At 36.7% G+C, this 72,089-nt stretch overlaps 6 protein-coding genes across 6 annotated transcripts in view; 2 read left to right on the top strand and 4 right to left on the bottom strand.

The window, feature by feature from the left end:
* The window catches only part of LOC141402034 (uncharacterized), a 1,128,858-nt gene extending 1,128,347 nt beyond the window's left edge, over positions 1-511 (top strand). Inside the window, exon 18 of the mRNA XM_073982660.1 lies at positions 1-511. This exon is cut by the window's left edge and continues 4,277 nt beyond it. The gene's annotated coding sequence lies outside the window, so the exon portion shown is untranslated.
* Positions 512-35,828: 35,317 nt separating this feature from the next.
* Positions 35,829-44,151, top strand: E(var)3-9 (Enhancer of variegation 3-9). The gene is made up of 7 exons (XM_073964094.1): positions 35,829-36,126; positions 36,185-36,962; positions 37,703-37,783; positions 37,845-38,673; positions 39,563-39,645; positions 39,897-40,070; positions 43,186-44,151. Exons 1-7 carry the CDS (start codon positions 35,965-35,967, stop codon positions 44,013-44,015), a joined length of 2,937 nt encoding a protein of 978 aa, XP_073820195.1. The 5' UTR covers positions 35,829-35,964; the 3' UTR covers positions 44,016-44,151.
* On the bottom strand, positions 39,690-40,534 carry LOC141402027 (mediator of RNA polymerase II transcription subunit 28-like). Its single transcript, XM_073982648.1, has one exon. The coding sequence runs from the start codon at positions 40,408-40,410 to the stop codon at positions 39,766-39,768; it is 645 nt and encodes a 214-aa protein (XP_073838749.1). The 5' UTR covers positions 40,411-40,534; the 3' UTR covers positions 39,690-39,765.
* An 879-nt stretch (positions 44,152-45,030) lies between the features above and the next one.
* On the bottom strand, positions 45,031-46,243 carry LOC141390631 (mediator of RNA polymerase II transcription subunit 28-like). The gene has a single exon (XM_073963577.1). It carries the CDS (start codon positions 45,749-45,751, stop codon positions 45,107-45,109), a length of 645 nt encoding a protein of 214 aa, XP_073819678.1. The 5' UTR covers positions 45,752-46,243; the 3' UTR covers positions 45,031-45,106.
* A 103-nt stretch (positions 46,244-46,346) lies between these two features.
* Positions 46,347-47,203, bottom strand: LOC141390632 (mediator of RNA polymerase II transcription subunit 28-like). Its single transcript, XM_073963579.1, has one exon. It carries the CDS (start codon positions 47,201-47,203, stop codon positions 46,571-46,573), a length of 633 nt encoding a protein of 210 aa, XP_073819680.1. The 3' UTR covers positions 46,347-46,570.
* Positions 47,204-54,372: 7,169 nt separating this feature from the next.
* On the bottom strand, positions 54,373-57,888 carry LOC141391065 (uncharacterized). The gene is made up of 5 exons (XM_073964013.1): positions 57,066-57,888; positions 56,527-56,925; positions 56,116-56,460; positions 54,845-55,728; positions 54,373-54,468 (listed from the first exon to the last, which is right to left on the bottom strand). Exons 1-5 carry the CDS (start codon positions 57,886-57,888, stop codon positions 54,373-54,375), a joined length of 2,547 nt encoding a protein of 848 aa, XP_073820114.1.
* Positions 57,889-72,089: the final 14,201 nt, after the last annotated feature.

The following is a 72,089-nucleotide window of genomic DNA, read 5'->3' as shown; positions in this document are numbered from 1 at the left end:
TTCAGAACTGTCGTGGGTCCTTTTTACGTTTGAAATGAAACAAAGTATTTTCTGGCTGAAAATTTCGAATTTTTAAATTTCATGTGTAGACCCTATTACATTTTGAAACCCCAATTTACCAAAAAGTAAAAATACAGCCGATTGTCATTTCTATCTTCTGTAAATATGCCTTGATTAAAAACTCATTTTCGCCATTTCGTTAACCACTTTTTTGTCATTGTAAATAATAATAAGAATTTATTATTAAGATAAGCTTAGAAAATAAACAAAACAATAATAACACAAAAAAAACATAACTCAGTAACGACTGATTTTATTTGCTGAAGATTTGAAATTAAACTAAAAACTCAAATTCATTTAATATGTCCTTTCTTTTGTTTAATTTGTATTTAAGAAACTCCAACATTTTTGTAATGAAACATGAAAATCCAAGAAAAAAAGACAAACAACTCTCTACATTTTCGATAAGAAAATGAATAAACGTAAGTAGATGCATTTTGAGTGAAAAATATCCCCGCCGTAAATGGTTAAAAAATATTCAAAAAAAAAAAAAAAAAATTAAAAAAACATTACAATATAAACTTAAAACCTATATAGAAACCTATTCATTTGTAATGTATATAGTTGTGGTCCAGAACAAAAAGCGGGCACAGTTTAAACATTATACAAATATAAAACAATTTTTAGGTCTTGGATTTGACCCAATAACTTGAAATAATTTTTGATGACAATTTGTTTGACTAGCAAAATGCCATTCACATAGCAGCGAGCTTAATACTTTGAATATTTTTTAATATAGAATAAAAAGCAAAAGTTTAATAGGGCATGTCCAAAGACCACAGCTATATACAGATCTGTTATAAGAATGATTTTACAAAAAAAAAAAAAAAAAAAAACAAAAAAAAAACATTGTAATCCAAGCTTTTTTATATGTTGTAGACCTCATTAAGGTTAAGTTTATATATAATTAAAAAACAAGCGAAAGTTGTATCTAATCTTATATAACGTTTAGATTTACGAAATTTACTCGATTTGAAATGTCAATTCCATAGCTTATACGTAAATCTTTTTGGTGTACGGGAACGCAATCTGCAAAAGTGGTTAGTTCTGGAACACAACTTTGAGTTGTACCATGGCACAATTACCCAGGTAGTGGCATCGTAAAATTTTGAATATTTTATGTCAAAACTTTCTTTATGTTGTTGGGGAAATTACAACAAAAATAATTTTTTTATAAAGGGATTTGACTTTTCATATTCGATCAGCTGGTGTGATTCCACTACCTGGTAGTTCTGCCATGAGTTGTACATTCCATTGAATATAGCTTCGTTCCCGTCATTATTTAAAGGTGAAGTTCAGCATACAACTTTGTTCAAAAGTACGGGAACGGAAAAAAATTAAAAAAAACGTCAACAAATCTGCAAGAAATGTCAAAATCAACACATTAGGCAATAAGAAGCCAGCAAACATGTTACTACTTTTTGCTCGCCCAAATTTGCCGCGTAAAAAGTTTCTAAAGAGAACGATATTGAGCGCAATTTTTGTTTAAAGAGAAGTGAACATTTTGGAAATTGTTGGAGTACGGCAACGAGTTTTTCGCAAAAAGTTGAAAAACTGGCAAAAGTAATAGACATTTTATGGTTCTGGAACAAATCAAAGAAATTATTCAAACACAGAATTAATAGTTTCTACCATACGGTGTGAATCTGTTATATTGTTCGGTTTTCTTAGGAATCCAAATTGATGAGGTGGAATTATTTTTTGTATTCGATGATGCCTATTTTTCACGCTTGTGAAATTTCAATTTCTGCAAATTTTTTTATTGGCAGATACAGTTGGTATGTTTGGTTTAGGAAAGAGTCAATACTTGTTTTCGCTACTATTGTATGTAAAAACATACATATGTATGCATGTATGTAATTGGCAAATGTTTAAGTCTTCTCCGAGTTGGCCCCAAGATCTGAAGTTCTTATTCGATCTGACTGTAGTTAATATATTTTGAAGTTCTGGTGTAGCTTTTGTGTATTTGTGTATGTGTATTTTCAGGTGATTTCTTTCGGTGCCACCGTTGTTTAACATTTTTCCCCCATATTTTGCGAACTGAGTTTAGAACTGTTGGTGGATTTTTGATTTCCTCCTCTGTTTTAGACATAAATTTAGGTTAAGGTTGGTACTAACAAGATAACGATAGTAATACCACTTTGTGTTCTTATTGTGTTGTTTACACTTTTATAATTCAAGTCAGGAATATTGACGAGTGATCAGTAGTGGGATTCTGTAACTCATTTTTGCCGTTACCGACAAAAATCGGTAAAATTAAATCGCAAAATTATGACTAAAAACATAAAGAAAAGTTAGCATCACTCTTTGTGTCGGTAGAGGCTAGCGACTAAAGCGGGGTACACACGATCAGTTTTGACTGTCGATTTTTCGGAATTATCGATAACTGTCCAACCGTCCAGCAACCACAAAATATTTTGTGGTTGCCTGATGACTGACAAAAGTGAACGGCCACACTGGCAAGCAACCGATTATTTGAGCAAAACTGACAGTCAAAACTGATCGTGTGTACCCCGCTTAAGTTGACGATGAATAAAATGTAATCGCTAGCCTCTACCGACACAAGCAGTGATGCCAACTTTTCTTTATGTTTTTAGTCATAATTTTGCGTTTTAATTTTACCGATTTTTGTCGGTAACAGCAAAAATGAGTTACAAAATCCCACTACAGAGTATAAATCATAGCTAGATAGACAGCATTCAGTTATGGTAAAATTATTTCCAAAACTAAAGTTCGAGCGAGTTTCATTCGCACACATTCTTCTTTCGACATACAGAAACTGGCTGTAAAAAGTAGTTGTAAAGTTCTACAGATAGCAAGAGTGTTGTCAACTTTTATTTGAACTTTTTTAACTCATCATTTTACGTTTTAATTTTACCGAATTTTGTCGGTAACTCAAAAAATGAGTTAGAGAATCGTACTACTGATTCAGCTCTTTTACAACGAAATGCAATTGTCTACCTTTGGGAGTAGTGAGACAGACCCTCAATAATACCCTAAACAGAAGACAGCGCTAACTACCTTAATTCAAATTAATTCGTGCATTATACACATTCTTAATGCACAAAATAAAACTGAATTTAAACTGAATTTAGGTATTTCAATATGGCAATACTGTAAAAGAGAGTCCATATTCATGTAAGAGAAAGAGTATATTCACGCGCTGAAACACAATTGGCATTGCAAACAACAACAAAACAGTTGTTTACCAGCAACCAGCTGTTTCGTAAATGTAGAAACTGTCGTCTATCACGGTAAAATTAAATGCAGATCTTAATGCAAATTAACGCTGCCTAGTCTGTCTGTCTAGAGTATAAGCGTGTTTTGGCGTTGTAATCGCAGCACGCAATAATTTTTTTGTTGGCTACTTCTAAGAGACAGGTACTCCTAAAGAGCAGTACACATTGTCAGTTTTGAATGTCGATATTTAGCAGTTATCGATAATTGTCAAACCGTCCAGCAACCACAAAACATTTTGTGGTTGCATGATGAATGACAAAAATGAACGGCCACACTTGCAAGCAACAACAAAGCTGTCATTCAAAACTGGCAATGTGTACTCAGCTTAAGAGACAGCGCCAAGACATAGATGTTGGCGAAGTCTATAGCAGGTATCAGTACTAATACAAACGCATTGTTTGCGGTCTCACGCATACGACTCTCTCTCGCTCTCTCCACAAACAGCGTGTGGGTTAATGCATTGCTAAAATTAAAAATCATTGAAAGAAGCGACAGCAGAACCTCCTTCATTGACTTCTGAACGAAGACTGAGTGGTGGTTGTTCTCATCAAGGCCACGTGTGCCCCTTTTTGCCGGATGCTGGTCTATAGTACCAAATTAGCTTTATCCAGGAATTCAGTTATCACTGATAAGTTGTGCAAACCAAATGTATTTATGAATTCTTCCAGCGAATTGCAAACGATTAAAATGAGTTTCTTATGGTAAAGTACTTGGGACGCGTAAAAATAATGTGATTTGCATCATCTTCTATGTCGCCAGACCGCTGTTACAGAAACAGTGTCCTATTAACTTCTTTACATTTAATTGGGTTGATGGAAAACTTCTTAAACCAAGTATGTCGTGTCGCAAAGTCTTGAAAATATGTGAACTACTGCTTTTCGGTGTACTTATTATCCCATTTCATGAACAGCCTCATAGTAATCAATGCGGTGTCGGCTCCAATAGTGAAGGGGATATCCACTTCCGAGCTAAACTCTTTTGTTCTTTTTGCAGCTTGATCATCTGCAACTATAACTCCATAAATACTTTCGGATTTTTTCCCCAATCTTCTCAACTAGATGATTTCCTCTTCCACCGTTATTATGCCCCGTTTGCACTTAACCGGTTTTAATAAGCACACTGAGTTTCGAGTGTAAATTCCATAGCGCAAACGCCAAATAAATCCTCATTTTTCCTTTATTATTCCACTTGGGCTTCTACAAGATTATTCCAACTTATTCTATCGTAACATAATACTTTTATATCATCAAAAGTTGTGCTTGCTTTCTTCAGCTCATTTAGTATGGCTCTGAGCCATGGCGTATGCTTCCTTGAGCGTTCCATTCCAATGCCATCCCTTAAATGCTGTTGTGTGGTTTTCGCAACGGATGCCCTATAAATTTCCACTTTAACCTTGTAATCTGACGGGCTATTGGTTCTTCATTTGCCATCAGCTGTAGTGCTTATTATCCGAAGGCATTTGTTCACGAATACTTGGATTTTTTGTGTTATGGTGGTTGTTACGGGCAAGTTTCGCTTCCGTACAGCAATGTGGACTTCACGCATGCATTAAATATACGGATGTGTTTACATCTTCAGGTCGTCCAAATTGCTTTGCATATCGCTGAATTTATGGGACATGAGGAAGGTTAGCCCGGCAAAAAGCTCTACTGCAAACGCTCATTTAAGGGTGTTCTACACGGTATGTTTTTTACATATGTATTTGTACACATGGTGTGAACCATACAGAAATTTCACTGCATCAAAGTGTTATGTGTATACATATGTATTTTTTCGAATAGAACGCGCTCTATTCTCGTCTCGGTAAACAGTTGTTTTGTTTGTACGCGATATAAATAAAGAAAACAACAGAAAACGAATGAAAAATAAAATTATGCCCTTCAGAAGGAATTACATATGGGCGAAAAAAGTGACAGTTGCTATGCATGAATACATATGTAAAAAGCTGACAGTGTGAAAACTGCATTATGCTTGGTTTACATTTACGAAATCCACTCGATTTCAACTGTCAAATCCTTTGCTTAAACGTCAAATGAAATCCAATCGATTTCAGATGAGTTTTCATTTGACGTATACGCAAAGGAATTGACAGTTGAAATCGAGTGGATTTCGTAAATATAAACCAAGCATTAGACTAGCCGGAAATCCTCAACAGGATTTAATAAATCCAGTACAAATCTCATTGCATTTAGATATACCTTTGGAGGATTTAAATGGCAGTCAGCTGATTTTTTTTCGTAGCACAACTACCAAGGTAGATGCATTAGCCCATCTGATCGAATTTGAAACGATAAAAGAAATTGTTGTAAATTGAATTCGTCTCAAAAAACATACGGCAAATTACAAATTTATCTTTTACCCCCTGTTTTTGTAAAAAAAAATTATGTTCTCACACGAATTGTCAAATTTTGTAGATCGATTTACTCGACTTAGCGCAAATGTGGAACGCTGATTTTTGAATGACGAATTCTTAACTATATATAGAACGAGCTGACGAAGAATTAGATCTGTATGTCATCTAGGTCCTGAACTATAGATGCCCAAATTATTACGAATATAGACGAACGAACAAAAAATAGTTACAAAAACAGGGGGTAAATATTGAAAATGTTAGCACATTATGCTTCTAATGCTAACTAAACCCAGCAAAAAAGTTTGGAAGTAGTGCAATGCAGAGTTAGGATTTCAATACATCTTTCGATGCAGTCCACACGGAGTTATGAAAAATGCACTCCGCTCGATACATTTTAGAAGCACTCGCTTAAAGATCCCTAGCCAAGCAAACCAATTTGTTGATCCCTACAGTCGCAGTCTTTTTTCTGAACACAAGAAAGAGTTTCTAAAATTAGAAGAATTTGTTTTAAAAAATAAAGAAATACAAACTTAAGATGCGAACATTGCTGTAATTCACAAGACGCAAGGAGTTTTTTGGAAATCTGAACTGCAGTAGGAGGAAAAATGCAAAACCATTTGGATGATGAAGCAATATCAATTTCGATGTCATAAAAAGCAGAGAAGAGGAAGTAAACTTAGTTACGATCAAATTTAATGGAGAGTTTTTATAATTTGTGTTAATGTAATAAAGTTAATATTCTTTTTTTTTTTAACGAATAAGCAATGTATTTTATTTATTTTGGGATATTTGCAATGGCTTGCATTTTATAGCATCTTTAGACTGCATTTAAATTCAATTTTGATCGAAAATGGAGTGCATCCTAGCTGTGTTCCGTGGAAGCGAAATGGAGTGAATCCTAGCTGCGCGCTCTCTTGTAAAATTCATAGGTGAATTCATAGAAAAAGATGTACTCCAGCGGCAATTGTTCTAGTGATTTAACTGCATCCGTGGATGCAAACTTTTTGCTGGGAAAGAGCAAATAAAAAATTATTTTATCGTTAAGACATCGTAAATTTTAGTCTTGGTAGATTAAAATCAACTTTGCATATCAAACCAAATTTAATTATTTTTTTTGCTTGTTTAAAAATTTTGACATTTTAAATTATTTTTGCTTATAAAACCTGATAATGGGCTAAATCCGGCTAATGTATCATATCTAAATGACCTATAACACAATTTTTGAGTTACCGACAAAAATCGGTAAAATTAAAACGCAAAATTATTATTATTCTTCCCATCGGTAGAACTTTACTACTACTATTTTTTGGTGGCTAACTTACCGAAAAATGTCGTTAATTATCGAAATTATAAGCATTTTAATGTTACCGATTTTTGTACGTAAATGCACTCGGTGCCAAAACAGCAGCTTTAGACTACGCTTGATTTACTAAATACAGTGGATTTTCATACAATACAAATTATGTCAAATAAATCGAGATAATGCATTTAATCACCGTATAAGTATATAGTCTAAACCAAGCTCAAGCGTTTACGTTAAATAAGTTTTAGTTATAAACCGATTGGATTTTATTTGATGTTTGCGCTATGGAATTGACATTTGAAACCCAGTGGGTTTATTAAATCCGGTTAAGTGCAAACGGAGTACTAGTTATAAATCGACTGGATTTTATTTGATGTTTACCCTTGGGAATTACTTTTTAAATCGAGTGGATTTCGTAAATCTATATATATGCAAATGACGTATATATATGCCAAGATCTATTTACCAGGTCATGTTTTACGCCACCTTATAATTTCATCATGGTATACACAATGGAATTGGCATTTGAAATCGAGTGGATTTTGTAAACCTAAACGTACTATATATAAATCAGCTATTATATGCAAAATTAAAACTTATTGAGTGCTACAGCGTGTATTAAAGCACATAGTATATTTACGAAATCGAGTGGTTTCGTAAATGTAAACCTAGCATCAGTTTCAGTTTTGGCAATTACAGTAGTGAACTAAACTTTTTCATTATCATGTATGTGCCAGCGTTAATAAAATCACCAAAAAAAATTGCCATTATTTTTAATTTTCTTACTAAATTTTATTTAAATTGCAATGTTATTTTTTTAAACAAAAAAAAAAACGCTATTAACCCCAGTTGAGGATTGAAACCAAAAAAAGGAAAAATTGGTATGTTGTCACTGCATTGGGGCAACAAAAAACAAACATTTTTGTAACAAATTTTAATGTACAAATAATTGTTAATTTAAATATTAATTAAAATAACTAATAATAATTAGAGATTCAAGATAAATTATTATTAATATATATACAAATTACTTAATAATATTAAGAAGAAAATGAATAAGAAGAAAATAAATAATAACAATATTTTGTTCTGCATGTTTACAAAAATATGATTATTAAATATATATTTAAAAACAAATAAAAAAAAATTAAATATTTATTGTTTGTCCAAGAAAGAATTAAAACTATATGTATGTAACGTATTTAATGTTTCCACCTCAAAAACCTTTGTCCCAAAATTAACATCCTTAAAGAAATAAACCTGCCTTTTCCCACCATAGTATTTATTGAGAGTTCAATCAGTAAAAGAAGGAGGACTTTATGTAGATCACATCTATTGCAAAGTAAAGCCTTCGTTGTCATTCGACCTTTAAATACTGATTTACATTTTTAATTAACGATGAGAGCAACAAATAGCAAAATTACCCACTTACATTTTAAGTAATAATTTTATAAAAGAAAAAATAATCAAAATGAAGAGCAAATCAATTGAATTATATTAACAAGAAATATTAATATTAACATTGAAACAAACTACAACAAATTTAAGATGATCATAATTTTTTGTGCATGCAATAAAATGAGAATAAAAAAAGCAAAACAAACGTCTTTTTCTTTCGCATGACGGAATTCAAAGGTATGTATTATCACGTTGTTTGCCATTTTGAAATCCTGAAGAATTTTTAGCCAAAATAGTGTCATGACGTGACCTGTAGTGCGATTCTGTAACTTTTTTTAATAACGAACCGACATCGGTAGTTAACGAAAATATTCGGTTGAGTTAACGAATGTCCTATTCTGTAACATTATGTTACCGATTGTAGAAATCGTTAACTCATACCGACGAATATCGATTGGAAGGAAATGTCAAATATTATATTTTAATATTAATTAAAATATATTTTGGAGATGAAAACATTATTTCGTCGCGAATACAAAACATGAAGCGTTTAAGAAGGAAACAATTCTGACTTTTGAAGGAATGTGGCTCAAATGTGTGTCTTTTGGATGGCTACGGATGCCAGTAATAAAACATTTCTTAAGATGTTTTTATTGTGTGTGTGATTTAAAAGTAATAAAAGTGATAAAACCACCATTAATCTTTTTAAAAGCGCACTTGTATTTTTTATTTAAAAGTCGGGATCACATTTTGGCTTGTGGCGCTCTGTATCAAAATTCTGCTGTGATATTTGACATGACTTAAGCCCCTTCAGTGATCGTGGATCCACGTTACCGTCATTTGAGTTTATATATTCACATATTCAATTCACGCCCACATTAAAAGAAATTTCTCATAGCGGAGATTATGAAAAGTTCGAAAATCCAAGCTTATACGCCATTTTTAGCATTCTGATTATTAGTGATGCTGAGTTTAAATCTATAAGATTAACACAGAACAAAGTAGTTTATAGTAATACTATTCACGTGTTGGCCTCAACGCTAAATTAAAGCCAACGAAAGCCTCTTAGAAAGATAGTGTTAAGGACATTGGTATGGGTCTTACATACCACACATGAGTTCTTTTGAAGCACTATCTAACGTTTTTCCTCTTTAATAAGTAAAACAAAGTTTAGCGCAGTCTTCATACGTAGGGTAGCATGGGGCAGCTTTACCACTGTTGCGCTTTCGCCAGCGCCGATTTAATTGATGCTACATAAAGATGTCCAACGGAAAGTTTTGAGTTAATCGAAGATCTACAAGTTCTCTTTGATGATCTTTACGCCGCTTCAATCAAATCGGCGCTTTGAAAGCATAACAGTGGCGAAGCTGCCCCATGTTATTCTACACAGGTAACACTTATGTAAATACCTTAAGAAGATTTTTCTCAATAGGGCGAAATTTACCTTGTGTGTCCTCTTTGTTATCTTCATATATGTTCATAAAAAAAAAAAACGCCGTTGTTAAAATAAATCATCAAAATACAGCAATAATGTGCTGTCGTTAAGACTTAACGACTACTTTTTTTTGGTTGTTAACTAAACAATAATTTTCGGTAATTAACGACAAAAGTTACCGACAAAAATCGTTAAAACTGGTTACAGAATAGCACTTACCGAAAATTATCGTTAACTACCGACATTCGTCGTTAATTCTGTCGTTAAGGAGTTACAGAATCGCACTACTGGTAAATAGATCTTGCGTAAAGCCTTCACCACTACTGCCTTTATCAGTAATGGGGTTTCTACACGGTATGTTTTTTACATATTCATGCATAGCAACTGTCACTTTTTTTCGCCCATATGTAATTCCCTCTGCACGGCAAAATTTTATTTTTCATTCGTTTTCTGTTGTTTTCTTTATTTATATCGCGTACAAACGAAACAGCTGTTTACCTTTGGTTGTACATACAAGAATAGAGCGCGTTCTATTCGAAAAATATGCATTGAAATTTCTGTATGGTTCACACCATGTGTACAAAATTCAGATTTGTAAAAAGTGACAGTTGGTATGCACAAATATGTAAAAAACATACCGTGTAGAACCACCTTAAGGGAACAACCAAAATTGATCTGAAAACAAAACGTAGTGGGTTCCTTCCGCGATATGTATTGTCACGGAAAAAGGTTTAACTCCGTGTAGACGTTGTTTTATTGCCCGATACGATTTGTACATATTAAAGGGCAAAACTCAATCAACTCGTCGTTTGCTTTGTTCGCTTTGCTCTACCAAAAAAATAATCGAAAAAGGGCAACCTAGTTCCAAATTGTCTCAGCCGTTCTTTATTCTATTGCCAAAAATGAAGCGACGCAATCAAGAAAAATCCATGAGTTTCGCCCTTAAGAGTCTTACAATCCTTTATTCACTTTACTTGAATTATTAATTAAACTAAGTGCACATCTTTTCTTTACTTCTTCTCTAACTGACGGTTTAAGTTCGTGGTCTGGATTACAACTGACTGACTGCCTTGCAATTCTCCCGTATTTATGTAAAAACCCCTATTGTAACAATGTTTCTAGAAGATCTGGTAACATCATGAACAGCATCATCAGTGCAACAAACACAAAACTCACATTGACCGAACAATAAAGGCCTGAGTACATAAGCTGCCTGGCCTGCTTGCCTTGCTTGCTTCTGATAAAAGAACAAAAAAGAAAAGGGCAACCTAGGTCGAAATTGGCTCGGCCTTCCTTATTCTTTTATTTTTGTTATGTCAGAAATTAAGCAGGGAAGCACGCAAGCATGCGAAGCAGCTTATGTACGCAGGCCTTAACACATAGGGAGCCAGCCGCTCTAGAATTTAAATTTACATCATCTTCGACCTGTCGCTCCCAATGAACGGATACAAACAAAACGATTCCCGTACCAATCACATAAAGTCACAAACTCTGAATCTCTGAATCGTTTCATTCGCACAACCAAAACAATGCCACAAACTTTTCAATGTAAAAAGATGAAAACTGTACGATTGCTGAAATGTACTTCGGACATGCGTTGCCGAGTTTTTTCACTCACCACCCAAACAAAAAGAATTTTTGGGAAACGTTTACTGTGCGTTATGGTCAATGACACACTCAGGCACACACACACACATGTGATTGCTTAACAACCCTATACGTCAGCATCAGCACAGTGAACACAGTGAATTTTATCAACCACCAAACGTTTTCGATTTATTGACATGTGTTTAGTACTATTCCGTTTTCTATCTGCTCTTGTGGAGTTGAGTACTTTTCGCTTTTCGTTTTGTTCGCAATCACGAATGTAAACAAAATGAAACTAAACAGCGAGCTCGGCCAACGTGGGTTATGTTTCGTTTTGTATTGTTCCTATGGAAAATACGAAACGATTGAAAATGTTATTTAAAGTATTTTTACGTACGCTGGTCGCTCCTCTGGATGCGTTACATGACGTCATTTATCTTCGTGACTACCTCGTAGGGACATTGCCAGTGCGTTTGTAGGTTGGGGCATAGTCTTTTTTTTCGCTATGGGTTGAACAACAGTACCAGTTTCCCTTCTTGGAACCCATCAGTATGTGCCGCTCTATCGTATCTTGCCTTCAGGCGGTTTCTGTCCAATTCCATTCGAAGGCGTAATGCATCATGGACTTCACTAGAGGAGTTTTGATTGTCTTCATCCTTATTCACTTCGTCGTTTGGTGGAGCACGCAATTCATTTCCGAACAGAACTTTGGCAGGGTTGCGAGATAAGAAATCATGAATGGTCGATCTATAGGCCAGTAGGAATTTTGATACTGGCTCATCTTATGGGTACTTTACACGGTATGTTTTTTACATATGAGTTGTCACTTCTCCCATACAAAATGTATATGCAAAGTGACAACTCATATGTAAAAAACATATCGTGTAAAGTACCCATTAGTCTCTTTGGTCACTGTTCGCAACTTCCGTATATGTTCTTGCAGGGTGCGATTAAATCTTTCCACCATGCCAACTGTTTGTGGTTGTAGGGTCGTTGTCCTGGCTTTCTTAAGTCCATAGGAGTCACATACATTCTTAAAAATTACTAAGTCAAAATTTCTCCCTTGATCGGAATGAACTTCGGATGGAAAACCATAGCGACAAATCAAATTCTTTATGAACACATCCATAATTGTCTTGGCTTCTTGAATTATGATGCGTGTAGCCTCGACTCTTCCGGATTCCGTCTTTCTTCTTGACCACTCTCACCAATTTCGTTTATCAGCTTCTGGCGTTCGTCTTTTTTGCCAGGGGAACTTGACGGTGGTTCCATCACACCACTCTCACCAACTTCGTTCATCTGCTTCTGGACTTCGTTTCTTTTTTTGCCATGAGAACACTTCTTTTAGCTTAATTTATTGGTTTCGCGTCCGGTCTGTTTATTTTATGATTCACCACTGAATCATGTATGGGAAATCAATTTTATTAAAATAGTAGAGGAACGGATCTATAATTGGGAAAAGTGGCAGTATTAAATGCAGATTATGCTCCCGATGGTCTCATACATTGTGTGCAAATGTTTCCGAAAGTGAATTTCTTAAAGCAATAAAAAGCTGCGATCTATTTGCTCTGAATGTGAAGATAACCTAACTAGCAATCCGAGTCAAGCTGGTGTTGCTGAAAATGTGCGCTCACTAAACATGAAATTTGATGATTTTACTGTACAAATCAATCAGAAGAAACTTCGATTAACAAGGTACTTGCTGAAATAAAAAATGGAAATTAACTCAAGTTTGTCTGAAATCAAAAAATACAATTTGGAATGCAACAATCGTGAGATAATTTAATTCTTGCTCTTCTAAAATTGTGGCGTTGGATTTTGAGCATAATGCCTTGTACCTCAGGTTTAATAGAGGCGATATTTTAGGCAACGGTTTACCGGAAGTACTACGAATATTCTTGAAACTGTGAAGTTGATTTAAATGTATAGTACTACGTGGTCAACATTCTGATATAAATGAAATTGTTTTCCTAAATAACCATTATTCCCCATCTGCAGCAAAACGAAACTCAAATTGCTTCACAAAAAAATTATTACCAACTTCAAAGTCACTCAACGGACCATATGTATTTGGCCCCGGCACATACAGTCTTTTGTGAGTCGCGCGTTAGAAACAACAACCACATGAAAAATATGCAAGTGATGCCAAGTTTGTTCTTGAATTTTTCATGTGGTTGTTTGTTGTAACGCGACACTCAACTGATCGTATGTGCCGAGGCCTTTAGAGAGTAAACTTAAGATAAAATAAACTAATTCAATTCAGCTCATTGCTCTCAGTTCTTCGAGTTCTAGATAAATTCGTCTAGAATTCGAAACAAAATTTCGGAGATTTTTACCGAGATTCTAAAAAATTTCGAAACAAAATATTAGAAATTAGAGATATTTGATCAGAAAATCGGAACTTGCAAAACGTGCAAACGAAACTCTCTCTTACTAGGCGTTTAGACAAGACAGTTTGTCTACAAATACAACTCTGATTTACTAACACATACATACATTTGTCGGCTGTCTCCCAGCTGTCCATAATTTTTTCACAGACAGTAGGGTTAACAAATTTTTGACATTTGTTATCAAAATGTTTTACATAATAATTTGAAAAGTTTTGAAAACAAAGAACATGAACAAAAACAAAATATGTGACCGGAAAACAAAAGCAAATCGATGGTTGTCATTCATAAATTTACAACTGTTTCTGCAGTTGTCGGGACGCCTACGTCCAAGTTTTGGGATTTTGACAATCAATACATGTTTACGCCAAAACGTAAACCCTACTTCTTCCCTTTTGTTTGCCCTTGCTTTATGTTCAAATCTCCGACTAGATCAAATGTAACAACGGCATAGTAAATTGTACTAAAGTAGTCAGTCTTGCTTACTGATTACTTTTCGACATATTGAAAAGACCTTACTTCCTTTTAGAATAACCCTATTCTGTTTAATCAGCTAAGGAACAAACACCTACATTTTTTTTGGATTGGTAACGAATCTATTGTACAAATAAATCCTTATCCAACACTACATATTCTACGCCTTCGTTTTATTTGTTCCTCATTTACTTTGCTTTGATTGTCGAGTTTTTTCAACGGCACCTGTCTTGCTACACATCAAAACTACATCAATACTTTGATTTGTTTCGGCTCTCACTTGAACTGGGTTCTGCATTGTACCTCCACTCAACCGTTTGCTGTAAACAATACATGAAGTCAACTGTCCTGTCATTTGTAAACGCAGGGTTAAGGTAGAAACTCATTTTTGTTGCTTGCTTGGTGTGAAAAGTCCCAAATTACATTAGGCGAGTTTACTTGTGGCAATTTTTCTCGTTCCTACTTGCCTCTTGCGTTTATAAAAGGAATTTCTGTTCCGACAAGTTTTGTTTTCAAAACAATGAATATAATGTCAAATACAAAAAATATAAAATGCCTGAGACCCGGTACGAGAATTTTTTTTCCATTTCCATTCCCCTTACGTGTCTCTTCTACAAACTGGGACTTGTCGCAAGTAAACTCGCCTAATGTAAATTGGGACAATCAAGAAATTAGATTGTACTGTTTTCAATACACAGCCGTCAACGATGCAAGATTTCAGGCGCCGAAGTTAAAAATTGTTTAACTTTGGAATTCGTATTCAGCTTGATATTTGACCTTTAATTTTGATAGTTCATTTGACACAACACAATCAATTTTAAGAACAACAATTCAAATTACATTTTTCCGATTAATAGTAACAAAAATTATACGATTTGAGGAAAAATTAAAAATGTTCAAAATACTTGTTTGTTTACCCAAAACATATGTATTATCGCCGGCGCCAAAAATGTCACTCTTCGATGTATGATACAAGAAAAAGCGGCGTCGTGAAGCAATAATTTTGACATTTGGAAAGCATGCAACAAGCTGATTGAAGCTGAAAACACATCCAACGTTTGAATAAAGTTTTGAGTCATTTCGGATTACGGATTACAACAACTAAAAATTTACAAAAACAACGTAGTTGTTATTGAAAACCCCCAGTTTTTGTAAAAAAAAATTATTGTTCTCACACGAATTGTCAAATTTTGTAGATCGATTTACACGCCTTAGTGCAAATGTGGAACGCTGATTTTTGAATGAGGAATTCTTAACTATATATAGAACATGTCTACGAAGAATTAGGTATGTATGTCATCTAGGGGCTGAGCTATGGATGCCAAAATTATTACGAATACAGACGAACGAACAAAAAATAGTTACAAAAACAGGGGGTAATTGTCAAAGAAAATATTGAATAATAGGGTCGTTGCAAAAATTTTCTCAGGAAAAACATAAATACATTTTGAAAATCCTCTAAAATAGAACAAATTTGAATCAAAATGTAAATATAAAGCATTCAGAACTGTCATAGGTCATTCTTATTACACGTTTAGGATGAAAAGCAGTATTTTATGGTAGTCCCGGTCCACACTAGCGTGAATTTCATTAAAAAATGTCATGAAATTAAGCGTTCTTAAATCGAATTCCTCACTGAAGCAATTTTAAGATTTTACTCTACTATGGAAGTCGATCTAGAGACGCATAATTTCATGAATTTTTTTCAATGAAATCACTCTAGTGTGGACCGGGACGTAACAAATTTCGAAGTTTCAAATTTCATGAGTAGACCCTATTACATTTTGAAAATTAAATTTTCAAAAAAGTAAGAATACAGCTGATTGCCAACTCTACCTTATAACCCGTTTCCACGACACCATTCGTAATTAACAGAAACATAAACAAAATTTCCTTAATTTTTGTTTCCTTGTTTTCAAGAAAATTTGAACCGAAAACATATAAAATATACATTAAATGAATAGGAAAAGCAATAGACTTTCCTTCAAATGTATCTTCTATATTTAACTACACACATTTCATTCATTTTTTCCATAAATTCTGAATAATTTTGTATTTTCAATATATTTTTTTATGTTTCTATTTTCAATATTAAAGAGAGAGGGGCATGTCAAAACAATGTTTGTGTATACAGACTTTCAGTTATTTGTTTCCTTTTTGTTTCTGATTTTTTACGCGATTTTGAACTAATGGACAAGAAATGTGTGTGGAATTAAGAAGGAAACACAACCATCTTCCTTCTGCACCTATATAAAATTTTTAGTTCATTAATTTTCATTCATCCTTTTCCTTTTATCTAAAAATGTTTGTGTTTTCAACAAATTTTTCAATTTTAAATTTAGACATGTCATAATTAATTTTTTCGATAAATTCTCTCATTTGTTAGGGATGGGACATACTTATTCGTCGTTCAGAGAGTATTTCTAATCGAACAACGTAGAAAAATCGTCGTTCGTTCATAGAATTTTGTGTGGGGAAATAGTAATTTTTTCGTAGTTATGGGTCGAACAACGAATAGAGAACGAACGACGTACCGTGGAAACGGGCTATTATATAAATATGCATTGTTTCATTCATACCATGGCACAATTACCTAGGTAGTGGCATCGTAAAATTTTGAATATGTTATGTCAAAACTTTCTTTATGTTATTGGGGAAATTACAACAAAAATAATATGTTTATAAAGGGATTTGACTTTTTATATTCGATCAGCTGGTGTGGTACCACTTCCATGGTACTTCTGCCATGATTCATACCAATGTCCAAAAGAACAAAGCCTAGTATTTTAATAAGAAGGCATCAATATAAAGCCCCGGCACATAACGGTCCGTTGTGAGTCCCGTTACACGTCAAAAACAATAACCACATGAAAACAATAACCACAAAAAACCAAAAAAACGGTGTTACACAGTTCAGCTTTGAAGTTTTTTTATGTTTGTGTGTTTTTGTATTGTTGTTTTCTTTTTTGGTAAATGAGATGCCATCCCGATAATTAAACGTTTAAGCTCAACTTGCCTCTAACAGGATTTATAAAACATATGTCATTTAGGTTGTCAGTTCCATAGAATATTTGTGACATAAATGACGTATTTGCCCTAAATACTTGTTTTAAGTCCAAGTGTAAAGCGGAACTTACTCTATGACGGGTTTAACCAGTCTGGGGCTCAATTCTGTTTCTATGAAAATGTGAAATGAAAACTTTTATAAAGGAGAAAACTGTCAAATGAAAAAAAATTATAAAGGAAAAATTTTTCATTTCAAATTTTCATAGAATCCAGCCCCTGGTGATGTGAATATTCGTAGATATTCATCGTCGGAAACATATTTTGTTATAACAAAAAATCATTACACAAAAATGCACAAAATAAATTCACAGTGTTTGAGGTTTGCACAAATTTTAATTTGCTTGCGTTATTTCTTCTCGTTAAGTTTATTTACACATTAAGAAAGTATTCACAGGAATTTCTAAACATTTATTACATTTTTCTTTTGTTAAAATTATTTAAATAATTTAACATGTATAACATAAAACTTTATTTTAATAACGCCTGTAATACTCTCTCTATTATTATTTGATTTTTTATGTATTTATCGAATTTTTTATTTATTTTTTTAATTTAAGTATATGAAACAAGGAAACTACAATTCTAACAAAATTTAAATACACACTTAAGACATCTCAAAATATAGGAACAAATAGACACATAAACGTATAAAAATATTTACTAATTGGACAATTTATACGATTAGGGTACATAGATTAACTCAAAAACTTTGGCCGCCATCAGACCATCTGCTTTTTCACATGTATGTTGTCACTTTGGGTATACTAATATACAGAACAGCTGATGTCATACATGTGAAAAAGCAGATGGTTTGATGGTGGCCTTAATAAAATATCACATATTCCATATGATAGTCCCGGGCCACACTAGAATAATTTCATTGAAACTTTAACATGAAATTATGAGTCTCTAGATTGACTTCCATGGTGGGTGCCACCGTGGTGCAATGGTATGCACACCCGCCTTGCACGCTAAAGGTCGTGGGTTCGATTCCCGGGCCAGTCAACATCAAACACTTTTCAACGGTGGCAAAATACCCCTCAGTAATGTTGGCGACATTTCCTGAGTATTTCAGCCTTGTATAACTTCTCTACAAGTGGTGTCTTAGACACGCCGTTCGGACTCGGCGATAAACAGTAGGTCCCATATCATTGAGCTAATATGAGTAGGGGTGCACTCATTGGTATGAGAGAAGTCTCCCCTGTCCCGCCTGGGATGTTTGTGGAACAATTATTATTATTATATATTGACTTCCATGGTAGAGTAAAATCATGAAATTGCTGGAATGAGGAATTCGGCCTAGGAACACCTAATTTCATGAAATTTTTTAATGAAATTTACTCTAGTGTGGACCGGGACTTATCAATCACAGTTGTAGTATATTTACGAAACCATTTCGATTTCAACTGTTGAAATCGAGTGGATTTCGTAAATGTTAACGTACTATTAGTGTAAAGATAGTTTACCCTAATGGGTACTTTACACGATATGTTTTTTACATATGAGTTGTCACTTTGCATATACATTTTGTACGGGAGATGCGACAACTCATATGTAAAAAGCATATCGTGTAAAGTACCCATAAAGCTGTAAACACATCCAACGTTTGAGTAAAGTTTTGTGTCATTTCTGGTAGATGAATAAAATACAAAGTGCTATTTATAGCTCAAAAACTTATATATTTTTAAAAAACATATAAACATACTGTTATTATTTCACATTTGCTTCTAAAATAATATAAAAATTGTTATGTTAACCTAGCATAATGCGGTTTACATTTATGAAATCCACTCAATTTCGTAAATGTAAACCTGCCATAACACTTCATATATGCCGAGCGTCGGCGTACGAACGCTTTCGCATTGTGGGCATTCGCCTGCCACGTAGGCAATTTTTGACATTTCGTTTTTGTGTTTTTATCGATGTGGCAACATCATTTGCAAATGGCGTAAATTTGCAGCCATCAAAAATTCTGACATGCATTTCCAGCGTCATTGCAAAAAAATTAGCAAAGCGAAAACATCTCCTCATAATCGTGAAGTAAAATTGTGCCGGGCAAAGAAAAATTGAAATATATTTTGCTGGAATAAACCAGCAAAGTAGCAAATCACCAGAAACGTGCCCCTGTGATATCTTATTGGAATTTTCTTGAAACCCTAGTGGATTCTTGTTGGATTTTATCAACAAAAGAATGGTGTTTTTGGTAGCGGATAGCACATGCTAACCGCATGTTGCTTGTGCGGCTGTACCTACATTTCATTCAACCATAGCCCGGGTACAATACCACAGCAGCTTCAGGCATTGAGGTTATGCGGCTTAAACAAATTAATTAAAAGCGAACAATAACACCGTTTGCTACCTCTTGATGTTTGCAAAAAACCGACATGCCTTGAAGTACAGTAAACTCCACAATACTGTACTTTACCAATAGCCACATAACAACATCCACAGTAACCATACAAGATAGCCCAGTTATACCAACCAATAGTCACTCCATCATCACCATTTTTCATACTCAACCATCATAAATCAATCTCATCAAATCCAGCCGAGATAACCTAAAAGCCATATCATCAATTCATTCCACCAGACCCAACAATAAACTTTTGCACCCCAATCAGCCATAACGCTGAGGCGTCATTCATATAAACATTTCGAGCTTTCATGCCGGCCCCTTTATGGCGCAAAACACCTCAAGTTTTCCAAAAGGATTTGAATTTTGATGCCCGCAATATCGGAGGCAGATGTTCAGAACAATTAGTGACCGTTTTTCCAGAAAATTTAACCACCACGTGGACCATACACTGCAGTGCACAATTGAATCTAGATGAGAATCCAATTCATATCAACTTTAGTCGCAGCCATCATTCATCACCTCATGCCAAAAGCCCATTTAACAGCAATAGCACAGATCATCATCACCCATAGACTGGACATTAAGTATTTTTCATCATCATACCCATCATTATCACAATCATAGTTCATCATCACCATCATAACATAGCCTAAATTCTCTGGATGTACTGTAAGTAGAACCGTGATTGAATTGAAGACCTAAGTGAAGCCGCAGTGCAGCAATCGAATTATTGAATGTTTTATGTGATTTTTTTTAGTTTGGTTATAATTTTCTTCACGGAATTATAATCAAACACATTTATACATAAACAGTTTGGCTTTGATTGAGCATATTGAATCTTTCATGTGATTTTACTAAGAACTGAGATAAGCTTGGTTATAATTTGGTTCACGGAATTATAATCAAACGCATTTACGTATAACAAATTTTGTATGTTTAAATTAAACACGTATGGATTTTAAAGTGTGTTATATTAGAATCAACATTCAATAATTGCGGTCACATACTATCCATCTGTATGAATATAATTATCTGGTATTTTATATTGGATCTCATCGTAATTATTAAGTACAATTATTGCCCAATATCATAACCTATAGATCAGTCACACCTTCTTTCTGAATATATGTATATATATTTATATATATGTATATCGATCGAGTAACAGATTTGAATATAGAGAAAAGTTAATGAATAATTTCATTTATACACCCGAGTGTAATTATTAACATACTTATAATTGTGCATGTGTTTAATTATACCGTTAATTGTTGATTATACCCTCGTGGATGCATTTATATACGGATTTTTTTTATATATGTTCAGAAAGGTGTTAATTGTTGATCAGATATATTGTTAATTTTTTTTTATTGTTGATAATACCAAAATATTGAATCTTTCCATCGATACGAAATTATAATTTTTTTTAATCTTGTACGATGCACCTCAGCGATACCCCTATTTAATTGATTTTTCCAAATTCATATATAAATCCATGGCTTCCCATGGACAAACCCCAATACCCATTCGAGCTCGATAGGTTGAGGTATTTATTTTGGCTTTAAAGTAAATTCTATATTGTGCGTGGAGACGTACAATAATAGGGAGATCACCAGAGAGTGTATCCTTAACCTTTTTAGAACCTCATAGTTTATCATTTTTTACATTGGTAATATTATTTCATAATATTACTTCTTCAATCCACTTAAACAGAAAAAAATGGAATTAAAGTATTACTAGACTTAAGCATAATAGCCTTAAGTAATCATAAGCCTTAACCTGAATTATTTTATACGTACATGAATAAATGTAGTGATGAATCTTGTATATAAGGAAAACGATCAAAATATGAATTAATTTGGAGAAAATAATAATAAGGTAATGTAAAGGTAACTGGGCAGTCATAATCTACGTTTGGGGGTCTTCATAGTCATGAGGCCCATTAGGGGGTTCATGTTAGGAACCCATAGGGAGGGCAGAGGGTACCCAAATTCCACCTAGGGGTACCAGCAACAACAACAACAACCAAATTCGATACAACAACAAGTCTTTTCCTGGTTTTCTTATAAATTGATATATATTTTTTTTGTATGTGCCCAAGTGCACCTCCTCGCCGCTAGAGCTTAAGCCGGAGCCAAAATAGTCAAATGCCATTGTCACCTTGGTAACCAATAGAGGTCATACTTCCCGGGTACATTACAAAATCACTCCTACGTTTTGAACAGTTTACCTCATAGAACAATAGGGGTAGGCGAAGAGGACTGAAGAGCCTATCGAAGTCCTATATATATATATATTTTTTTTTCCTTCACCAGCTAAGACCTTTCTTTTTCTGATTCGGATATTATTCGAATTAATTTTACCCGGACTTACAAACTTTTACCCTGATCTACCACAGCCTAGATAATCTACTGTCTCAATTTATTCTGTTTTCAGGATTTTTGAGTTTTTTTTTTCTGCTTATGAGAAACTTTGCAAGATTTATTGTTTTTTTTGGTTCGATCCTTTTTCGAAATACCTGACCTGTTGGAACCATTTAAATTTTCATATTGAGTTTTGTTGCGTATGAGATTTTCTATATTGGACTTTTCGGAACCTTAAGGCAGTAACCGTGATTGGCTGTTTCATCTATATATCTTTGGTATTTTTGTTGAATTTATGGTATCATACCTACCTTTTTTTGAAAACCTGTCGGTCATTAGAGAAGACGTTTTTGGATTTTGAGCTTTTTATTGAAATTTCTTGTTGGACTGAGTAGTACAAGGACATTTTTTTTTTTTGTAACTTTTGTTGATTTGGGGGACATCATGCAGCCTGCTACAGGTGCTAAGCCAAAAACTTACAGCATTATTACCAGGTCGACAAGTCAAGCAGTGGGAGAAGCTGCTGGAACAGAACCAGGTACCGGATCAGGTATCCCAGCTAGCGCTGATGGCAATGATCCGCCTACACCAAACGAATTTGCAAGCCCACCTACTCTTTCGCAAGTAAATGAGCAACCAAGCACAATTCCTAGACCTTCTTTTAGCCCTTTGACTATTCGTGGCAATGATGAAGATCAGGTTGATAGGCTTAGTAGCACAGGAGTTCTTGAGGTAGTTCAGTCCGCATTAGAGGCCACCCAAGCCTCAATGGTTGAAACCATGAAAAAGGAAATGCAGAAAGCGGTTGCTGCTGCAGTTCAAGCTGCTTTTTCTCAATCTTCCGTTCCTCCAGCTAATCCTATTAACAGACAAGAACCACATTCTCAAAGCATTGATTGGCCTCATGATTTGCCACCACTACAAACCGATACCAGACATGCAGGATCGGGTAGTAGAAACCAGGAAGTTCCAAATCGTTATAGGGAAGATTTTAGTAGGCCCAGGTATCCATATCTCAGTAAGTGGGGCATTAAGTTTGATGCCACCCCAAAGACACCAAATGTCGAAGATTTCATCTTTCGAGTAGAAAGGCTTCGAAATAGTTATGGCTGCCCAGAACAAGAATTGGTTGATGAATTTCATCATTTACTGGAAGGCCGTCCTTGTCAGTGGTACTGGGGTCTGATCCGTCAATATCCAAATTTGAACTGGGAGATGTTAAAGCTGTGTATAGTTAGGGAATTCCAGCGTTTTCAATCAAATCTTGATGTAATGAGGCAGATTATGGACAGGAAGCAGGGGAGAGATGAGTCTGCTACACAATATATAGACGCTATAAATAATCTGCGTACTCAATTAAGGGAACCTTTGAAAGATTTTGAAGTTATAGACATCCTCAAAGCTGGATTGAAACCCAAACTTGCCCATTTAACATTTAGTGGCACTTTTTATTCGGTGGAACAATTCCGAAATGAAGTTAGGAAAGCTGAGGAATTTCTGGAAAGGGAATCATCACTGAGATTTAGGACCAACCAACCCCCTCGAATGATAAATGAAATTAACGATTCTGATTTTGATGATTTAGTCCATGATGTTGAGGAGTTGCGTTTACGGCAGAAGCCAACTGGTGTTTCCAAAAATGAGCCTTCACGGTGTTGGAATTGCGGCAGCAATGGCCACATTTTTAAGAATTGCTCCAGTTCTCATCGTTCAGTATTTTGTTTCCGCTGTGGATCACCAGGTGTTACCACCCCACAATGCAATAACTGCAAACAAATTAGTCGTTCTAATGTTTCTAAGTCCGAATCCATAGCTACTCAGACAGTGGATTGACTAGCCTCTACTGATGTTTCCACTCATACAGATCCAATTTTTCCTGATCCATGTAGAGTATTACCCAGACTTTCCAATAACTTAGCCAAAACCAAACCTGATTTGACATTACCTTTTCACGTCCGCATGGCCAATTATATGAAGACTCGTGAAAAAATTTTCAATTCCGAAATAACTGCCGATACTACTGTTTTTGTTTCCAAACGTATTATGAAGACTCGTGAGCGATATAAACGTAGGCGACTTAAAAGGTTATCAGTATCGTCTGCTCAATTTTCTGATTTTAGACCCAATGATCCTCGACCATTTAGAGAAGTTCTTGTTAATGGAGTATCAGTTTTAGCTCTTTTTGATAGTGGAGCCAGTGTCACCTGCTTAGGTAAAAATTGTTTTTCTTTGGTTGATAAATTAAATCTGAAGGTTAATCCTGTATATAAATGTAGCGTCGGTACAGCTAGTGGCCAGCGAGTTTCTTGTTCTGGTAAAGTTAGTGTTGAGCTCTCGTACGACGGTAAGACGAAGACCATGGATGTTTATCTTATTCCTGGTCTCGAGAATTCCATGTACTGCGGGGTAGACTTTTGGAAAGAGTTCAGTGTAGCACCAAAACTTATTAGCAGCTTAGAGATCCATTCCGATAAAGTAGATTCCGATATGCATATCTTGTCCGATGACCAATTAGCCATGCTTGAGAAAGCTAAGGAAAGTTTTAGAGATTTTGAGAAGCATGGTCTCGGCAAGACAGATCTGGAGGAACATGTCATCGACACTGGGGATGCTGTCCCAATAAAACAGCGACATTATCCAGTATCGCCAGCTGTCGAGTCTCTTATATATCAGGAATTGGATCGCATGTTGAGTCTAGGTGTTATAGAACCGAGTACAAGTCCATGGAATTCGCCAGTCACACTTGTACGTAGAGGCGAAAAGAACAGGCTTTGCTTGGATGCACGCAAGCTAAACGAAGTTACCGTAAAAGATGCTTATCCGCTACCATTTATAGACGCACTCTTAGGCAGGCTCCAAGACACTTATTTTATATCAAGCATCGACTTGAAGGATGCATTTTGGCAAGTGCCTCTGGCAACAGAAAGCCGTCCGAAGACTGCGTTCACAGTTCCGGGGAGACCACACTATCAATTTACTGTCATGCCGTTTGGGTTGTGCAATGCAGCCCAACGGTTATGTCGGTTAATGGATAGAGTGATCTCACCGGAACTGAAGAACAAGGTTTTCGTATACCTCGACGATTTACTTGTAGTTTCTCCGGATTTTGACTCACATGTCGAACTACTTCGTCAGGTAGGTGAAATGTTGACCAGGGCAAACTTGACCATCAATCTCAAGAAATCCAAATTTTGTCGTCGAGAGCTTAAATACCTCGGGTATATTGTCGGGGCAGGAAAATTAAAGCCTGATCCATCAAAGATTAACTCAATCACTGATATTCCAATTCCAAAGTCCGCTAGAGATGTTCGTAGGTTCCTAGGGATGGCTTCTTGGTTTAGGCGCTTCATCAAAGATTATGCCGAAATAACCGCTCCTATGACTAGCACCTTGAAGAAGGGCAGAACTTTTTCATTCGGTGATTCCGCAATCGAGGCTTTCAATAAATTAAAAGTAGCTCTGACTACAAGTCCTGTTTTGAACCATCCTGTATTCGATAAAAGATTTTACGTCCAATGCGACGCCTCCAATCTTGGGTTAGGCGCAGTGCTGTTCCAGCTAGACGCTGAAGGTCTGGAACGCCCCATCGCCTTTCATTCCGCTCAGTTGACGAATGCTGAACGGAATTATAGTGTCACTGAGCGAGAGTGCTTAGCCGTGATCAGTGCAATAAAGAAATTTCGTCCTTTCATTGAGATGATGCCGTTCACGGTTATCACTGATCACAGCGCTTTGAAATGGTTGATGGGGCAGAAAGATCTCAGTGGTCGGTTGGCGAGGTGGAGCTTGAAGCTTCAGGCTTTTAACTTCGATATACAGCACAGAAAGGGATCGCAAAATGTAGTCGCGGACACTTTATCTCGTTTACACATGGATGAAGTCAACATGTTCATTGATGAAAAGCCTTTGATTGATTTAGATTCGCCCGATTTCAAGAATGAAGAGTACACTCAGTTGTTAGAAATGGTACGCGAGAACCAAGACAGTCTTCCGGATTTAAAAATTGTTGATTCATTTGTATATAAAAAGACGATTCCGTCTGATGGCACTCCCGTACACGAGAATTTCGTATGGAAACTATGGGTTCCCACTGTTTTAACCGAAAGTTTGATTGAAAACGCTCACAAGTCTATAGTAAAGAGTCACTGTGGTATTGGCAGGACAATAGCCGCACTTCGACAATATTTTTACTGGCCGAAGATGGCAAAGCAAGTTCGCGATTATATTAACTGTTGTGTTTTGTGTAAGGAGACCAAAGCTCCAAACAAGGTGTTACGACCGAAAATGGGAAACGAAACCGTCACTGATAGACCATGGCAGAAAATTTTTATCGATTTTATAGGACCTTTTCCACGGTCTAAGTTAGGCAACGCGTATGTTTTCATTGTGTTAGATCACATGACGAAATTTGTTCTTTTGAAGCCTTTAGCGAAGGCCAACTCGCGAAATGTTATCCGATTTTTAGAAAGTGAAGTGTTTCACAAATTTGGTGTTCCGCAAACCGTTCACTCGGACAACGGGAAACAGTTTATTTCGTCCGAATTCACTTCCTTTCTAGATCGCTATGGTTGCACTCAAATCCGAAACGCGTTATATTCTCCACAGGCGAATGCATCGGAGAGAGTCAACCGAACAATTATCGCGGCGATTAGAACGTATGTGTCCGAAGATCAGAAAGATTGGGACCGATATTTATCAGCTATTGAATGTTCACTTCGGTCCACAATCCATACATCCATAGGATGTTCTCCATATTTTTCACTCTTCGGAACACACATGATCACACACGGTAGCGCGTATGCTTTAGCAAAAAAACTAGGCACTTTGGAAGATGGATCGGTCGAAATTCTACCGAAACACAACGTTCACGATTTAATTAAAACTTCGATTAAGGAAAAACTTCACGATTCGTACGAGAAGTCAGCGGCTCGTTATAATACACGGACACGCGAGGTTAACTTTCAGCCAGGACAGGAAATACTTAGACGGAACTTCATTTTGAGTGACGCATCGCGCCATCTTAATTCAAAGCTCTGTCATAAGTTTGTCAAGTGTAGGGTTGCCAGAAAGGTAGGAAACTCACTTTACGAAATAGAAGATCTACAAGGACGGAAGATAGGGGTCTATCACTCGAAAGACCTTCAACATATGGTGCCAACTAAATGATTGCCCGGCTTTTATCATGTTTTTTTTTTATTGTTGTCTCAGGGTCGTAGTTCTTCCCCACTTCTACACACTTCGGTTAACTTCCCGAATCAGTATGGCTTCGGCTGGCCTATGCCAACATGTTCGGGTTTGTTATGTTAACCTAGCATAATGCGGTTTACATTTATGAAATCCACTCAATTTCGTAAATGTAAACCTGCCATAACACTTCATATATGCCGAGCGTCGGCGTACGAACGCTTTCGCATTGTGGGCATTCGCCTGCCACGTAGGCAATTTTTGACATTTCGTTTTTGTGTTTTTATCGATGTGGCAACATCATTTGCAAATGGCGTAAATTTGCAGCCATCAAAAATTCTGACATGCATTTCCAGCGTCATTGCAAAAAAATTAGCAAAGCGAAAACATCTCCTCATAATCGTGAAGTAAAATTGTGCCGGGCAAAGAAAAATTGAAATATATTTTGCTGGAATAAACCAGCAAAGTAGCAAATCACCAGAAACGTGCCCCTGTGATATCTTATTGGAATTTTCTTGAAACCCTAGTGGATTCTTGTTGGATTTTATCAACAAAAGAATGGTGTTTTTGGTAGCGGATAGCACATGCTAACCGCATGTTGCTTGTGCGGCTGTACCTACATTTCATTCAACCATAGCCCGGGTACAATACCACAGCAGCTTCAGGCATTGAGGTTATGCGGCTTAAACAAATTAATTAAAAGCGAACAATAACACCGTTTGCTACCTCTTGATGTTTGCAAAAAACCGACATGCCTTGAAGTACAGTAAACTCCACAATACTGTACTTTACCAATAGCCACATAACAACATCCACAGTAACCATACAAGATAGCCCAGTTATACCAACCAATAGTCACTCCATCATCACCATTTTTCATACTCAACCATCATAAATCAATCTCATCAAATCCAGCCGAGATAACCTAAAAGCCATATCATCAATTCATTCCACCAGACCCAACAATAAACTTTTGCACCCCAATCAGCCATAACGCTGAGGCGTCATTCATATAAACATTTCGAGCTTTCATGCCGGCCCCTTTATGGCGCAAAACACCTCAAGTTTTCCAAAAGGATTTGAATTTTGATGCCCGCAATATCGGAGGCAGATGTTCAGAACAATTAGTGACCGTTTTTCCAGAAAATTTAACCACCACGTGGACCATACACTGCAGTGCACAATTGAATCTAGATGAGAATCCAATTCATATCAACTTTAGTCGCAGCCATCATTCATCACCTCATGCCAAAAGCCCATTTAACAGCAATAGCACAGATCATCATCACCCATAGACTGGACATTAAGTATTTTTCATCATCATACCCATCATTATCACAATCATAGTTCATCATCACCATCATAACATAGCCTAAATTCTCTGGATGTACTGTAAGTAGAACCGTGATTGAATTGAAGACCTAAGTGAAGCCGCAGTGCAGCAATCGAATTATTGAATGTTTTATGTGATTTTTTTTAGTTTGGTTATAATTTTCTTCACGGAATTATAATCAAACACATTTATACATAAACAGTTTGGCTTTGATTGAGCATATTGAATCTTTCATGTGATTTTACTAAGAACTGAGATAAGCTTGGTTATAATTTGGTTCACGGAATTATAATCAAACGCATTTACGTATAACAAATTTTGTATGTTTAAATTAAACACGTATGGATTTTAAAGTGTGTTATATTAGAATCAACATTCAATAATTGCGGTCACATACTATCCATCTGTATGAATATAATTATCTGGTATTTTATATTGGATCTCATCGTAATTATTAAGTACAATTATTGCCCAATATCATAACCTATAGATCAGTCACACCTTCTTTCTGAATATATGTATATATATTTATATATATGTATATCGATCGAGTAACAGATTTGAATATAGAGAAAAGTTAATGAATAATTTCATTTATACACCCGAGTGTAATTATTAACATACTTATAATTGTGCATGTGTTTAATTATACCGTTAATTGTTGATTATACCCTCGTGGATGCATTTATATACGGATTTTTTTTATATATGTTCAGAAAGGTGTTAATTGTTGATCAGATATATTGTTAATTTTTTTTTATTGTTGATAATACCAAAATATTGAATCTTTCCATCGATACGAAATTATAATTTTTTTTAATCTTGTACGATGCACCTCAGCGATACCCCTATTTAATTGATTTTTCCAAATTCATATATAAATCCATGGCTTCCCATGGACAAACCCCAATACCCATTCGAGCTCGATAGGTTGAGGTATTTATTTTGGCTTTAAAGTAAATTCTATATTGTGCGTGGAGACGTACAATAATAGGGAGATCACCAGAGAGTGTATCCTTAACCTTTTTAGAACCTCATAGTTTATCATTTTTTACATTGGTAATATTATTTCATAATATTACTTCTTCAATCCACTTAAACAGAAAAAAATGGAATTAAAGTATTACTAGACTTAAGCATAATAGCCTTAAGTAATCATAAGCCTTAACCTGAATTATTTTATACGTACATGAATAAATGTAGTGATGAATCTTGTATATAAGGAAAACGATCAAAATATGAATTAATTTGGAGAAAATAATAATAAGGTAATGTAAAGGTAACTGGGCAGTCATAATCTACGTTTGGGGGTCTTCATAGTCATGAGGCCCATTAGGGGGTTCATGTTAGGAACCCATAGGGAGGGCAGAGGGTACCCAAATTCCACCTAGGGGTACCAGCAACAACAACAACAACCAAATTCGATACAACAACAAGTCTTTTCCTGGTTTTCTTATAAATTGATATATATTTTTTTTGTATGTGCCCAAGTGCACCTCCTCGCCGCTAGAGCTTAAGCCGGAGCCAAAATAGTCAAATGCCATTGTCACCTTGGTAACCAATAGAGGTCATACTTCCCGGGTACATTACAAAATACTTTTAAAATGATCACCATCAAGCAATGGGCATATCTGGGTTAATAAGAGAATGGAAGAGGAATCTATTGTAATAGATGAAAACTTCAAATGGGTGATGGAACAGTTGGACTAAAATTCACAAAAATTGGAAGAATTAGAGGCAAATTTTAGAAAAATCAGCGAAAGACTTGAGAATATTACGCAAGTTATTGAGAAGCGATTGGAGGTTGTGGAAAATCATTTAAAGAAATTGGATAGACAATTTCTGGACGAGAAGTTTGTGAATCTGGAAAAGAAAATGTCGGAACTGGAAATCAAAGGAAGACCAGTGCGAGTTATTTGCTCTGTTCAAGAACCTGCAAAAAGCTACTATTTTTTACTACGATAGCATTTTTTCCTTTATGTTATCGGAAAAAATAGTAAAAATTAGTGAATTCTTGCAGTTCTGGAACAGACCAATTGATAACACTCTGAAAATCAAGCCTCCTGAATTCGACGGATCTACATCGTTTGATGTCTTCAAATTACAATTTGAGACGGTGGCATTGAGAAATTCGTGGAACGACAACGACAAGGCGGTACGACTACTTATGCCATTGAAGGGCGGTGCTGCTGACGTATAACAGAATATTCCCGCCGCTTCAAGAAGCAAATATGGAGATCTAATTGCTGCTCTCCAACTTAAGTACGGTGGCGGACATAAGCAAGAGACAACGGTGAAACCTCAGGCTTGCAATGTGCGGAGGCTGGAAGTTGAGGACAACAATCCCCATACCGTTGTCGAACTAATGAAAGATGCACCTAACCTAACCTAACGACCAAGAACCAGATCCGCCTCATCTCCTTCGAAAAGCGAAGACCAACATTGGCCAAAAATCTGAAAAATGAGACATCAGGAGATAAAGTAAGTTCTGGCAATCACGAGACGCCGCTGGCAGATGATGAAAACGATGGTCCCACAATCTCTATTGCCATAGTCCAGCAGGAGAATCACAGCTTGACGGTTAAAGGCTTCATCAATGGTGTATTGCGTACCTTGACATTGGACACAGGTGCAACAAAGTCCATTATTAGACCGGATTTGGTAAAAGGGAAGGTATTGCCATTAAATGGAGTCAAATTGCGGAAGGTCACAGGCGAGACTGCAACAGTACATGGAAAGGCCTCCCATAGGCTGAGCATGGGTAGAAAATCGGTAAATTTCGATTTTATAATGGCCGATATTGTGGACGAATGTCCAATTTACATTAGCAACTTTTTCGTCATTTAGAGCTGTTTCGTCATTTATTTGCTAAAACAGGCAACATTTTGCGTCATTTACCATACAAAAATAAATGACGATAGCTACGTCATTTATTCTAAACAACGCACGAAAACACCATACTTTTATACGCAACCCTGCTTTTTCGTCATAAACTACCAAAAAATGCAACTGTTTTATGATGTCTTTGTTTGTTTGTGTGTGTTGTAGAAAAACAAAAATACTCAAACGATGACAAAAGTGAAAATAAATGGTTAAAAAACTTGCAAAAATTATTTTTTTTTTTGGTTTTTGGAATTAATTTAAGTTATTTGATACTCATTTGTGTTGTGAAATTCCTATTTTTCTGAAAAAAATATATTGTGTGCGTGTGTTTGTGTTATTGTATAAGTGTGTATGTGCGGTTGTGTGCGTAAGCAAATGACGCAAAAAAACAGATGTAAATACACTTCATTTGATTCTAGGATTTCGTAAAACGAAATCATTTAATATGCATATGTAAATTGGACTGAAGTTTTACTTGGCGTGACTTCATGATTGCCTTCGACATCAACCTGGACATAAAGCACCGTGTGATGACTTGGTTCAATGTGGAAATATCGATAAATGTGGGATACAATGGGAAGAAAAGCATGCATCGCCCAAATGCAGAATCCGGCGAGATCGCTGTCGATGTCCGTACGCTGAAGGTGGAAGTTGCCGAGAATTGGCCCGTAGGAAAGCGAAAAATCCCACAACGAGGGGGAAAAAGCGAAGATGTACGTCGAGGAAAGGTCCATCAAAAAGCGGCCGTACAGCAAGGAAGGACAAGTCCGATGAAGAACAGGTGTCACTTAGGAGGGTGACCACGAATAAAGAAGGTATATCAAAAGGTATAGAAAAGTCCAAAGCTGACGACGTAGAGGGTACATCAAAATCGGTTGCCACCACTACGAAACGAGAACTATGTCTAGTCAAGAGGAACAGGCTTAAGCGGGAGGCAGTGTTACCAATGTCCATAGCACCGAGAGGGAACTGTGCCTATTCGGGACGAACAGGCTTAAGCGGGAGGCAATGTTACGAATGTAACTGATAGGTTTAAGTTAATTTAAGCTCTGTTCCAGAACTAAAAAGTTTTTAAAATTTTTACCACTTTTACGCATTTTGCGTTCCCGTACGCAAAATTTATATGAAAATCGTTTACGACTTTTACAACTTTTACGACTTTTACCAATTTATAAAGTACGGGAACAGGCCATTAGTTTAATTTCCGTTTATTTAAAAAATTTAATTTTAACGTAAAGTTTTTATTACGCAGTTACTTTATTTAAGCAACAACAACTACCATGTAGAATTCTCTTCATCATTCTAGTTCTTACTTTACCTTTTATTAATGTGCTTTTGTTTGTTTTGCCATAATCATGTAATTATCGTTTAGTTTGCTACTCTTGTATTTCTGGCATTTGTTTGTTATTGTAATTACGTCATTAGTGTGCTTGTCCCCTTGTATTGATCTTCGCCCATGTATGTGAGTATGGTTGTTCGCTTATGGGCACGATATGTTTTTTACATATGGGTTGTCACTTTTTAAATACAAAATGTATATGCAAAGTGACAACCCATATGTAAAAAACATATCGTGTAAAGTACCCATTAGTGCGAATGTGCGTCTGTGTGTTCGTTGCACAGATTCGAGGTGTTACCAGATGATAACTCTCGAACAGGGAGATTTTGGGATAAATACAGGTGGAATCAGCAACGGCGAGTTAGTTTTGTTTTAAGCGTTGAACTGAACAGTTGGTTAAAGAAGAGCTGCGTGCTAACTAGAGATAAGCTGTGTGCTTAGTAATTAAAGTCGGTTCCGAATAAGTGTAATAAAGTAAATAAAGCATTGTAGAAACGTAATCTGAAACGAACCCCCTTTTAGTTGTTACAAATCGTACTGGGAAATAAAACAACGTCTACACGGAGATTAGTTAAATCTAATTCCGTAACAGTATTTATTCACAAATTAACAGCGTCTACGCCTTCATTTAAGGCGCAACTATTTAAAGCAACAAAAGCAACGCACATTAAAACACCAATAGACATGAAATAAAAAGCAAAACAAAAACCGACAACTACAAACATTGTAGAAACGTAATCTGAAACGAACCCTGTTTTATTTGGTACAAATCGTACTGGGAAATAAAACAACGTCTACACGGAGATTAGTTAAATCTAATTCCGTAACAGTAGCCCTGTTCCTTTACGTGCAAGAATCTACAAGTTTTACAACTTTTTACTCGAAAAGCGTTCCTTTACTTCAGACACCATACAATTCATATGGAAGCAGATTACAACTTTTGCTACTTCTGCCAGTTTTACCATTTTCAAAAGTAAAGGAACAGACCAAGTATTTATTCACAAATTAACAGCGTCTACGCCTTCATTTAAGGCGCAACTATTTAAAGCAACAAAAGCACCGCACATTAAAACAGCAATAGACATGAAATAAAAAGCAAAACAAAAACCGACAACTACAAACAGATGAACAAAACAAATAACACAAAAATGCACTTGAATTCCTCTATTTTATGTTTTTTGATAAAATCTGCATAAAAAAATTCTCAATTCACCCACAAAATGAAAATTACTTTTTATAAGTAAAAGAAAATTGATATACTTACAGCCTGTTTCTGTATGTCGAAAGAAGAATGTGTGCGAAAGAAACACGTCCAAACTCTTGTGTGTTTTTCAAATTTGTTTTTTTGTTTTGAAGCAAAAGCAAAGGTAAAATTATTTCGAAAACTAACGTTCGGGCGTCTTTCATTCGCACACATTCTTCTTTCGACATACAGAAACTGGCTGATAGTCCCTGTTTATACAGGGAAAGTTGATGGGAAAGAAAATTGAGTTTATGGGCGAGGGAGTAGAGAGGCAGTACTGGCAAATTCTGTTTTATTTCGTTTTTCTTCGTATACAACCTGAAGTTGGCTGCAGATTTGTTTTTACATTTTCTTTCATTTTATTTTCTCTGTCGAGAAACAAACAACAGCGGAGACAATTGAAAAACCCCATTTGGAGGAAAAACTATTTTTTTTAAGCAAAAACAATTCGAAATAAGTGGAAATATCAAAATTAAAATGCAATTCAAGGGTTCCTTTAATAATTAATTGTTTATCACACACGTCCATTTTTACTTTTCATTACAATTTTGCCTTGGCTTTGTTTTTGAACAGCGCAATGAGAAAATGAGTGTGATGAAGAATAAGAAAAATTATAAAATTGACACAAACATGGTTTCCGTGTCTAAACAACAAGGAAATATTAAAATAATTGAGAAGAAAAATTTTCTTTCCAGTTTGAATGTCTAAACACTGTCATACGTATGTACATACCTCTTGAAGGCAAACATCAACGATTCGGCGAGGATATGAAAAAAGGAAGATCAAATTACTGCACATTTCCACTCTCACAAAGAATATAGAAATATTTCACAGTATATTTTTGTGGTAACGAGGATTGTCTCATACGTAAGAAAAAATGTATTATTTCTCAAATTGACAGCGTTTAAAAATTGCTGTGTCGCACGTCTTCATTATAGTCACAACTAGGTAAGACAACAAAAGCACCACACATTGAAACAGCTGTAAACACGAGCTAATAAGCAAAACAAAAACCGACAACAACAAACAGAGGAGCAAAACAAATAACACAAAATGATGGTAAACAAAAATATGCACTTGAATACTTGAATTCCTCTTCCTCAAGGCAACAAGTGCTGACATGAGAATAAAATCTGCTCAAAGTGAAACAAGTATTTTTTTACTTACATATTTTATGTTTTTTGATAAAATCTGCATAGAAAAATTTCTCAATTCATCTACAAAGTGAAAATTACTTTCATAAGCAAAATAAAATTGATATATGTACATACCTCTTGAAGACAAACATTAACGATTCGGTGAGGATATGAAAAAAGGAAGATCAAATTACTGCACATTTCCACTCTACCAAAGAATATAGAAATATTTAACTGTATATTGTTGTGGTAAAGCAGATTGTCCCATACTATTTCTATATTATTTCACATATTATTTCTCAAATTGACAGCGTTTAAAAATTACTGTGTCGCACGTCTTCATTATAGTCACAACTAGGTAAGACAACAAAAGCACCACACATTGAAACAGCTGTAAAGACGAGCTAATAAGCAAAACAACAAACCGAGAACAACAAACAGAAGAGCAAAACAAATAACACAAAAATGATGGTAAACAAAAAAATAGCACTTGACTCTCCTCCTCTTCAAGGCAACAGGTGTTAACGTGAGTAAAATATATTCGTAGGTAACGTGAAGAAACTATTTTTTAAATAATATTTTGATTTTCTTAACATTTTTATTGAATATGTGTCTATTTTCATCATTTGTTAACGAAGAGAAATGGGTTTGTTATTTATTAGGGGTCATCGCACATGACAATAGCTTTAGTATAGGGAATTACTATGAGATGTGGCAACACTGTGAGTACATAAAACATACATAATTTACTTGGCATTTTCGGTGATGAACTCAAGGTGTTGACCAATATATTTTCACACAAAAAGGATACAATTCGTTTAGAAATGGATATTGAAAGTGAATCAATTGATGCTATTGAGGCATGTCGGACATGTGGTGTTTATTATATGACCACAACCAACTATTTAAAGCCACTTTTTCAATCACCAATTGAGTATCCTGAGATGATGCAAATACGTCTGGAGCTTGCCCAGTGGAAACTTGATGTAAAGTAAACAAATTATTTGGAAGGTATTAAAAAATATAACGCAATCTCTTTTATAGATAAGTGAACATGATGGCCTACCTCAATACGTGTGCAATACGTGTTTACATGAATTCCTTAAAATCTTTAAATTCCGTTCTGCCTGTACTGAAACACAGGCCCAATTGCGTATATTCTATAATATGCGTGAAAAGAATCTGGCAAATATTAAAATAAAGACTGAAGTTATGGATCCGGACGACGAAGCACCCGAATGTAATTTCATATATATCGATGATTTTAGTGATGGTGAAAATGATGCTAATATAACACCATTTAAAGTTCCTCATGTGCCCATTAAAGAGGAACTTATTGAAGAAGCCCAAGTTCCATGTGAAAGAATAACTGACAATTTCCGTGCGACTAAGGAATCTAGATTAACTGAGGGTTATGCACAATCTCACGCAATTGAATCTTCCCAAGAAGATGTACCAGAAGGTGAAGTCGCTCCCATAGTTTATGCTTCGTCTCATACACCTGAATCAATCCAAGCGATGGAAAATCTGTCGATTACTGCACCCGTTGAGTGCAAACTATGTCAACATTTATCACCCAATCAAGACGAGCACAAACAACATTTACAACGTATCCATGAAGTTCGCGATATTGAATGTCATATTTGTGGTAAAGTTTTTAAAAATTCCACAACATCACGTTTTAAATTCCATCTAAAATGGCACACCCTAAATAAACATGTCAAATGTCCTCAGTGTGGATTTGTGTGCAATTCTCGTGCAGCCCTTAAAGAACATCGCAGAGCGGTACATATGAAAATCAATTGCAAAATATGCGGAAAAGGTAAGTATACATAGACATATACTGATCGAGATTTGTAGCTTCCTTTGAAATAAGATAACATTAGAGAGTCACTTTAATTTTATTTTTTAGGTTTTAATACAAAATGTTCTTTAAATCAGAATTTTATTGTAGATATCAAAATACTACCCGTGTTTTTAGACATCTACAACATTTCCCTTTGGAAGCTATTCATTTTTTAATATATTCAGAGCCTTATATCTAGGAAAACAAGAAATTCCTTCAAGACAAGGAGGAATTATATTTATACCCTCCACCACCCACAGTATGGAGGATAAAAAAAAATACCAAGATAGACGTTTTGGTATAGCCCCCATATAACGGTACCTCCCGATTTAAGGAATTTTGTGGATTTTAGCTAATTTTTTTGACCGAACTATATGTAATTTGATATTTGAAGTTCTCAGAGATTCAGGAACTTCTCCACCAAAATCGTCAATATAGGTCCTTGTTTTGGAGTAGTCCGGATATAACAGTACTCCCAATTTTCCTATTTTGAGGACTTTTCGCTAAAATTTTTAACCTAACTAGCTGAAATTTAACATTTGAAGTTCTTAGAGATTCCGAAAATCCTCCAAAAAAAGTCGTTCACATTGTTCCTAACAGGAAACTAATTATTCTATTTTAGTTCAGAATATTCTATGGCGCAGGATATAAAAAGCTCGGCCCGGCCGAACTTAATGTTTTTTATTTGTTAATATATATTATTCGTTATTTTCTAGGCGTATTGGGGAAAAAGATGAAAAGCCACTTACGCCAACATGAAATCTTGAACAAAATTTCGTGTGAATACTGTAAAGAATGTAAGTAACAAGCTAGATTGCAATTCCACAATTTCACTAATGATAAACATTTGTTTTTCAGCATTTCCAAGCAATGAAGAAAAGGAGACTCATATTTGGCAAGTTCATGCCCAGGAGGAGGACACTAATGAAACAACAAACCCAGAAAACCATGACACGCTACAACAGCATTATTCCGAGGCATCCAACGGCGAGGAAAATGGCGATGATGATGAAATATTACACGTGGAATTATTGTGTGCCCATTGTGATCAAACGTTTACCGAGCAAAGTGACTTAATTGAACATGCAAAACAGGAGCATCGTTCCAAGTTCCAACTGCAACCACTGCCAGCAATTAAACAAGAAATAGATATTGAAGAGGAGGAACATAACATAACTAAATTTGAAGACTATGATGACGATGATAATGTAAATGTGCCAACAAATGATAATTCGCAATATAACCAAGATTATGATAATATAGCTCAAGGAGAACAAGAAGAACATGAGCCGGAGCAAGAGACAGAGCGAGAAGAAGATGACACAAATGCTTCAAGATTTTCCAAATACACTGAAGAAGACGAAGACCATGAAGTTTACCATAGCCAAACTGAAACCACAATTGATGACGAATCTCAAGAAGATTTAGAATACAGTTCATCGTTTAATGAATCTGAAAACGATCATCTTCAATCGAATACATTTGCCTGTGCCAAATGTCCACAAACATTCTTCACCATCGAACAATTGCGTATACATTGTCAACAACATCAGCAAGAACAACAACAAGAGCAACAGGAGAATTCACCATCAAAGTCAAAATTTATTTGTGATATATGCCATAAAGAATTTGGCCTAAAATTCAGTCTCAATCGTCATTTGCGAAAGCATGCAAAAGTGTCTTCATAGTTCATCCATCATTACACTGTTGAACTGCAATGTGAATATAATGTATAAGAAGTTTAATGGATATGTAGTTTTTAAGCTAGATTTAAAACGACTGTTTCCATTTAAGAAATATTGCGTATTTTTTCATATTCTTAGAAAAGGCTCTCAAGTATTGCAGCATGAAAAGTATTTTCCTAATGTTAAAAACAAATCTATAAACATTCTAAAATAAACGTTATTTTAATTTACAAATTTATTTTGAGTACCGGCCGAAGCAACCACAAACAAGCCAATGATTTATTTTACGAGCGCCTAGAAAGTTCAGACAAATAGATATGTTATACGAGACGTGAAAGGAAATACAATTGACAATCTAAAACAGTGCATTTTGAATGAAGCATTGAAATGCAATAATGAATATGCCGTCGACTCGATCCTAATTCACAAATACGATAACAAATTTTTGAATTCCTATAGGTTTACAATTAAATATATCTTCAAACAAATTTAACATTCAGAGCTGGAATTATAACGCAAATAATGATTGCCAATTCTAATTACAGGATGATTGTTGAAACTCTATTTAAAACACGCCTTGGCTGATTTCCGTATTGTCAGTTGCTTTGTATTAGTGCATGAAACTAGGGGTTCTTAAATCGAGTTCCATACTAGAGTAATTTTATGAAATTGCAGTAGTGGGTAAATCGATTTAAGAACCCCTAGTTTCATGCACAAATACAAAGCAACTGACAATACGGAAGTTGGCCCCTATGTTCTTCGCATGGGACACATCGTTTTTCTTTTCTTAACAGTCAATGAGGCGACCTTAAACCAGAATTATGCCAAATCCATCGGGAGATTTCCCGCAAGTATTGGCTCCCTCAATAATATACATTTTGGCGTAATCAGCTTTGGTGGTATGTTGATCGATCCTAATCCACTTCTAACATTCAGCAATACCGCAGATCCTTATAAATTCAATTTCAGTAATTGTAATAACCAACATGTCTTCCAACGACTTAAAAACAAATCACAATTTATCTTTTGGTGAAAATAAAAATTCTTAAACTTAAATTTTATTAAATATTCATTAGATACATAGTTATAATCAATCACTTGGGTAGCTTTCCCATCATGCGCAACTGTTGCATTTGTTGGGCCTGTAACATTTTCTGATTTTGTAAATGTTGCTGTGCTTGACCTTGACCCATTTGGCCTGCCATTGTACCAGCGCTACTACCAGGCATGTTTGGCATCATACGTTGCTGTTGTTGTTGTGGTCCTCCCATTGCGGCAGCTGCTGCCGCCGCCGCTGCTGCTGTACTGGCTCCCGGTCCAGCTAATCCTGATCCCGCAGATTCCAAGCCTGTGCCCGCTCCACCTGGACCAGGGCGATTAAGCATGGCAGGATTTTGTTGTATATCTGATAAACAACTCTTCCACTCCTCTAAACGACTATAATGTTTGTTTAGTAAAGCTTCCTTGCGTTGTATTTCAATGCGTAAATATTGATTTTCATCTTTAATCAATTGATCGGGTTTTAATGTGGAAACGAGAAAACGTTTTTGCAAAAAGAATGCTTCCATTTGTCGGGCAACATCAATGAAGCGGTTTGTTGTTTTCTGTACTTCCAATTCAACTTCCTCCTTGTTGGTTCCCGTGTTTGCTTCCAATTTTGTTAGCGAGAGTAGGCAATTTTGAAATGCTTCTTCGAATTCGTCCATTAAATTGCCATTAACATTTGATGATGAAGCCATTTTTGTTGGTTAGAGGCTTCCAATTACAAATTATTTAATTATTTATAGGAATAATTGGAAAAGAAACTACGAGTACGCCGAAAGTTTACATTTTTTGACAGCAGAATTGGCAGAGCTGCCAAATAGCTTAAAATATTGTTTACTCTATACCTTAAATTGTAACGGATGGCAAATGTCTAAAAAAAATTTCATATGTCCCAATTTACATTAGGCGAGTTTACTTGCGGCAATTGTCAGTTTAATGGAGAGAGAGGTGAGGTATATGGTAACCCTTTGCCTCTCAACACTCTCTCTCACCCACAAACTGACAATTGCCGCAAGTAAACCCGCCTAATGTAAATTGGGACTTTGCTAAAAATTTTTTTTTCTAATGGTTATATTACACCATATGCTTTTTCACACGTATATTGTCACTCTGGCTATACTAATATACAGACCAGCTGATGTCATACATGTGAAAAAGCACATGGTGTAATATAGCCATAACATTTCAGTGATTGTTGTTTTCAACGCATGACGCGTTCCACTGCGGAACTATTATGTAGAGCGCTTTAATGGTTTTACAATAGTTTGACATGTTATTTAAAACTGTATATTTTGCTTTGAAATAACTAGGCATTTACTCAAGAAAATTTGTCTTAAAATACAACCTTGATTTACAAAAACATACATACATTTGTCGTTTGTCACCCAGGGTCTGGATTCTTGTTCTATGAAAATTTGAAATGTAAAATATTTCCTTTATAATATTTTTCATTTGACATTTATTTCCTTTATAACATTTTTCACTTCACATTTTCATAGAATCAGAATTGAGCCCTAGCTGACCATTATTTTTTCAGGGGTAACAAATTTATGAAATATTTTTAACATTAAAGCATGGTATAACAAATACAAGGTAAAGTTAATACTACAACAAATACAACTCGAAAAACAACCACAAAGGAATTTGTTTTTGTTTGGAACGTTAGTGTCAAATATAAATGTAAACAAAATAAGGAAATGTCTATAAATTATTGGAATTTAAAAAACTAATAATTTTTCACATTTGATTGAATATTTTGAAAAACATAAATGAAAACTCGTTAGATTTTCAGTTTGAATGTTTCCATATCATTCCACTAAATGCACAATATCACGCAGGAAGTAGAATTCTTGCAAAAATGTTTGGGTTCGCTCGTAATTCATTGAAAAAAGAGAAGCTGTTTCAATCTTTTGTTTTTGAAAACAAGAAATACATGTTTATTAGGGCTTTATTATTTTCAAGTTTAACAAAATACCACACATATTAACAAATATTGTACCGCCTTTATAAGTGGTGTTTTAGTGTGCGACATGTCGTTCGGACCTGGAGGAGGTTACATGTCAATGATATGAAGGAGTCTTTATGGGAAATTGTTTTTATTTCAGATGAATAATTTTTTTCTTCAAAAAATATATGTCCCTAATATACATCGAACATAGAAATAAATATATAAAATGTCGTATGGAATTTGACACTAACACTACAGCCCAGTTCAGTCAGCTGGGTATTGCTGCTACCTTTTCTTGTTCTACCATGACATTAAAGTTGTACGGGGACCATGGCACAATTACCCAGGCAGTGGCATCGTAAAATTTTGTATACGTTATGTAAAAATTTTCTTTATGTTGTTGGGGAAATTACAACAAAAATATTTTTTTTATAAAGGGATTTGACATTTCATATTCGAACAGCTGGGGCTGGATTCTTGTTCTATGAAAATTTGAAATGAAAAATATTTCCTTTATAATTTTTTTCATTTGACAGTTTTTTTCCTTTATAGAAGTTTTCATTTCACAATTTTATAGAAACAGAATTAAGCCCCTGGGGCGATTCCACTACCTAGCCATGCCATGACGGGGACGAAGCGTAAAGGCCTCGTCACATAAGAGGATTTCTAGCTTAATTGATGAATACCCCGGTTACACTTAACCGGATTAACCCAGTGGGTTTAGATTTCAAATGTCAATTCCATAGCGCAAACGTCAAATAAATACTCTCGAAGTGGGTTAACCCGTCAAAAAACCCCAGTGTACTATAAGTTGCATGTTCTTCCGGCCAGCGTTGCCAGTATTTTTTAGCCTCTTTTCCCCAACTTGTCCAAAACTTTTCCCCAAAATTCCCCAGATTTTATTGAATTTCCTCAAAAAAATCCCCAAACATTTTTTAACAAATAATTACGAAAAAATCAAAAGTAGTTTTATTTTTCTATTGTAATTCATATCATTAAAATTGGAAAGTATTCTATACACTTATATATTAATTAAATTAACGATATTGAAAACTTCACTTTCAAGTGATTCAGAATCATTAGTCTCATTGGATTTATATAAATTTTTATAATGAATGAGTTGTAACATTTTTTAGGTGGGTCAAAATTTCTACAACAAATGGAGTTGTTAGAAAATTGATTATTTATTATAGTAACTCGTACTGCATTTTATTTCTGAATATGGTTCAATATAGAAGATTCTTTCTACTTAAGAATTACTTGTTGGAACAGAAAGCATATTTAATACCATCTCCAATTTACGAATGATAACTTTCTCCATTGCGATTCGTAAACATCCGTGGAGATTTTTGTGTTGACAACTGGTTCTAAAAAGGTCCGTATAGAGCTAAAAAAAGATGAAAAGCCACTTACGCCAACATGAAATCTTGAACAAAATTTCGTGTGAATACTGTAAAGAATGTAAGTAACAAGCTAGATTGCAATTCCACAATTTCACTAATGATAAACATTTGTTTTTCAGCATTTCCAAGCAATGAAGAAAAGGAGACTCATATTTGGCAAGTTCATGCCCAGGAGGAGGACACTAATGAAACAACAAACCCAGAAAACCATGACACGCTACAACAGCATTATTCCGAGGCATCCAACGGCGAGGAAAATGGCGATGATGATGAAATATTACACGTGGAATTATTGTGTGCCCATTGTGATCAAACGTTTACCGAGCAAAGTGACTTAATTGAACATGCAAAACAGGAGCATCGTTCCAAGTTCCAACTGCAACCACTGCCAGCAATTAAACAAGAAATAGATATTGAAGAGGAGGAACATAACATAACTAAATTTGAAGACTATGATGACGATGATAATGTAAATGTGCCAACAAATGATAATTCGCAATATAACCAAGATTATGATAATATAGCTCAAGGAGAACAAGAAGAACATGAGCCGGAGCAAGAGACAGAGCGAGAAGAAGATGACACAAATGCTTCAAGATTTTCCAAATACACTGAAGAAGACGAAGACCATGAAGTTTACCATAGCCAAACTGAAACCACAATTGATGACGAATCTCAAGAAGATTTAGAATACAGTTCATCGTTTAATGAATCTGAAAACGATCATCTTCAATCGAATACATTTGCCTGTGCCAAATGTCCACAAACATTCTTCACCATCGAACAATTGCGTATACATTGTCAACAACATCAGCAAGAACAACAACAAGAGCAACAGGAGAATTCACCATCAAAGTCAAAATTTATTTGTGATATATGCCATAAAGAATTTGGCCTAAAATTCAGTCTCAATCGTCATTTGCGAAAGCATGCAAAAGTGTCTTCATAGTTCATCCATCATTACACTGTTGAACTGCAATGTGAATATAATGTATAAGAAGTTTAATGGATATGTAGTTTTTAAGCTAGATTTAAAACGACTGTTTCCATTTAAGAAATATTGCGTATTTTTTCATATTCTTAGAAAAGGCTCTCAAGTATTGCAGCATGAAAAGTATTTTCCTAATGTTAAAAACAAATCTATAAACATTCTAAAATAAACGTTATTTTAATTTACAAATTTATTTTGAGTACCGGCCGAAGCAACCACAAACAAGCCAATGATTTATTTTACGAGCGCCTAGAAAGTTCAGACAAATAGATATGTTATACGAGACGTGAAAGGAAATACAATTGACAATCTAAAACAGTGCATTTTGAATGAAGCATTGAAATGCAATAATGAATATGCCGTCGACTCGATCCTAATTCACAAATACGATAACAAATTTTTGAATTCCTATAGGTTTACAATTAAATATATCTTCAAACAAATTTAACATTCAGAGCTGGAATTATAACGCAAATAATGATTGCCAATTCTAATTACAGGATGATTGTTGAAACTCTATTTAAAACACGCCTTGGCTGATTTCCGTATTGTCAGTTGCTTTGTATTAGTGCATGAAACTAGGGGTTCTTAAATCGAGTTCCATACTAGAGTAATTTTATGAAATTGCAGTAGTGGGTAAATCGATTTAAGAACCCCTAGTTTCATGCACAAATACAAAGCAACTGACAATACGGAAGTTGGCCCCTATGTTCTTCGCATGGGACACATCGTTTTTCTTTTCTTAACAGTCAATGAGGCGACCTTAAACCAGAATTATGCCAAATCCATCGGGAGATTTCCCGCAAGTATTGGCTCCCTCAATAATATACATTTTGGCGTAATCAGCTTTGGTGGTATGTTGATCGATCCTAATCCACTTCTAACATTCAGCAATACCGCAGATCCTTATAAATTCAATTTCAGTAATTGTAATAACCAACATGTCTTCCAACGACTTAAAAACAAATCACAATTTATCTTTTGGTGAAAATAAAAATTCTTAAACTTAAATTTTATTAAATATTCATTAGATACATAGTTATAATCAATCACTTGGGTAGCTTTCCCATCATGCGCAACTGTTGCATTTGTTGGGCCTGTAACATTTTCTGATTTTGTAAATGTTGCTGTGCTTGACCTTGACCCATTTGGCCTGCCATTGTACCAGCGCTACTACCAGGCATGTTTGGCATCATACGTTGCTGTTGTTGTTGTGGTCCTCCCATTGCGGCAGCTGCTGCCGCCGCCGCTGCTGCTGTACTGGCTCCCGGTCCAGCTAATCCTGATCCCGCAGATTCCAAGCCTGTGCCCGCTCCACCTGGACCAGGGCGATTAAGCATGGCAGGATTTTGTTGTATATCTGATAAACAACTCTTCCACTCCTCTAAACGACTATAATGTTTGTTTAGTAAAGCTTCCTTGCGTTGTATTTCAATGCGTAAATATTGATTTTCATCTTTAATCAATTGATCGGGTTTTAATGTGGAAACGAGAAAACGTTTTTGCAAAAAGAATGCTTCCATTTGTCGGGCAACATCAATGAAGCGGTTTGTTGTTTTCTGTACTTCCAATTCAACTTCCTCCTTGTTGGTTCCCGTGTTTGCTTCCAATTTTGTTAGCGAGAGTAGGCAATTTTGAAATGCTTCTTCGAATTCGTCCATTAAATTGCCATTAACATTTGATGATGAAGCCATTTTTGTTGGTTAGAGGCTTCCAATTACAAATTATTTAATTATTTATAGGAATAATTGGAAAAGAAACTACGAGTACGCCGAAAGTTTACATTTTTTGACAGCAGAATTGGCAGAGCTGCCAAATAGCTTAAAATATTGTTTACTCTATACCTTAAATTGTAACGGATGGCAAATGTCTAAAAAAAATTTCATATGTCCCAATTTACATTAGTCGAGTTTACTTGCGGCAATTGTCAGTTTAATGGAGAGAGAGGTGAGGTATATGGTAACCCTTTGCCTCTCAACACTCTCTCTCACCCACAAACTGACAATTGCCGCAAGTAAACCCGCCTAATGTAAATTGGGACTTTGCTAAAAATTTTTTTTTCTAATGGTTATATTACACCATATGCTTTTTCACACGTATATTGTCACTCTGGCTATACTAATATACAGACCAGCTGATGTCATACATGTGAAAAAGCACATGGTGTAATATAGCCATAACATTTCAGTGATTGTTGTTTTCAACGCATGACGCGTTCCACTGCGGAACTATTATGTAGAGCGCTTTAATGGTTTTACAATAGTTTGACATGTTATTTAAAACTGTATATTTTGCTTTGAAATAACTAGGCATTTACTCAAGAAAATTTGTCTTAAAATACAACCTTGATTTACAAAAACATACATACATTTGTCGTTTGTCACCCAGGGTCTGGATTCTTGTTCTATGAAAATTTGAAATGTAAAATATTTCCTTTATAATATTTTTCATTTGACATTTATTTCCTTTATAACATTTTTCACTTCACATTTTCATAGAATCAGAATTGAGCCCTAGCTGACCATGCGCAACTGTTGCATTTGTTGGGCCTGTAACATTTTCTGATTTTGTAAATGTTGCTGTGCTTGACCTTGACCCATTTGGCCTGCCATTGTACCAGCGCTACTACCAGGCATGTTTGGCATCATACGTTGCTGTTGTTGTTGTGGTCCTCCCATTGCGGCAGCTGCTGCCGCCGCCGCTGCTGCTGTACTGGCTCCCGGTCCAGCTAATCCTGATCCCGCAGATTCCAAGCCTGTGCCCGCTCCACCTGGACCAGGGCGATTAAGCATGGCAGGATTTTGTTGTATATCTGATAAACAACTCTTCCACTCCTCTAAACGACTATAATGTTTGTTTAGTAAAGCTTCCTTGCGTTGTATTTCAATGCGTAAATATTGATTTTCATCTTTAATCAATTGATCGGGTTTTAATGTGGAAACGAGAAAACGTTTTTGCAAAAAGAATGCTTCCATTTGTCGGGCAACATCAATGAAGCGGTTTGTTGTTTTCTGTACTTCCAATTCAACTTCCTCCTTGTTGGTTCCCGTGTTTGCTTCCAATTTTGTTAGCGAGAGTAGGCAATTTTGAAATGCTTCTTCGAATTCGTCCATTAAATTGCCATTAACATTTGATGATGAAGCCATTTTTGTTGGTTAGAGGCTTCCAATTACAAATTATTTAATTATTTATAGGAATAATTGGAAAAGAAACTACGAGTACGCCGAAAGTTTACATTTTTTGACAGCAGAATTGGCAGAGCTGCCAAATAGCTTAAAATATTGTTTACTCTATACCTTAAATTGTAACGGATGGCAAATGTCTAAAAAAAATTTCATATGTCCCAATTTACATTAGTCGAGTTTACTTGCGGCAATTGTCAGTTTAATGGAGAGAGAGGTGAGGTATATGGTAACCCTTTGCCTCTCAACACTCTCTCTCACCCACAAACTGACAATTGCCGCAAGTAAACCCGCCTAATGTAAATTGGGACTTTGCTAAAAATTTTTTTTTCTAATGGTTATATTACACCATATGCTTTTTCACACGTATATTGTCACTCTGGCTATACTAATATACAGACCAGCTGATGTCATACATGTGAAAAAGCACATGGTGTAATATAGCCATAACATTTCAGTGATTGTTGTTTTCAACGCATGACGCGTTCCACTGCGGAACTATTATGTAGAGCGCTTTAATGGTTTTACAATAGTTTGACATGTTATTTAAAACTGTATATTTTGCTTTGAAATAACTAGGCATTTACTCAAGAAAATTTGTCTTAAAATACAACCTTGATTTACAAAAACATACATACATTTGTCGTTTGTCACCCAGGGTCTGGATTCTTGTTCTATGAAAATTTGAAATGTAAAATATTTCCTTTATAATATTTTTCATTTGACATTTATTTCCTTTATAACATTTTTCACTTCACATTTTCATAGAATCAGAATTGAGCCCTAGCTGACCATTATTTTTTCAGGGGTAACAAATTTATGAAATATTTTTAACATTAAAGCATGGTATAACAAATACAAGGTAAAGTTAATACTACAACAAATACAACTCGAAAAACAACCACAAAGGAATTTGTTTTTGTTTGGAACGTTAGTGTCAAATATAAATGTAAACAAAATAAGGAAATGTCTATAAATTATTGGAATTTAAAAAACTAATAATTTTTCACATTTGATTGAATATTTTGAAAAACATAAATGAAAACTCGTTAGATTTTCAGTTTGAATGTTTCCATATCATTCCACTAAATGCACAATATCACGCAGGAAGTAGAATTCTTGCAAAAATGTTTGGGTTCGCTCGTAATTCATTGAAAAAAGAGAAGCTGTTTCAATCTTTTGTTTTTGAAAACAAGAAATACATGTTTATTAGGGCTTTATTATTTTCAAGTTTAACAAAATACCACACATATTAACAAATATTGTACCGCCTTTATAAGTGGTGTTTTAGTGTGCGACATGTCGTTCGGACCTGGAGGAGGTTACATGTCAATGATATGAAGGAGTCTTTATGGGAAATTGTTTTTATTTCAGATGAATAATTTTTTTCTTCAAAAAATATATGTCCCTAATATACATCGAACATAGAAATAAATATATAAAATGTCGTATGGAATTTGACACTAACACTACAGCCCAGTTCAGTCAGCTGGGTATTGCTGCTACCTTTTCTTGTTCTACCATGACATTAAAGTTGTACGGGGACCATGGCACAATTACCCAGGCAGTGGCATCGTAAAATTTTGTATACGTTATGTAAAAATTTTCTTTATGTTGTTGGGGAAATTACAACAAAAATATTTTTTTTATAAAGGGATTTGACATTTCATATTCGAACAGCTGGGGCTGGATTCTTGTTCTATGAAAATTTGAAATGAAAAATATTTCCTTTATAATTTTTTTCATTTGACAGTTTTTTTCCTTTATAGAAGTTTTCATTTCACAATTTTATAGAAACAGAATTAAGCCCCTGGGGCGATTCCACTACCTAGCCATGCCATGACGGGGACGAAGCGTAAAGGCCTCGTCACATAAGAGGATTTCTAGCTTAATTGATGAATACCCCGGTTACACTTAACCGGATTAACCCAGTGGGTTTAGATTTCAAATGTCAATTCCATAGCGCAAACGTCAAATAAATACTCTCGAAGTGGGTTAACCCGTCAAAAAACCCCAGTGTACTATAAGTTGCATGTTCTTCCGGCCAGCGTTGCCAGTATTTTTTAGCCTCTTTTCCCCAACTTGTCCAAAACTTTTCCCCAAAATTCCCCAGATTTTATTGAATTTCCTCAAAAAAATCCCCAAACATTTTTTAACAAATAATTACGAAAAAATCAAAAGTAGTTTTATTTTTCTATTGTAATTCATATCATTAAAATTGGAAAGTATTCTATACACTTATATATTAATTAAATTAACGATATTGAAAACTTCACTTTCAAGTGATTCAGAATCATTAGTCTCATTGGATTTATATAAATTTTTATAATGAATGAGTTGTAACATTTTTTAGGTGGGTCAAAATTTCTACAACAAATGGAGTTGTTAGAAAATTGATTATTTATTATAGTAACTCGTACTGCATTTTATTTCTGAATATGGTTCAATATAGAAGATTCTTTCTACTTAAGAATTACTTGTTGGAACAGAAAGCATATTTAATACCATCTCCAATTTACGAATGATAACTTTCTCCATTGCGATTCGTAAACATCCGTGGAGATTTTTGTGTTGACAACTGGTTCTAAAAAGGTCCGTATAGAGCTAAAATTGTGTTGAACCAGTGAATTGCTGCAAATATTGGGATAAATTTGCTTCTAAGTTTGAAAAATTGCATATTTGTAGGCATCGGTTTCAGCATTTGTATTAACAGCGTTTAAGATATTCAGCACTGGTCTTTTTAACTTTAATAATTGTTTACTCACAAAAGTACAAGTCAAAATTAAAGCCTAGGTCCATGGCTCCTCATGGGAAATTTGCCGAGTCGTTTTCGATCGGAAATTCCGGCTTTAAGTCAAAAGTCAAAGCATACGAAAATAGTAGCTCTGTTCCAGAACTAAAAGGTTTTTACAATTTTTACTACTTTTACACATTTTGCGTTCCCGTACACAAAATTTATATGAAAATCGTTTACGAGTTTTACAACTTTTACGACTTTTACCACTTTATAAAGTACGGGAACAGGCCAAGTGTTTAAGCACACATTCAGCCGCGCAGAGTTACCGCATCTCTACGCGGCTCAATGTGTGCTTTGTTCGTATGCTTTGACTTTTGACTTAAAAGCTTTGTTCCTTTCCTTTTTTTAATGGTAAGGGTGGTATAAGAGAAAAGTGTCAAAATTGCTCTCATATGAACATTTTTACCAGAAAAGTAAAAGAACGGAAAAATGGTAGGTCTGGCAGCAATGTCGAAAAGAAACATAAAAAAATCAATTTTCGTCTTTTATTTCACAGTCTTTAATTTAGTTTTGTCAGCGTTCGACTTTTTCTTCTGTTTTCTTTTTCATTGTGAAATAATCGTCAAACAAAAGTCGAAAATCAGTTCTGCCATTTTTACCTGCAGAAATTTTGCTGGTAGCCTGTGGTAGAAGAGAAAGCCATTTTCGCTCTCTTTCCACTCTCACTCTCTTAAAAATTGCTTCTAGTTTTGCCACTTTTCGGGGTTAAGGAACGCTTTGCAGGTTAAAAATGGTAACAAATGGTAACCTCAGGTAAGTAAAGGAACACAGCTAAAGCCGCAAGAACATGCAACTTATGGGTACTTTACACGATATGTATTTTACATATGGGTTGTCACTTTGCGTATACATTTTGTATATAAAAAGTGACAACCCATATGTAAAATACATATCGTGTAAAGTACCCATTAATGAATTAAGCCAGAAATCTTCTTATGTGACGAGGCCTTAATAGTACGTTTAGACTTTTAAATCCACTCTATTTAAAATGTCAATTCCATAGTATATACGTCAAATAAATCGTAGTTGTTTGACGTATATTGCATGGGATTGACAGTTTAAATCATAGTATAATTTCATAGTCTAACAGGCGTTAAAATGAGATAATATGTGTGTTCGTTTACTCAAAATTTTTACAAATTGTTACTGGAGGTCGTCCGTTTACTCTCCAGTACAATGCAAAAGACCTTGGCCATTTACAAGAAGTTACTGGACTTGTACAAATTTCTACAAATTATTAAGTAAACCCCTGTCAGGGGTAACAAACTTGACGCGATGCAGGGGCATAGGTCGCAATTTCCCGATACTCTACATGCTATCCTGAACGGATTAGCAGAACTCCGTTCTACATGACTTTTTGAGAACGGGAAAGTGCGACTGACCAAAGGTTATCCGGGTAGTGATCTCCTACCCATTAGATATCCCCCAACACCGGGGTGTTATGCGTAATACTCGTGCCTATCGGTGTTTTCAAGGTTCGCAGTGGTGTACCTATAAACTGTATTTGAATGAAGCCTCGTTGATACCTGGGCGAATCAACGGGTAACGAACTTGGTTTGTCAAGCCCTTGCCGTGGTAACGAGGCAATGCCACGGTTGACTTCTTGACCTTCCAACAACTTAATAACGTATCGATATTCGAACTTCAAAAAAAAAAAAAAAAAACAAAAACTTCGACTGATGTTGGTGTGGATGCCTTGGCACCCTCAGTCTTCACTTCTACAAGTGCAACAACCTCCCTCTCGTTGACGATTAGGAACATGGTCACGGACAATTCTTGCTCAATTTCCCCTACCACCTCGCATTGTGCTCCAATTAGGGGCGTGGACCCGGTTTTAGATATCATAAATGATAGCCTAAACAGACATAGTAGGGTACTTCTCTCTAAAATTGAGGAAATTTTTTTCCCACTAAAAATGTGGAGGACGAACAGGTCGACGATGTGAACGACTCAACCTTAACCAATGAGGAAGGAATAATGGACACCACTATTATCCCCTCCACCGGCCAAGCTGAGTCGCCACTTTTGTCTGACACCATTGCTTCTTAGACAAAATGCGGTGAATGAAGTTGTCGGAGAGTTTGACGCAACCATGGACGACATGGATGAAATACACTTAACACAACACTATAATGAACACTATTATGATGCGGCGTAGGGCCTTCCGGCTGGAACGAAGTTTGAGCTTGACAAAGGTAGATACTGATGGCAGGGCGTTTAACACGGCAGCGGGCTGTGGATGTTGAGGGAGAGGAATATTGACGACAGGACAGTTGGTGATGACTGTTGCGACGGATTCGGCACCTCGATGACCAAAGGATGTTGGAGTCAACGTGGCACCACACCGGTGGATATAGGTATCGAAAGCCAGGGGCACGGCAATCCCCCTCCTGATTCCAAACACACCGACACAAAATATGTCTAAAGCCAAGGGCACGTTATAAACCCCACTTGACTCTAAACAACAACACAACACAATATGCCTAAAGCCAAGGGCACGTTATAAACCCCACTTGACTCTAAACAACGCACCTATTTTCTGTTTAGCCGAGGGCAACGTTATAAACCCCACTCAACTCCTCAGAACTACTTCTACATTTCCCAAGGGAACGTTGTAAATCCCACTTAGCACACCAGCCATCAACAGACGACTGTCCCGATTGTCTGTTTACAACCTCCTTTTATACCCGTTGGTTGACTGGCCATCATATCGACGCAGCTAAGCCAGCTGATTGTATGGTGTCGTTGTGTGCCCAGCTGATAGTATGGTGTCGTTGTTTAGTTATACTATTGGCCGCCAGGGTACCTCTCGTTGTCTTTCTGTTGATTACATTCGCCCTATTCCTCTTGGGCGTCCGTTAATTTAAATTGATGATTATAAATTTATTTATTTCAATATAATGATGAAATAAATAAAAGATCTTGTAATCAAAAACGAGGCAACGACTTTTGATCGTTACAGTACCTCCCGTTTTCCCTCTGTTTTTTTTTTTTTTGTTTTCCAATGTTGCTATCTCTTGGCTGTTATTACTTTAACACAGGAAGCCGGAATAAACTTCTATTCGATTCTAGCCTCCACAATTGCTGCGTCATTTCGGCTAAGGCCAATTGGGAGAAATGTCAAAGGTATTGCAGAGGATTGACGGAAGACCATAACGTACTGTTTGGTATTATATCCAGCGTTGCCGACAGTTTTTGGTCGGAAATCGTCAACAAAATTTGGAAAATCGTCAAAAATCGTCAACATGGTCCAAAACTAGGTTGGGTTACCGTTTAATGCGACTTTTTTGCTGACAACGTAAAATATACAACCCACAGAAATAAATCTGACCCAATCTCACTTAAACACCGCCATAAAAACAGCTTTCAGAAGATTATAGTCTTCCCTGTGGTTATCGAGTTTGCAGAAATGTAGCAAGGCAAAGCTGGGTACACATTGCCAGTTTTGAATGACAGATTAGCTCAAATGTCGTATAGTTTATCTAGTGTTATTGAAATAAAAGACAGTCACTTCTCTTAACAACTATTTTAAACTATTTATTTGATATTAATTTAGTAAAAAGGAATACAATTTCAATTAGGTCGATTTGCCACAACTGTGGTGTTGAAGATTTCGCGAGCAACTAACTTCTGTTTTCTTTTTTGTTGCCTCTTGTCAGAGTTACCATCACTCATCTTATTTGTTAACTGCGGGGACGGAGATGCCACAACCACTCCCCCTCCAGTGACACAGTCACAGTCTGGAAAGAAATCTTTCTCGTTGATGGAGTAGGTGCGGTTGAATCTTCAGAAGGAGTTTGCGTTGTATGCTGAGTTTTAGTGGAAATTGAATTTTCAAGTTGAGTTGGCGTTGCAGTCTGTTTATGACTTATAATGATGTTGGAATTAGAATCGTTGAAGTCGAAAACTGGTTTGAGACGATCGACTGCAACGTTAATATTTTTGTCCTTGATTCGAATTGTGAATAATCGATCTGTTATTCTGTTGATAACTTCATAAGGTCCAGTGTAAGGAGGTTGTAATGGTTCTCGTACAGCGTCTGTTCGTAGAAATACGTGTGAACAGGTATCGATGTCTTTGAGTTTGAACATTTTACTCTTCGTGTGATGTGCAGTTGGAGTTGGACGTAGCATTCGGAAATATTCTCGAAGTTTTTGAAGAAATTCTGTAGAATCAGCATGTTGATTGTTGTCTTCATAAAATTCGTTTGGAAGTCTCAACTGACCACCGTAGAGAAAATCTGATGGAGAAGCTCGGAGGTCTTCTTTAAATGCAGTTCGGAGTCCAATTAGTACTGTTGTTAATATGTCAACACAGGATACTGTTGGATGACACATTAACGCTGCTTTAAAAGTTCGATGCCACCTCTCAACCATGCCGTTGGATTGAGGGTGGTACGCTGTTGTACGTGCTCGTTTAGCTCCTGTGAAAGCTGCTAATGATTTGAAAAGCGCTGATTCAAATTGAGTGCCTTGATCTGTTGTATATGTTTTTGGGCAACCAAATCTTGAAACCCAAGTTGACCAAAATGCAGTAGCAACTGTTTGAGCGGACATGTTTTTGAGCGGAACAGCTTCAGGCCTTCTGGAAAAACGATCTATCATTGTTAGACAGTATCTGTATTCTTGTACTGGTGGCATTACAACAATGTCTAAGTGTACGTGATCAAAACGATTGTCTGGAACGTCGATTTTGTTCGGAGTTAAACGGTTATGTCTGGTAATCTTTGCTTTTTGGCAATGTAAACAATTACGACAAAGATTGATGATGTCTTTTTTAATTCCGGGCCAGATGTATTTTGTTCGTACTTGCTGTAGTGTTGAGCGACCGCTGGGGTGTGAAAGTCCGTGCACGGTATTGAAAATTTGTTTGCGCAGTGCGTCCGGAATGTATGGACGAACGTATCCCGTTGAGATGTCGCAATAAATTGATGTGTTACCATAATGAACTATTTGCAGTTTCAGAGAATTGTTGCCATTGATGATAGTTTTCAACTCATCGTCAGATTGTTGTGCTTTCTGTATGTCTTCGGTTGAAACGGTTGACGGCATTGAGATTTCGTTGAGTCGTGAAAATGCATCAGCGACGGTGTTTTCGGGTCCAGAAAGATAAATTATATCAGTTGTAAATTGTGATATGAAATCTAAATTTCTGAGTTGTCGGGGAGATGCTTTTTCAGGCCGTTGAGAAAATGCGTATATGAGCGGTTTATGATCGGTTTTGATGACGAAATGTCGTGCTTCCAGCATGTGTCGGAAATATTTCACAGCTTTGTAAATAGCGAGCAATTCTCGATCATATGTGCTGTATGACTTTTCAGATTTTGATAACTTACATGAGTAAAATCCCAGAGGTCTCCAAGTACCGTTGAAGTTTTGTTCCAAGACTGCACCGATGGCACTGTCTGATGCATCCGTTACTAATGCTAGTTCTAGGTCTGGAGCTGGATGTGCTAACATAGTAGCTTCACCAAGCCTTCGTTTGCAAATCTCAAAAGCGTTTTCTGATTCAGTTGTCCATGGAACTTTGCGTTTATCATTTTTCTTTGAATTCCCAACGAGTTCGTTAAGGGGTGCTTGTTGATGTGCTGCATGTGGTATGCAGCGCCTGTAGTAGTTTATGACAACAATAAAGCGACGAAGCTCACAGATAGTTTCTGGCTTCTTGTAATTTTTGATGGCATCAATACGATCTGTGGGTGGGGAACAACCATTTGCGTTGATTATGTAGCCAAGAAATCTTACCTCAGGTACACCAAAATGGCATTTGTTGGGGTTGATGGTGAGTCCGAAGCGTCGTAAAATTTCGAAGACTACACGAAGATGTTCTCGATGTTGTTGTGGAGATTCGGACATAATGATAATGTCGTCGATGTAACAAAATACGAAGTCAAGTCCTCGGAACACGTTGTCCATGAAACGTTGGAATGTTTGTGTTGCGTTCCTCAAACCGAAAGGCATGTACAAAAATTCTAGTAATCCGAACGGAGTACATACTGCTGTTTTTGCGATGTCTTCTTCAGCCATGGGTATTTGATAATAGGCTCTTGTAAGGTCAAGAGTTGTAAAAATTGACTTACCGTGAAGATTTTCTGCAAAGTCGTGTATATGGGCAATAGGGTAGCGGTCTGGAATTGTTTGTGAGTTGAGTTTACGATAGTCACCGCAGACACGCCAGCCACCAGTTTTCTTAGCGACCATATGAATAGGACTAGCCCAAGCACTCTTTGATGGACGACAAATACCTTGTTCGATGAGATAATCCATTTCGGCTTTAGCTGCTTTTAATTTATCACCCGAAAGACGTCGTGGACGATCAGCAACTGGAGATCCTGTTGTTTCGATGTGATGTACGACAATTAATTCATCTGTTGGTTTCCTAAGCGTTGATGTTTTGGTAATGTCTTCAAATTCCTTTAGTAGATCTGCGAAAGGAGATGCAGAATTCAGTGTTGAAATTCCAAATTGTTTTGTTTGCAAAATTACACCACGGTTGGATAATTTGGTTTTGTTGTCGATAAGACATTTTTGGTTGAGATCAATGAGTAAATCAAAGTTGACTAGAAAATCGGCACCTATTATTGGTGTGTGCACGTCAGCAATCACAAATAACCACTTGAATTCTCGTCGAAGTCCAAGGTCGAGTTTCAATACACAATCACCAAATGTTTTGATATCACTTTGATTTGCAGCCAAAAGTGTAAGTTTGGACGGCTTGAGTTTTCCTTTGATTATAGATGGGGGTACGACTGATACCGCTGATCCAGAATCAATGAGATAACGTGAATTTGTTGACTTGTCGTAAAGATGTAGACGTTTTTCACAAGCGTTGTTGTTATTGCTGCTGTCGCCAACCGATTTCACTGACGACAGCCCAGTTAGTTTTCCGGCTGAAATCGTGAACAATCAGGTTTACATTTTCTTGCTTTGTCACCAAATTTGAGATGAAAATAGCACAAATTTCGCTGGTTTGAATTTTGACCATTTGGTGAACGATTTCTTGATTTGGAACGATGTCGTGTATGCTTACCAATTTGTTGTTGGATTGTGTCGACCTTATCTGAAAGTTCCCTTATTGTTTGGCATATATCGGCGAAAGACATTCTGTGGTTAACTGCATCAACAGCTGGTTGTTGTGATGTTGAAAGAGAATTAACACAATTGTTGTTGTTTGCTTCAAACATTTTGTCAGCATTTTTTGCCAATTTTTCCAGGTCTTCTTCTTCCCAGGCGGTTAGAAAAGGTCTCATGTTTTCTGGCATTTGCCCAAGAAACAGTGTTCTGATGATTGCCTCGTTGCCTTTACCAGGAGCAAGTCGTTTCATGTGTGCCGAAATCGACGTTGGTTTCATGCCGTTTGTTTCACCACCTTGTATCAAACGTCGTAGTTTTGACTCGGGAGACTCAGCAAATTTGGAAATAATTCTTTCTTTTATTGCTAAATATTTGCTTGAGTCCGGTGGATTTGTGATAAGGTCTTCAACTGACAACAATACTTCGTCTTCAAGACGGACACGCACCAGATCGAACTTGTCGTTATCCGCTGTTATGTTACACAAGGCAAATGAACGTTCCACTTGCGCAAACCATAAATGCGGGTTTCTTTCGTTAAATTTAGGAATGTGTACCTTTTGTAGATTAGGTCGTGTGTCTTCATGCCGAGTGGCACTACTCAAGGCAGCCAGTTGTTCCTGGAGCGATTGGATTTGCCGTTGCAAGTCTTCTGCCATATTGTTGTCCGTTACGATGTTGCTGCTTTCGAAGAATTCGGCTTCGTCTTCACTACTATTGGAGTCGACCTCTTTATAGTTGATTGGATTGCGTCGTCTCAGTTGCTGTGTTGAATCAACCATAAGTTTTCAAAGTGTTTTTGTTAAAAAATTCTGAGAAGCAAAAGACCGTTGAAACTGTTGTCGAGCAAAAGCGGGCATGCACGTTTGTGTACTTGAATGTATGTATGTGTTTATGTGTGCGTATGCCGGTGTTATGAATTTCCTCGAACTATCGCGATCTGCTTGTTGCAAATTTTTATTTTGTTCGTAGACGGGGTCACCACCAGGGGTGCCAAGTTGGTGGTTTTCCCGCTACTTGTGGTGATTTTTGACGTACAAAAACCACTGTTTTAGCTGGAATGTCAACTGTTTTAAGGTAAAAATCGCTACAGATCTAGGGTGCGTATGTGGCTGTAGCGATTTTTGCCTCGGAACAGTTGGCATCCCTGGTCACCACTATGGTTTATCTAGTGTTATTGAAATAAAAGACAGTCACTTCTCTTAACAGATATGTGCCTAAATATAGCCAATCCGTCTGGAAATTGCTATAAAACATTAAAAAGCTCATAAAATCGAGTTTGGAACATTGCACTCCTTAAAGTCTTTCGTGAAATTTTGGTCAAAATACAGTTATCGTCTTTAATTTCATGCAATTTTGGATTACGTGAAAAATCGTCATTTTTCAATTTTTGGCCAAAAAATCGTCAAAATGACGATAAATCGTCAAATTCGGCAACACTGATTATATCTCCGCGTGACAATTATTTTTTTCAGTGGGGGCTGGACTGTGCTTTCGCATGGGATGACTCAATGTGGTATAATGTGATGCTGAAGCGGTGCTACTATTGTTTTTTTTTTTTTAGACGTTGCTGATTAGGAAGCACAGGACAAGTATGGAGATGATTTTGATGAAGCTGGTGGTGATGAGGGGAGATAAGGTTGGAGTCATTATTTTTGCGGCTGCCATCCGACAATCATCACAGGTGATCTGTAAATGGCCCTCCATATTTTGGTGCCAGTTTTGCAGCAAAATTGTCAACCGCTTTTGATTGGGGATGCAACCTCAAAAGAACTTTGTCTCAAAATTTTGGTCTCCATATCCGACGGCGTAAATCATAGTGTCGTTTCTGGTTTTGTGACGCTTTGGCTAGGTTGCGTCGGACGATCGAGAAAATTTCCTTTAATTCAAGCGCTCGCTCTTCTGGTTGGACTAGTCGTGCTCCGGTACCTTTCGTGACTTGGTCGTATAATGCTTGTGATAATCTGGGCTCTCTTCCCTGAGTTAGGAAGGCTGGGGAGTATCCGGTCGATTCAGAGGCACTCGTGTTAATGGCCAACATTATTTCCGGCAACACATCGTCCTATTTATTGTGCTACTGTTGGGAAACTTTTGCGATCATAGTTTTGACAGTTCTATTAGTTCGTTCTGTCGGATTCTCTTGTGGAGTATAGGGCGCCGTTAGTTGGTGTTCTATACCCATCTCCTTCAAGAACTTTTCGAACTGCCGGCTTGTAAATTGCGCCCCGTTGTCCGTGATAATTCTTTTTGGGACACCATACCTTGAAATAATCCTCTCCCTACAGCCTTTGATTAGACCGTCGGTGGTGGCCTTTCGAAGAGGGATGAGTTCCGTCCATTTTGAAAATCGATCCACTATTACGAGCAACATTGAATTGCCGTGTTTCGATCGAGGGAGAGGTCCAACGAAATCAGCGCAGGTTGCCCAAGGTTCTTCAGGAATTCGCGTAAGCATTTCCCCCGGTGCCGGCTGCTGGCTGACCTTATACTTTTGGCACAATTCACATTTTCTGACGTAACGTTTTATGTCCTGGAACATGCCAGGCCAAAAATATCGATTCGCAACTTTGTGACTCGTTTTCCGTATTCCGAGATGACCACCGGCTACGCTATCATGATTTTCCCTTAACACTTGTTTTCTGGATGTGGTTGGCACACACAATTTCCAGGGCGTGCAGTCTTCGTCGTTCACTTGTTGAGGCAAATGCCGATACAAATGTCCGACTATCACGGTATAATCCGGGTACTTTTTTGGATTCTTCTCCATATCTACATTTATTTTTTTATCCACGGGCATTCGTTCATGGTTGTATACTCCACGGTTACCTTTTCCAAAATTTGCAACGGTTGTCTCGAAAGTGCGTCCGCTACCACGTTGTGCTTTCCTTTTCGATACTTCACGACGAAATTGTATTGTTGTAACTCAAGTGCCCAACGTGCTAACCTTCCTGACGGACTCTCTATTGAATTCAACCATTTTAGGGCAAGGTGGTCTGTTATTACGGTGAATTGATACACTTCGATGTACGGTCGCATTTACCGAATACCCCAAATAATGGCCAGACATTATTTTTCTGTTGCCGAATTGTTTTTCTCTGCTCCGTTCAGATGTCTACAGGCATAAGCTATCACACGTTCCTCGCCCTCCAATTCTTGCGTGAGAACTGCTCCCAAACCATACGCGCTCGCATCCGTCTGCAGGGTAAATGTGAGACTGAAATCAGGGCAAGCAAGTACCGGCGCCTCGGTTAGCCTCGTTTTCAGTTGAACAAATGCCTACTGTTGTTCTTTGTCCCGTTTAAAATGTTTGTCCTTCTTTAGCAGGCTTGCTAACGGCTTTGAGATGGTTGCAAACTGTGGAACAAATCTTCTATACCAAGAGGTCACTCCTAGGAATCGACATAATTCTTTGACCGACGTTGGAGTTTTCATTTCGGCAATGGCTGCAACCTTATCTGGATCCGTTTTTATCCCTTCGCTGCTCACCACGTGGCCTAAGTACTTTGTTTCGTTTTTGAAAAATTCGCACTTGTCCACGTTTATTTTTAGATTCGCTGCCCGAAGTCGTCGGAAAACCTCTCGCAAATTGTCCATATGCTCTTCAAAAGTTCTCCCTATGACGATTATGTCGTCTAAATATGCAAAGGAATGTGGCTCCATTTCTGGTCCAATCACGCTGTCTAGAGCTCGTTGGAAGGTAGCGGGAGCTGAATGCAAACCAAATGGCATGACCCTCCATTGGTATAATCCTTTACCTGCCACGGCAAATGCAGTATATTTGCGGCTCTCCACGGCCAGCGGGATTTGCCAGTACCCATCTTTAAGATCTAGTCTGCTCACATACTTGGCATTTCTCAGACGATTTAATAACGTATCCACCCGAGGCAAGGGATACGCATCTGACACTGATCTCTTATTTAACTGTCGGAAATCCATACACGTGCGCCAATCTCCATTATTATTCGTACCAGCGTTATGGGGAAGCTGTACGGTCTTTTTTATGGATCTACAAATCCTCGGATGGATTGCATGGCTGGATTTCGAGGAGCATACCTTAATTTAATGGGGCGGTCATCCGTCATGATGATTTTATGTTCTGCAATGTGGGAGAGTCCTTGAATGTTTTCCAAGGAAATTTTCCACCAGTCTTCTTTTTTCGGAACTTCATTTTTCACAAATTACGGCGCATTCTGGTTCGCATGTAGCAGGTTCTCCTACCTCAGCCCGATCTTCAGTAGCCATGGTACAGTACTCAATTTGCTGTTGCTGTGTCGATAATTCAACGCTGAGTCCTGCACAGGTCAGCACATCTCTTCAGGAATTTCAATCCCAGAATTATTTCATCCTTAAATTGTGGCATTATTAAGAATGGTACATTAGCGCAGTGGTTACCAAAGTTAACATGGAGTATTGTCGAGTTGGAAATATTGACGGTTGTACCATCAGCCAATCTTACACTTGTTTGATGTCGCATATAATCCAAATCCTTTTTTAATCTCTCCGCATTCTCCTTTGTTATAAAACAGCTCGTGGCTCCGGTGTCGATCGTCGCTTTAACTTGACGTTCTTCGATGAGTATTGTTGCCGTTAGGCGATGCTCCTCGCAGGTAAGGTATGTTCCATTATTTTCCTCTGATTGTTCACACTGTGTTGAGTTTTGTTTTTGTGCCCCATCACTGCTTTCTGTATGATAAAACATTGCTTTAGGATGGTCTACGTTTCTTCTGAAGCTTTGCTGAGGACTAATCGGTTCATCTAGTGCTGAATTCGGGATACTCTCCAAGTCATCTGCTAGCTGGTGCAGTTCGGCCAATGACGTAAAATCCTGTGCTTTGTAGTTTCAAAACGTACTCTTTAAAAGGTTCTCGTGGTTTCTGGATCCTTTTTCTAATTTCAGCATCAAGTTTTTCAAAGTACCTTGAAGGCAAGAAAAAATTCAGAAAATCTATTTCAAATGTCTGCCATGAGATCCGATGGTTATTATTTCTTAACCAGATCAATGCCTTGCCTTTTAGTAGTTCGTGCATAAACTTCATTATTGATTTAAATCCACGTTGTACATGCGTGCAATTTCTTCAAGACGTTCCACAAACTCGATAGGATCCTTACCCCAGTCGAACTTAATGTTCCATTTATGTATTAGATCCAGAATTTCTTGTGAATATTGAATCGCAAACACAAACCGGTTCTTGACGGCTGCGCTTGATTTGGAGTTCGTTCGTTATATCCCTTGTTGAAACTCATTGCGGTAGACACTGAATAATGTATTCTTTCGGTTTTTACGGGTGATAACACTATTGAATTGTTTGAAGCTACCGTGAGCTTCGCCGGTTTAGGTTGTGGTTTCTCCAATTTTTTAATATTTCTTCTTCATGATCAATATTTAACAATCTTGCCCATCGCTTACGCAAGTCGTCCAATTTTCCCGTTGGATCCGGTTGAAATTCCGTAAGATACGCTAAGATACGCCCCAACACTCGCAACATATTTCCGTTTTTTTACTATGCACAAATAGGGTTCATTAATGTCCTTATTTTTTTTATTTTTCCGGTTGCTGTGACAATAAGTATTAACAATCACTCATACGGTTATACGTTTCTGGTTTTTTTAAAGGGAATATTTGTCACCACATTAATGATTGTCTACGAGATTTTTATTTTTTTAGCGATTTTTTCACCTTTCTCTCTTTTTTAATGTCCCTGCTCGGGTGCCATTGTGACGACGTATTTTCACTTTGAAGCTGGGGTAGGTTCAGCGGGGCTAGGGTCGTCACAAGAATTTATTTGGTATAGGGCATTAGAGAGAGGAAAGACACAAAATTATTCTTTTCTTTCATAAACGTTATAAACACTTTTTTCATGGATTAGTACTAAAATACACTTAACACAACACTATAATGAACACTATTATGATGCGGCGTAGGGCCTTTCGGCTGGAACGAAGTTTGAGCTCGACAAGGGTAGATACTGATGGCAGGGCGTTTAGCACAGCAGCGGGCTGTGGATGTTGACGGAGAGGAATATCGACGACAGGATGGTTGGTGATGACTGTTGCGACGGATTCGGCACGGCGATGACCAAAGGATGTTGGAGTCAACGTGGCACCACACCGGTGGATATACATAGGTATCGAAAGCCAGGGGCACGGCAATCCCCCTCCTGACTCCAAACACACCGACACAAAATATGTCAACAACACACCTATTTTCTGTTTAGCCGAGGGCAACGTTGCTAGGCGTTTACACAAGACAGTCTGTCTGCAAATACAACTCTGATTTACTAACACATACAAACATTTGTCGGCTGTCTCCCAGCTGTCCATCATTTTTTCACAGACAGTAGGGAAGACAAATTTTTGGCATTTTTGTACAAATAAGTGAGATAATAATTGCAATGTGTTGACAACAAAAGTACATGACCAAAAACAAAAAATGTGAACGGAAAACAAATAGAAGTTGACGATTTTCATTCATAATTTTACAACTGTTTTTGCAGTTGTCTGGACGCCTACGTCACACAGTCAAGTTTTGGGTTTTTGACAATCAATACATGTAGTCAACTGTCCTGTCATGTGTAAACGCAGGGTTATAAACCCCACTCAACTCCACAGAACTACTACTAAACTACTTCTACATTTGCCGAGGGAACGTTGTAAACCCCACTTAGCACACCAGCCATCAACAGACGACTGCCCCGATTGTCTGTTTACAACCTCCTTTTATACCCGTTGGTTGACTGGCCATCATACCCAGGGGTGCCAAGTTGGTGGTTTTCCCGCTACTTGTGGTGATTTTTGACGTACAAAAACCACTGTTTTACCTGGAATGTCAACTGTTTTAAGGTAAAAATCGCTACAGATCTAGGGTGCGTATGTGGCTGTAGCGATTTTTGCCTCGGAACAGTTGGCATCCCTGATCATACCGACGCAGCTAATCCAGCTGATTGTATGGTGTCGTTGTGTGCCCAGCTGATAGTATGGTGTCGTTGTTTAGTTATACTATTGGCCGCCAGGGTACCTCTCATTGTCTTTCTGTTGATTACATTCGCCCTATTCCTCTTGGGCGTCCGTTAATTTAAATTGATGATTATAAATTTATTTATTTCAATATAATGATGAAATAAATAAAAGATCTTGTAATCAAAAACGAGGCAACGACTTTTGATCGTTACAATACCTCAACACTTCCACAGTTGTTGTAGCTTCACAAAAACCTTGTGAACCAGCAAGCAAGTCTCAAGACAAACCCTGCACATCCAGGCAAGGCGACAATGCTGTGCGACGTACAGTTCCGGATGATGAGAGTGACCATCATTGACAAGGCTTATCTCAATGGACGGATCAGTACAGGTCACTGGTTGCAAATCGAGGGTCATCTTAGAGACGTCCTCATCTCAGACGAGGTGGATCGCAGCAAAGTTAGACTAGGTCCGTCGGCCCTCTACAAGGGGGTCAATGTTATCAACTGTGAGAATAAGGAGTCTGTCGATTTCCTTAAATCCACAGTTAATAATCTTGATACTCTTTGGGAGGGGAGATATCTGGCGGCAGTCAGCGTTGCTGATTCCGTGTGGGATGATTACTTCAGTATGGGTCCCTCCTCCATCCATGGAGGGAATCTGGAGAATTCTGGGTTCCTATCCGAAGGACGGCGGTATTGTCATTCGCTTTGCAACGGATATAAGCGATGAATGATACCTTCGCACTCGAGGTGGTGTGCTTAACTTCGGATTAGGAAGGATATGCTTCCGAATCCCACCAAAGCACCAGTAGAAGGTAGGCAGCCGCAGCTCAGCATTATTGTAGAGCTGCTGCTGCCGAACTCCTTCTAACTCTATCGACCTCCAACATTGACATTGCTCTGGTCCAGGAGCCTTACTTATATAACAATAAGGTTGCTGGACTGATCAATAACAACTACACTGTCATCTCTGCCTCTAACGAAGACAAGGTGAGAACATGTGTAGTTGCAAAAAAGAACCTAAAACTAATGCTTCTCTCCAATTTCAGCAGGGGAGACATCACTACCATAAGGATGGACAGAGGGCATAGGAAACCCATTATAATAGCCTCTGTATACATGCCTTATGAAGACCCCGACTCACCTGGTGGCAACGTGAATGTTCTGATGGACGAAATGGGGAGCACAGGCCACATCATTTGTAACGATCCTCACGAGACCACATTCCTTCTTGACCTATGCTACCAATTAATCCGGCCGTGCTCAGGGCTTGGGGGGTTTTCTTGTCTGAAGGAATAGGCCTCTGAAAAGGTCGATCTGTCGTAATCATCTGTCCCATAGGAGGTCTTAAAATTATTGTTGGCGTTTTCGATGTATTGCATAGCTCAAAATTCATAACGTAATTCTTAACGTCCTTTAATAAGCCTGGCCAATAGAAGTATCTCCTGATACGCTCGAGTGTTCTACCTATACCACCATGAGCAGCGTTCGGTACATTGTGGCATGCATATATTACATTTAACCTCAAATCTTCGGGTACTAAAAGCTTCCAAGCATCAGACTCATTTCCATCTTCAGATGCAAAACCTAAACGTTTATATATGAATTTATCAATTACCCTAAAATCCGGTAGCTTTGAACTTGCATATTCTTCCCGCAACTTCCGGTACTTCTCACTATCAAACGAGGTAGAATTCAAATCAATTGAAGGTAAAATTTCTAGCTCTACTGCTTCAACTGCAACATCACTCTTGTATACTCTTGACAATGTATCGGGAACAACATTATATTTTCCTTTTCTGTGTTCAATTTTAAAATTGAAACCCTGGAGTTTTAGGGACCACCTCGCTAACCGCCCTGATAAGTCTTTTTGGCTCATAAGCCATTTCAGGCTTGCTTGGTCTGTAACAACCATAAACTCTTGTCCTTCGCTAAACACTCCAATTCCGTAATGCTGGCTTTTATTTAATTTATGTGACATGTATGCTATGGGTCTTTCATTACCTTCATCATCCTCCTGAGCTAACACTGCGCATATACCGTACGTACTTGCATCACATTGCAAAATAAAAGGTTTTTCATAATTGGGGTTAACTAAAACAGGAGCCGATGTCAATTTCTCATTTAACAGGTCAAATGCACGCTGGGCATTTTCCTTCCACACGAACGATTTTTTCTTAGAAATAATTTCTGTCAAAGGGAACGTAATAGCCACTCGGCTCATCAATAAACCGCCGGTACCAACCGGTCATCTCTATAAACCGCCGAACTTGTTTTATTGATTTTGGTATTGGTAATTCCTTTATAGCCCGAATTTTATCTGAATCTACCTGTAACGTACCGTTACCCACGACATACCCTAAGTACTTTACTTTATTTAACGCAAAACTACTTTTATTGACATTTATGGTCAGTCCCGCTTTTCGCAAATGAGTCGCCACCTCCATCAAAAGCGATAAATGCTCTTCAAAACTTTGAGACACCACTAACAAATCGTCTAAGTAGACGAAAACATGTGATTTTAAATAGTACGGTATTACTATATCCATAAGTCGACATAAAGATTGAGGAGCATTACATAGCCCAAAAGGCATTCTAGTAAATTGATATAATGGTCTATTCGGCACTGTAAAGGCTGTCTTCTGTTTCGAATCTTCACTCAGCTTGATCTGCCAAAAGGCATCTTTTAGAACAATCTTCGAAATACAGTGGACAGCCGGCAGCCTTGCTAGAATACCATCAATATTAGGTATCGGGTATGCGTCCTTCTCTGTCACCAAATTCAATTTTCTACTATCTAAACACATCCGTACTTTACCTGGCTTAATTACTACAACTGTTGGAGATGACCATGGTGAATTGGGTGCCTCTTCAATTACACCTAGAGAGAGCATACGGTCTAGTTATTTTGCGAGCTGTTTCTCGATAGCAGGTGATATTGGATAATATCTTTGTTTTATTGGCTTCGCATTTCCGGTGTCAATGTGGTGCTCTATTAGATTTGTACATCCTAAACCTTCAACTTCTGAATTTGGGAATATGGCAATAACTGCATTTAATTTTCGCCTCTGATCATCTGTCAAAGCAATTCTGTCCGGGTCTGACCTTTCTATGTCTGTATTTTCAATACACGAGATCGAAATCTCTAAGCCAAATGCCTTCCAAAAATCATATCCACATATGATATCTTGACGTGTCGAGGGCTCTACCAAGAATTCAAAGGAAACAGTTGAGTTTTGAAACGGTACTTCAAGCTTAATTGTTGTCTTTGCTAATTGTCCCCCTATCACGCTCTTTGTAGCTCCGCTATCCAGTAAAGCATAATAAAAAGTGTTTGCAATATTAATATTTATATACGGTCTGTTATCACATCCTAAATTAACTATCGAAGAAATTGTGCACTTTTTATATGACTTAAGTCTTTTAAAGTACTCATTTATCCTTCTTGCAGATCTAATAGTGCGGTTACACTACAGTTTTTTGCCGGGTTAACCCACTTTATAAGGATTTATTGCTTAATACCCCGGTTACACTATTGAAGGTTAACCCACTGGGTTTAATAGATCCAGTGGGTTAATCTCTGCTGGTTACACTTAGCTTTTCGAGGATATAAACTGTCAGCTGATGTTTGTTTACGTATACATACAAAATAACTAATAAAGTCGTGTTTTACACTTTTACAATTTCTCGTATGACAATTACTCATATTGGTATATTTTACACACAGGGATACATTTTTGTATCATGGTATCAAGCGTACTTTTTGTTTAAAAAAGTGTCTAAAGTAAAAAAATAAATAATTTTATGATTTTCAAATAACTTTAGATTTATTAACTCCATAAAATCTCATGCGACCAATCGTAAACGTGTAAAACACGACTAACTCTGTTGGAAAAACAGTTGCAACTTTTGGTACTTTTTGAGTAGAGTTGGAATTTTTTGCACAAATACCGAATACAACACTGTATTTTTGGTGGATTTGTGCCGGATTTAAAATAAACCCAGTCGTGAGTGGATTTAATTTTTGTATGGCAAATCTGGTCAGATTTGACTAGATTAAGCAATAAATCTTCATGAAGTGGGTTAACCCGGCAAAAAGCTGTAGTGTAACCGTGCTATAATCTGGTCAAATCTGACCAGATTTGCCATACAAAAATTAAATCCTCTCATGACTGGGTTTATTTTAAATCCGGCACAAATCCACCAAAAATACAGTGTTGTATTCGGTATTTGTGCAAAAAAATCCAACTCTACTCAAAAAGTACCAAAAGTTGCAACTGTTTTTGCAACAGAGTTTGTCGTGTTTTACACGTTTACGATTGGTCGCATGAGATTTTATGGAGTTAATAAATCTAAAGTTATTTGGAAATCATCAAATTATTTTTTTTTTTTTTTTCATTAGACACTTTTTTAACAAAAAGTACGATTGATACCATAATAAAAAAATGTATCCCTGTGTGTAAAATATACCAATATGAGCAAAGAGGGGACGATATCTCATATGAGAAATTGTAAAAGTGTAACACACGACTTTATTAGTTATTTTGTATGTATATGTAAACAAACATCAGCTGACAGTTTATATCCTCGAAAAGCTAAGTGTAACCAGCAAAGATTAACCCACTGGATCTATTAAACCCAGTGGGTTAACCTTCAATAGTGTAACCGGGGTATAATTTTCCTTGTAGTGTGTCTGGCAAATTTTCTGGCTCTTGTTTTCCTATACTCTTCTATCCGTTCGTGTATATCTCGTGAATATTAATTGTATTATTTTCAGTAGAATCTAATTGAAATATCTCTGATTCTTATTTGCACATTTAGGACAAGTCGGTTTGTAATTATCAACCAAACCACATCCATAACAAAAAACTCTTCGTGGTTCCATGCAGTCTGTAAAAGAGTGTCCTAATTTGTCGCAGTTCCAACATTTCATAGTCTTCATAGCACAGGCTTCATCCATAGCAGAATCTTCCTCTCTTTCATCGTTTTCATCATCCCTAATTTCTGCTACTCTTATCTTACAAAATTTAGATTCCTTCATATTAACTTCCCGCATAAACTTTTCATGCCTGCGGACTTCCTTTCGAAGTTGTGAAAGACTGTTAATATTTATATGCAATAGCTCGTTTCTGATCTCCGGCCTTAGGTTTCTGATCACGGTTTCACACAAGTCATTGTCTGTAATAGGACGCCTCATTCTACATGTGAATCTAGCTATTACCTCCAAATATTCATCTATTGGTTCATTATACTTTTGTTTTCGTCTCCGAATATCTTCCAAAATGTCGAAATCAGTATATTCGTCCTTATATTGGCTCTTTAAAGCTTCCGTCAATGTTTGCCAATTAAGATCCTCAGTTTGTCGATGGTACCTCCAGAGCTTTCCCATCGAACAAACTATGGGCATGTCTACATAATAATTGAAAGTCTCCCCCTAAGTTATTAGTCGCTAGAATACTAACACGGTATATGAATTCCTCTACAGTCATATCACTAGTATGTCCGGTGAACTTGATTTTCCAATTTCGGATAATATTTAACACTTTATCTGTACCTAGCGTCTCAGCTGATCTGTGAGTTGATGGCTCTCCGACTGGTTTCCTGGGAGTAAATTCTCTTTCTGGCGCTCGTTCGCCCAGTGTTTGTTGCTGATTACCGATTGTAGTACTGCTCATGTTTTGCACTAGAGTCCGTATTTCACCAGATACTATGCTAACTATATCTTCGCGTAAGCTATTGACTGACTCATTAATCATTAATTGTATTCGATTTTCGTCAATTGTCCTATCAGCGATATTACCATTTTGAACAGCGTTAGGATTATTAATATTTTCGTTCATTGTAGCTCTGGCTGCGTTATTATTACGAGTCTGTGACCTAGTAATTCTTCTAGAATTTCCTGAATTAGATTGATTGAAATTGAGGGTTAACCACAAAACAGCATAGAATAAAAGGATAATTTACACAAATCCGAAATGGAAGTTTTGGCGGTTAAAGAATTTATTTCTCAAATATGATAAGTTTTTTTATTTTGAAATATTTTTTTTAATTTTGTTATGTTTAGTTTCAATGTTCAAAATCGAATCCCCCATGAATTTCTTTTTTCAAAACGAAAACTTTTATGACGTAGACAACTTGCAAAGCCTTCTCAATTAAAAATATATTTACTATGAAATCCAGCAGAGTTTATATACTTATATGAAAGTATAAACCCGTCCATAAAACACGGTCACACATTCTTGGATGCGATGCAAATGCTCATCACTTCCATTGGAGAAGTAACGATAACAATACTAGGGGTGAGTCCATTTTCAAATTTATTTTATTAAATAATTTAAGAATTTGTAACAGGGGTACCACACCTACTTTCCAAAATAGAGTTAGAGGGGAGTTATAGACATCACCCAAACTAATATGGACGACTCCGAAGTTATGGACTGGAAGGTATCTGAAGAGTGCTCTTTCTCTCACAAGATGATATTCTTCAAAGTCACCATAACTACGGAGAAACTCCTGAGATGCAATGAGGATTCCTGTCCAATTACCTACCCTGGGAAGAAATCCCAGCCGGTATGGGGGAGTAAAGACCTGGCTAATCTCCGTAAGGCAGCCAGGAAATCATATAAAGCCAGTAAATCTTCTCTCAATACAGAGTGAAATCAAGAAGGCTAAACAGAGTTCTTGGGCTTGCTTTGCTGAGTCTATAGAAGGAGTTAACGAAGCTGCCAGGTTTTGTAAGATTCTATCCAAGGATCCCAAACCCATGGTTAGTATCAAACGAGAAAACGGCATGTGGACTAATTCTGGTCTAGAGACTCTAAATCTATTGTCAGAAGTGCATTTTCCAGGCTGTACTGATCTAGATGGTGATTTGCAGCAAACAAATCATAATCAGGGCTGTACGGCACAGAACGAGCAACTGATTGATAGATTATCTAGCATCCCAAGACTTAAATGGGCGATAAGCAGTTTCCAGCCCTATAAATCCCCTGGACCAGACGGCTTTATACCGACTATGCTGCAAAACGTGGTTGATTCGGTACTGCCAACCATAAAGCAGATATATAGGGCCTGCTTGCGTCTATCGTACATACCTAACTCATGGAAGGAGGTAACGGTGACTTACATTCCCAAAGCTGGGAAGCCAAGTCACACACTACCTAAAGACTATAGACCTATTAGTATTTCTTCCTTCCTCCTTAAAGCCTACTTGACTACGACACTACTACTTGACTACGACATCCGGTCTCATCTAGGCCCCACTATTATAAGCAACTCGCAGCATGCCTATATTAAAGGCAAGTTCTTGCCTAACATATCAGACCTTACGCAACGTGCTTTAGTGCAGCTGTCTCGCTGGGCTCGCGCCAATGGATTGGGAGTGATACCAGCAAAGACGGAACTCGTACTTTACACAAAGAAGCGCAAACTTCCCGAATTCCTGCTACCAAAACTGGACGGTGTTGTCTTAAGACTTTCATCGGAAGCCAAATACCTCGGTGTGAGGAAAAGAAACACTGAGGAGAGGGCAAAGGGGTGTTTTATCGCACTCTATTCCTGCAGGAACTCCATCGGTAAAAGTTGGGGCCTCATACCAAAGGTCATACACTGGTTGTATGATACAGTACACACTGGTCCCAACCTGCGACAAAAATCGAAAAATCGATATCAGCAAATCTCTGCGACAATTCAGCAAATTGTCTTTAAACATATCATATTTTAATATTCCAGCACTGTTTTTGTAATTTATAACGGTATTTAACAAAACAAAACAGAAGAAGTTGACATTTACGTATTATCTCTTAAAAACTTTAAAAACATCAGTAAGGTTGTGACTTCTTACAAGGCATGTAATTCAAAATTGAAAGGATAAAATAATTTTTTTCGAATGGAAGTTTCAGTACAAGGTTTTCTAATTACTTTTACATAAAAGTTTGTACACATTATTCGCATAAAATGTGCTGGAAATCACATTTTTATAATACGTTTTTGCGGTTTTGTTTTTCCAAGACCTAAAAATTTAAG

The sequence above is a fragment of the Musca autumnalis genome, unplaced genomic scaffold (assembly GCF_047663935.1).
Source record: "Musca autumnalis isolate F117 unplaced genomic scaffold, ASM4766393v1 scaffold_1, whole genome shotgun sequence".
Taxonomy (NCBI): Eukaryota; Metazoa; Arthropoda; class Insecta; order Diptera; family Muscidae; genus Musca; species Musca autumnalis.
The sequence above is the reverse complement of the archived record's forward strand: the minus strand, read 5'-3'. Positions and strand labels throughout refer to the sequence as shown.

What these genes read in the sequence shown, in the direction of transcription:
- LOC141390632 (XM_073963579.1), bottom strand. Translation starts at nt 47,203, where the DNA reads ATGGCTTCATCATCAAATGTTAATGGCAATTTAATGGACGAATTCGAA.
- LOC141391065 (XM_073964013.1), bottom strand. Translation starts at nt 57,888, where the DNA reads ATGGTTGATTCAACACAGCAACTGAGACGACGCAATCCAATCAACTAT. An exon ending in CACAATCCAACAACAAATTG is followed by an intron (nt 56,926 to 57,065) that starts GTAAGCATACAC and finishes TCACGATTTCAG; the next exon opens with CCGGAAAACTAACTGGGCTG. An exon ending in GTCGCTCAACACTACAGCAA is followed by an intron (nt 54,469 to 54,844) that starts GTACGAACAAAA and finishes AATCATTAGCAG; the next exon opens with CTTTCACAGGAGCTAAACGA.
- LOC141402027 (XM_073982648.1), bottom strand. Translation starts at nt 40,410, where the DNA reads ATGGCTTCATCATCAAATGTTAATGGCAATTTAATGGACGAATTCGAA.
- LOC141390631 (XM_073963577.1), bottom strand. Translation starts at nt 45,751, where the DNA reads ATGGCTTCATCATCAAATGTTAATGGCAATTTAATGGACGAATTCGAA.